This window comes from Hypomesus transpacificus, chromosome 7 (genome assembly GCF_021917145.1).
Source record: "Hypomesus transpacificus isolate Combined female chromosome 7, fHypTra1, whole genome shotgun sequence".
In the NCBI taxonomy this organism is placed as follows: domain Eukaryota; kingdom Metazoa; phylum Chordata; class Actinopteri; order Osmeriformes; family Osmeridae; genus Hypomesus; species Hypomesus transpacificus.
The window spans coordinates 1,339,092-1,410,331 of record NC_061066.1 but is presented as its reverse complement, the minus strand read 5'-3'; the positions used below and the strand labels follow the sequence as shown (position 1 = coordinate 1,410,331).

General features: G+C 43.5%; 5 protein-coding genes across 7 annotated transcripts in view; 4 read left to right on the top strand and 1 right to left on the bottom strand.

The window, feature by feature from the left end:
- The first annotated feature begins 11,723 nt into the window (after window positions 1–11,723).
- Window positions 11,724–13,487, top strand: rps16 (ribosomal protein S16). Its single transcript, XM_047022851.1, has 6 exons — window positions 11,724–11,780; window positions 11,870–11,921; window positions 12,627–12,728; window positions 12,911–13,007; window positions 13,137–13,184; window positions 13,301–13,487. The coding sequence occupies exons 2-6, from the start codon at window positions 11,874–11,876 to the stop codon at window positions 13,444–13,446; spliced, it is 441 nt and encodes a 146-aa protein (XP_046878807.1). The 5' UTR covers window positions 11,724–11,780; window positions 11,870–11,873; the 3' UTR covers window positions 13,447–13,487.
- A 17,358-nt stretch (window positions 13,488–30,845) lies between these two features.
- Window positions 30,846–32,309, top strand: myf6 (myogenic factor 6). The gene is made up of 3 exons (XM_047022852.1): window positions 30,846–31,420; window positions 31,655–31,748; window positions 31,836–32,309. Exons 1-3 carry the CDS (start codon window positions 30,857–30,859, stop codon window positions 31,943–31,945), a joined length of 768 nt encoding a protein of 255 aa, XP_046878808.1. The 5' UTR covers window positions 30,846–30,856; the 3' UTR covers window positions 31,946–32,309.
- A 3,140-nt stretch (window positions 32,310–35,449) lies between these two features.
- Window positions 35,450–37,987, top strand: myf5 (myogenic factor 5). The gene is made up of 3 exons (XM_047023153.1): window positions 35,450–36,018; window positions 37,193–37,268; window positions 37,494–37,987. Exons 1-3 carry the CDS (start codon window positions 35,569–35,571, stop codon window positions 37,685–37,687), a joined length of 720 nt encoding a protein of 239 aa, XP_046879109.1. The 5' UTR covers window positions 35,450–35,568; the 3' UTR covers window positions 37,688–37,987.
- A 3,800-nt stretch (window positions 37,988–41,787) lies between these two features.
- Window positions 41,788–60,870, bottom strand: lin7a (lin-7 homolog A (C. elegans)). Its single transcript, XM_047023151.1, has 6 exons — window positions 60,714–60,870; window positions 51,822–51,940; window positions 46,680–46,751; window positions 44,600–44,809; window positions 43,504–43,722; window positions 41,788–42,169 (listed from the first exon to the last, which is right to left on the bottom strand). The coding sequence occupies exons 1-5, from the start codon at window positions 60,748–60,750 to the stop codon at window positions 43,504–43,506; spliced, it is 657 nt and encodes a 218-aa protein (XP_046879107.1). The 5' UTR covers window positions 60,751–60,870; the 3' UTR covers window positions 41,788–42,169.
- A 4,227-nt stretch (window positions 60,871–65,097) lies between these two features.
- The window catches only part of acss3 (acyl-CoA synthetase short chain family member 3), a 27,300-nt gene continuing 21,157 nt past the window's right edge, over window positions 65,098–71,240 (top strand). For 2 of the 3 annotated variants that reach the window (XM_047023057.1, XM_047023059.1), the window contains exons 1-7: window positions 65,098–65,540; window positions 66,383–66,527; window positions 66,694–66,882; window positions 67,564–67,698; window positions 69,036–69,176; window positions 69,955–70,035; window positions 70,171–70,266. In XM_047023057.1, coding sequence (XP_046879013.1) covers window positions 65,215–65,540; window positions 66,383–66,527; window positions 66,694–66,882; window positions 67,564–67,698; window positions 69,036–69,176; window positions 69,955–70,035; window positions 70,171–70,266 — 1,113 coding nt within the window. In that variant the 5' untranslated portion in view covers window positions 65,098–65,214. Of the gene's footprint in view, window positions 65,541–65,955; window positions 66,064–66,382; window positions 66,528–66,693; window positions 66,883–67,563; window positions 67,699–69,035; window positions 69,177–69,954; window positions 70,036–70,170; window positions 70,267–71,240 lie in introns of those variants that run through there. The other variant, XM_047023058.1, reaches the window with a different exon arrangement.

The window sequence follows — 71,240 nt, the reverse complement described above, 5'->3', positions numbered from 1 at the left end:
CAGTATCACTGCAAAATCACCCCGGCAAACTCTTTGATTGTTGTCCTTGAAAGACACAGTGGTGTGTGAGCAGTTATTAATAACTGAAAGAGATGACGGGTACTGATCTGCAGCCATATTTGAATCCCTATGTGACATTATTTGTAAAAGGGCAATGCAAACACCATTTGCATTTGAAATGTAGGTTTGTTGGGTGAGCAGTTGTTCTCTGACAGAGAGTCTGTTTGTGACTGATTCCCAAGGAGAAATACATTTTGATTATAAGGACCTTGGTGTTTTCAAATAAAACGTTCCCTGACACAGTTTGTAAAACCTAATGAAGTGTGTAGATTTAGTGTTTCGGTGAGGGTGCAGGTTAGAGAGGTGGTGATGTTTGTGTCGCTCAAAGGAGTAACATAATTGTATTAAACAAAATGTGATAATGATGAAAGGGCATGTTCTGTACACAAGGAGATATCTAAGCGGTACAAGATGAATCAGTGGGTGTACTAAGACTCTTTTTTTTCTACTTTATAAAAATAAAATCTTGAAATGTAAAACAGTTGACAGTTCTGAGAAGCCCTTCCAGGAAACACACACTGTATGTTTGTAGCTGTCATACTAACAAACTGAGCTATCAGTGCAGGTTAGAAAGGCAGCAGCCACTCAGGATGGGGTGACTGGTGAGTATGGACAAGTAAGTATCATCTGATTGAAGCCAGACGCCCACTCTCTTGTTGCCCTGTGCTTGTTACCGTGGCAACATTGGCGCCCATGACACACACTCTCATTCAACTCCTACCAGACCAGAGCATCCAGACTGTAGTGCAATCACACTGATAGAAACGCTTTGATGTTATTTGAGGTACAAAAGCCTTGGTTAGAAATGTCCAGATAGCACCGGCTCAGCCCCTTAGTCTTTTCAATTAGTCACTGTCGGATTTGGGATCTCCCTCCTGCCCGCTGGTATCAGGAGGGAGTTAGCAGGTCTGCAGACAGTGGAGTTCTCAGTCCACTATGTTGTCATATGCACAAGTTCTTAGGGCACATCATGACATTCCCAGAAGAAAAGCACAGCATGATGCCCCAACGAAGCACTAAGTCCACAATGACACCTACTATATACGTACATCTTGGCTCATCCACACACCAGACTCTAACCGGGAGGCCGGCACCTCAGTATACGTGATCGAAGATACCTTTGGAATTTAGATGAACCAACCGATGATCAGGGCTACCATCCAGACAAGGGCCAACAATGTATCAAGCAAAGAGAGAGATCTGTTGAGATCAGAGAGATTCAGGAGGGGCCGTGAGACTCTACTCATCAATACTTGAAGAGGAGTAGTGTGTGTGTGTGAGGTAGAAGGACACAACTCTTTGATTCAAAACAAGTATACACCACATAGTCTCTTGAGCATACAACGTACTTAGGGTTCAGTTGAATGTCAGTGTAAACAGCAGCTTAGACACTGAATGAGACAGGCGGGAATTTGACTCTTGAAGCCATGGGGTTGTAGTTCAAACAGACCTGTGATGGTGCGGCGCCCCCCCTTCTTGCAGCTGTCCACAGCTCATCTTTCTGCCCCCACAGCACAGTGTGCCAATCTGAGCATGCAGGCAGGCAGGGGGACGTGAGGGTCACTTTTCAGCAGTCTCATTGGAGCTTGTCAGATCGACTTCACACTTTCAGGATATTACAGCGCTAAACATGTGTGGGGCATAGACCTGGGAGGGGGCCGTGGAGGGGGGCCATAGGGTGAAGACTTGGGGGTGGGGGCAAGGGAGGGGGGCCATGGGGTTGTTTGTATGGGGATAATTTTGTAGACAACAGCTGATCTCTACCCGGTGACAGAAATAGGGCAGTTCACTTAGCAGCCAGTACAGCTGTATAATCACTTGATTCTCTGTGAGTATGTGTGGCTTCAATCTCCTGTAACACATTTTCCAGCCCGAACCATATAGACTCATATCCAGTCTCTAGACTCAGTATATATGTTCCTTTGTCTTACAGTTTGTATGATGAGGATATACCAAAATCCCATTGTTTTTCAAAACTGTTTTTCAAAACTGTTTCTCCTGCACATTCTGGTGTTGGGCTACATGTTTCTTTAAGGCAGCATAAGAAGTGACAGCCCAATAAGACAGGCAATTGCAGTGACCTTGTTTCCTAGAGAATAGGGTCTAATAATAGTACAAATCTGGAAATGTGCAAAGGCCTGTCAGTAATGGGTTGGAGCTACAAGCTCAAATGAATCATTTCAGTCAAAACCATGTTGTGAAATGGAAAAAGGTCGTCCATTTCAGACTGTCATAACAAGGAAGATGTGTTCCATTGATGAAGTGGAAGGAGAAGGGGCATTGAATACTTTTAGCCTTGTTTTAAATACAACTAAAGTTAGGTAGAGTTGCTGAGACTGGAATGGCCACCATGTCAATTTTTTTAATTGATAGGACCAGTATCAGTGAATGGTCTAATATCTGGTAATGGTAAAATCAGGTTCAAAAGTGATTTGCTTGAGAGCCTGCACTTGAAGCTGATGGATGTTTTCTGAGAGGAGTCATTTATCTCTTAGACAGCACCCTTTCAGGCTTTTCCCTTGTAGATCCATCGAGTCAACTTTTTATCTGTTGCTTCATCGCTATCAGAAACTTTAAATGTATAAAATATATATGCCTTCGAGGTCAAAAGCACATAATGTTCCTACTAGTCACACTTATGGTAAACTAAAGAACTAAAGCCAACCCTGTTGATGATAACGGGGGTCCAAAACAGAGAGGGGGGGGGTCTTGCTCAGAAGGTCAAAGGTCGCCTACATCTCATTTATCATTGCCAGCACTTCAAGGCCCTCACATCTATATTCAGAATGCATCATGTTTCAATGAACAGGTGTCCTATGGTGTCCTTTTCCACCAAATTTTCATCTCCCCCCATGACCCCAGAAATCAAATCCTCAAATGAATAACCTTTTGTTTTTTAATTGAATACATATGAGTATTTCTATGTTGACATGTTATCAGTCTGCTCAGTCACGACATAGGGTCTCCCAAAGTTAGCAGCCCAGAGACACAATCTAAGTAACATTATAGTCTGAAATTTCCAGTACTGCACTGTAAGGTTGTTTTAATCACACTCCATACATTTAGCACAGGAAGTCCTCAAGCTAGATTGCTGAGTGTCTGCAAGATGAAGCAAACCCTTCCGTCCATAACTATAAACAGAGCTGTCTTTAATTGTGCTCAATGTGGTTCAGCTTGTTCTCTATTTTACTCTTCCTCTCTCAGTGTAGCTACTCAGAATGAGTCTTAATGCAGCAGTATCTCTCCAGAATTAGCATTACAGCAAAGACATATAATGTATGTATAAACAAAATATATTTTTTTATCTAAATAGCAATTGAAAATCATGTCAGTGTGAGCCTGATGTAACTGAAGTATACTTGAAGGAAATAAGAGCTGTATTTAGATGAAGGGATGAGAGTGATTCAATTGAACTTAATTACAAGGTATTGAGGTACTGGCATATGTGAATATTCACCCTTCAAGGCAGTTACACCAGAACATCAAAGTGCAACAGGACTGTCACCACGTGACTGTGATAAAACTTGGCTCTATCACACAGACAGACATTTCCTCATTAAACAAATGAAGTAAAAAAGCTAATCAGGCCAACCATAATCCTACTAAAAACACAGCCAGCATGTATTCTCCCCAGCACGGTGCTCTGGACCCAGACAACTGTTATATATATGTGGACCCAGTCTGCGACCTCAGTAACCCAGCAATGGCCTAATGGACAATTGTTTAGCCAGGGAGCTAGACAAAGGTCCTTATAATGTCACAGAGTGGGTGGGACACGCTGTGGCTTTCTATAACAGGGTTTAATTTAGAGCGAGAGGTAAAAATTGGGTCAAGGTCGAATGAGTGCCATCAGTCGCAATCACAGACTTTTCCACACAGGAGATGACAGTTGCAGCAGGTGAAAACAGGCTTGATAGAAGTAAGGATATCATGCAGTCATTTCACTTCAGATCATCTGTTAGTTAGCTGTGAGACCGTACATAGAGAGATGTGCATGTCACAAGAGACAAGCTTACACTAATAATGTGTCTTTCAACCACCCATGAGAGGTTCTGGTTTGTTCTACGTCTGGGGGGGAGACAGAATACATGTATAATCTCGAACATATGCCTGTCTGTGTGGTGGAGGGAAAGCTGACATGTCAGCTGTAGAGGCAGTCTTCTCTGTTGTCCCCGAGGTGCCTTCCCATGTCAGACCTCGTTATTTTAGACACAGCCAAACACAAGTTGACACAGGATCTGCTCGCACTCATACATACACACACACACACACAAACACACACACACACACACACAGGTATGTATGTACATGGGTCTCCCTCAAGCACATTTTTGCAATACTTTCACACCGATTAGATAATCTTCACAACCATTAGAAAAGTGCCAGTTCACTGCAGAGTAATCGCACACCAATAATTTTACACCAAATCATTCTCTCACTGACTCGTCGTTCAAGAAACACGCTTGGGTGCTGATGCTTCTCATACGCTGCATGGAAGCAATCAGAAACATGTAGCTGAACAGACAAGCAAACACAAACAAACAGGCCACGAACAGTGGGTAGAGAGAGCAACCGAAGATAAACAATGTGATTTATCTTGAGAGCTTGTGTGACATCATTACAACAACCACCCGGGTAGGCTGGTAGTCTATAAATAGGTCGAGCATGTCAATGTGCTGGTGCATATATGTCCATAAGAGAGAGCATTCCTCAGATAACAACAGATGGCTCACAGATTTGTGCCTAGAGGTAAGAGAGTGGGATGGAGAGATAGAGACAGGATAGAGAGATAGAGACAGGATAAAGAGAGAGAGAGGATTGAAAGGGAATAGCGAGAGAAAGGATTGAGACACAGAGAGAGAGAGAGAGAGAGAGAGAGAGAGAGAGAGAGGGAAGGAGGGAAAAAGCAACAGCAAGCCCGAACAAGCTTAATTCATTTTATTTTTAAGCCCATGGTATTCTAACATGCCACAAGACAGGGTCTCCAGAGCTGCCCTGTGGAGAACCCAGTGAACACATGGCTAAGACTGACTCTGGGATGTGTTTTGGCTACATTAGACATTGTGTACATGAAGCGGTCCTTGACCCTCATCAAAGAGGTCCTAGTGGAAAAAGTTAGCTGGGGCTCCCGAAACTAGAAAGGCCAGCAGCTGTTGTCTGAAGACATTGTTTACAGAACGTGGTTTACACAAGGGCTGAGGGGACTATATGGAAATAAAGGGGCAATGCAATTTGGTGGTGAACATTGCTGTCTTTTTGTAATGAGTACTTTTTTAGTACTTCTGCATCTTTGTGTTTCAATTGTGTTTCTGCGTGCTTCTGCTTTTAGAAGAAAAGGAAGCTGTCTAAGTTCCTCAGTTATGGGCACACTTGGCAATACTGTCAAGCACATCAAAAACCATCTTTACCTTTTAACACTTGTCCAAAGGTCCTTTATTTGCATAATAGAATCAGACCATAGGCTAAGATCACATGACAGGTCCAGGGAGAACTCTCTCTCTCTCTCTCCTTCTTTCTGTTCAGCTGATAAGGAGCCTTAGTGCAAATCTATGATGTCATCACTGGTGTGTGTTCCTGCATGATGAGTTTCCCTAAGCCAGCCTGTCTTGCTGGTACGGCTGCTAGTATTGCGCTGCTTAAAGGAAAGGGAGAGGAGAGAGTCCACGACATCATCCAACCAGGCCTTTTAAGGAGTGCTCCTCTGGAGACCTGTGAGAGAGCTGGCCTACTTTCTCATCAACCCCCCCATCCTCACTCGGGGGAGCCCGGAACTCAGAGGAGGATGACTGTACACACACACACACCAAAAAATACAAACACAAACTCAAATTCAGACATACATTATGGACTCAAAGACTTAGAAAAAAAAGTTTATATACACAACTAAAATGTACATGACCATTGAGATTTAGAGACATAATCACTCAGATTATCCAAGGGAATAGGGATTGTCAAATTCTACATGGATGGCCAAGAAAACCCAGGAACTAGTACCTACATTATACATGACTGTAAAATACATCAGTCTCCATATTCATTGGTTTGTATTCATAATTAAATTCAATATTATGTAACTGAATACGTACTAAAGTATGACAAATTTGAATTTGTTGTCCCTCAAGGCACGTCCCCCAGTTTGTGTGTGGGTGAATGTGTATGCGTCTGCCTGTGTGTGTGTGTGTGTGCCTGTGTTCCGGGCCTCCTCGCCCTGTCTGCTGTTCCTTTGTCTGTTTACTTCAGTTGCAGGACGGCAGGTAGGGGGAGGAGCCGGATCACTGATAGAGCACACCTGTGAACTGTGTCCTGTAGGCGTGGCCTACCATTAGCAGAGCCCCTTCTCTCCACAAGCACATTAAAACAATTGTTTTTGTGGCAAACATTTACCCTTATTGTACACTACACGTCCACTGAGCACACATCCACTCCCTACACCACTAATTATTACCCAATCCTATTGTTAGTATATTTGTATGTTTGTTTTCCTTAAACCCATGACCTACAAAGAGAGAGCAGAGCACAGAGCAGAGCACAGAGCACAGAGCACAGAGCAGAGCACAGAGCAGAGCACAGAGCAGAGCACAGAGCAGAGCACAGAGCAGAGCACAGAGCAGAGGAGAGAACAGAGAGAGAGCAGAGAGAGCAGAGAGAGAGCAGAGAGAGCAGAGAGAGAGCAGAGAGAGGGTCTGTGTTGCTCCTGCCTTTGAACCCTGCTGATGTCACCCAGAACCCTCTTGGCCCCTCCTCACCCCTCCACCCTCTGTCTCATACATGAACCCTGACTGGACCCACACACATACAGAGGAAAGAGGGAGGAGGGGGAGACACAAAGAAAGACAAAGAAGGCAAGGGAGATGGAGGGAGATAGTGTGGGAGGACAAGAGTGTGTGTATGCTTGACGAGGGGAGAGAGGGTTTGAAAGTGAGAAGAAGTTGTGTGTGTGAGTGTGGGAGAAAGAGACAGAGATGGAGAAGGGACAAGTATAACAGAGAGAAAGTGACAGAACGACTGGTGCGTTGGCAAGCTTGTCTCATTTCACATCTTACTTTGCTCGGCTGACACATAAACTTAATGTCCTCAAAGTTTTCAAGAGCAGCTTCTTTAGACAGTTTTTGAGCCACTGTCCCCCTCTATAAACACTAACCTACTCTGAAATACATAATGAGGCTTTCTCAGAAGGGATGTCAATGTTTTGTTTGTGTGAACGTGGACGTATCAGACTTTAAATCTCTTTGTGGTAGGACTCAATATTATCTTAACAATAATCTTTAAAATGGTTGGGGAATGACAGTTCTACATTACCTGAATCATAACATCCTCTGTGTGATTTCAAATCCTGGACTGTGAAAGGTTTCCTGGTTCCCTCCTAGTTCCTAGTTCACTATTAAACCCTACTAGCACACATAAACACACACAAACACACACACATACAAATGAACACACACGGGCTCAATGCACCCAAGCACACAAACAGAGCCGGTTCATCTCGATTGTCTCCCTGTCCATTTCACTGTCTGTCTTTTCCCAGGAGCTGATGCCCTGTTTCCGGAGGGCATCAGGTGATGGGCAGAGAGAACAGGGGACAATGGCTGCCGCCCCCCATGGACCTGGTCCCCTCAGCTCAGCATCATGCTGAGGCCCTACCACCCAGACAGACGGAGGATGACAACGCCAGGGAACAGCTGCTGCCTGGCTCGCTGCTATGTGGCCGATGCACCTTAAAATAGCGAAATTAATGGAAGGGGCTAAAGTCCAAAGGAGGGTTCAATACCGGACCACATTTTACAACCATGAGCTGTCAACCCACTGGGCAGACATCAATATTTACCACTGCCATGGCACAAAGGCCCCCTCACCCTGGGGAAATGGTGTGCAATGTGGGGGAAAGCCCCTCGTTGCTGGCCTGTTGTGGTGCCCCACAGGAGTTGGTGCTCCTGTGACAAAGACGGGGATGGATATAAATGTCCCTCAGACAGCTGTCCTGTAAGCCACAGTGTACCTGTGTCACAGCCTAACCCTAACGTAGCGATGAATCCAAATCAACTAATCCAAATTTGTTTCAAATGTTTATTCCTTTGTGCATATGGTGCATCAACGTTGAGAATAGAACATGCGTCTATAATATTTTAAATGTTATCCTAAAGTATTATTCCATCCAATAAGCTGGTCAGTAGGACCACAGGACAATTGTTATTGGCTGGTAGAAACAATAGGTGCTATTGTTATTAACATTACCCTTTTTCTTCAGACCAATTGTTACTCATCCTTGCAAAGCCTTCCTCAATAGAACAAGTCATTATGAGGAACCTGGAAAGTGCCTCTGAACTTTTCCCAGACAAAGATTAGGGTGGGGAGAGATCAGGGAGACAGAACCCATTTACGGTCCCAAATACACGGATATAAATGGTAAGACCTGGTGCTTCTAGTCATTATTTCTCTTGGCAGGCAGGCAGAGTATTCATGGCCCCTCAATGGGATGTCACTCTTCTGCTTCATAAGCAAGTCTCGTAGAAAGAGTCCTGCCTTGTCGCCATGGTAACTGTACTACTGTATCCCTCACAAAACCCCTCACCTCCCACCCTCCCCTCACCCTGTGTGCTTGGCAAACCTTCTCTCTGCTTGGGGAAACTTCAGCTACCAGCAACACTTTTTCAACCTTGGCCACAGCCTATTATGGTCAAAATGAGACGATATGTCCGGCCCTGAAAAAGCAGGCGCTCCACGGTAAATCTGAGAGCGTTGTATCGTGCTTGGGGTGCTGTGACAAGACAAGGTCCTGGGGTTGAACCTCCAGGTGAGGTGTTTCCATAGGGCCTCTCCGAGAGGAAATGCACATATATGGTGTGCTCTTAATTTATTGCCTGTTCCTTTTCTCTCTCTGCTTTTACTGGATGGCCGCAGACTCTCTCAGAGTCCTACACTTCAGACCTAGTAATATGGTAGGGACGGGCTCCGCTACAATAACGGACAGAGGTAACTCTAGCGCTCTGCGAGTATAAAAGATGTCTGTCTTTGACCCGATTCTAAGCAAAAAAGAGGTATAATGTGATGGTGCAGAGCACCTAGCATGCTACAAAGGCCGAGCTTGAAATATCATACCTAAAGCAGCAATTTGAGCTTATTTAACTCTAAATGGCTAAGAAGCCTGGACAATGTAAGGAGAGCTTGACAGTTAGGGAACACAAAGGGATTGTGTGCTTTAGGCCGACCGCTGAGTAGAGGGCAGGAAATCAGGAACGATTCTGCAGCCTTAAAGTGTTTCCTATGCAGACGGCGGGGGCCCCAGCTGTGAGACGCCCCCTCCGCACAAACACAGGTCTCTCTGACTGCTTATCGTCCAGACCTGGGTCCACATCCCACACAACGCTTCCTCTGTCTGCCCCACTGGGGTGCAGACATTGGCACACTTACCATGAACTGATGGGTTGCATGGACATCCCTCGGAGGAGTAATCTGCTGGTTGATGTAAAGATGGAGTCACAAATGAACTGTTCAGTAGCTAAGTGAGAGGGTAGTATACAATTCATTCTTATGAGCATCAAATGACTGGTGTCAGTCTGAACAACGGCCAGAAAACAGACCCTTCACATACTACACATTAGTTGGCCTCATCAGTAACTTGAAGTACAACCAAGAAAAGGTACAAGCTGAACTTTACTTTCAGTCCACATTCACTTGAATATCAAGCACCCATTCGCTCAAATACTAAGCCCTCATTGACTTCAATAATAGTGACATAACTGTCACTTCAAAAACAAAAAGGCCTTCTTTTCATTCCTGCTTTCCCACACAAACACACTGCTTGAGTAGATCAATCCTGTGGATTGGGATTTAGTATGGACCTCATCCAAATTTAAGGGAGACAGAAAATAAATACTTTCAAAATTGCTGTTCAGGGGACTCTGGTCTATATGAAAGTGCTAACTAGAGACAGCACTGGCCTGCAAGCAGTCCTACACATCACTCAACTACATTTACCCTGGAGCTAATATAAAAGCTAGAGCTAGTTTGAGGGGGAACCAAAGTGAAAGTAATTATTGAGGCGGAGAAGCAAGAGGAACGACAAAAACCATTACCATTCCACATCCAGGCCAGCTCACTTACTGAGCTACAAGGGGAGTCAGACTACTACTTGACAATAAAAGAAGCCAGGTGCCTGTTCATCTGCACTCCACACTATAAACACCACTCTCCCTGCAGTAAATGTCAGGCATATGAAGGCGCTGCATCGCTTGCATGACTCATGCCACTGTATACAGATTCCCAAGATGCTATCTGTCTTCAGCCCTCCTTTGCCCCAGGAATGGTCTTGCCGCTTCCCTCCTTTAAGGGCAAGAGTATGCCCAGACACCAGTGCCTTCCTTCTCTCTCCAAGTTACTGTCATTCATGTCTGCAGGGCGTGCGTCAGTACCATTTCATATCGTGTCTGTACATTGTCATGTGCTACGTTCAAGTCCCTTGATTTAACTGACCTTCAATAGTGGACCATTCAATGACGTCCCATTCTCTTGTCATTCTGCCCCATCAGTGCGGTAGGCTAAGAACTCATGGGAAAGCCAGCCACCACAGCCCTGCAGACACACAGCAGGTCGGCCACTTGCAGCCTCAGAGGCTCTCCACTTCCTCTTTCCCACATTAACAGTGGTCCCTTTCCCATCCTCGGACCATGAGCTCCCCAGACAGCCGTGATCACATGATCCCTGTGGTCAAGATAAACCTCAAAGAATTCAACTCAAACCCAAGCAAAAACAGAGAAACCCATTACAGTGATACATGCTGAGTACAGGAATTCTGTGTGCATTGACATGTTTCCTGTCAGTTTTACTGCCTTGTAGACATATGCAAACAAAACAATAAATAAATATATATATATATGTACATATGTGTGCGTGTTTTGTTTACATATGTCCGTAAGACAGTTCAACAGACAGGCAAACTGACACTTTACTGTCAGTAGGGAAGTGTGAACTAAAAGGATTACGTCACTTTTAAGATACAAATTATGTAGTTGCCTTTAATGTCCGGTAGATGGTGATCTTTAACAGAGCTTTGGAATCATTGACGTGAAAGCCAATTTTAAAAAGGCTTAACATATGCCAGGCTTACATAAAGGCAATTACAAAACAAGATACAATTTCTTAGCATAATTAAATAACATACATGTATGAGTGAAAACTCTGCTTGTTGTTAAATCCACTAAACTCTGACCATGTGGGTGTATACCAGTAGTTCATGCACAAAGGTTGGAATATGGACTCCCTCTACTGGCTTGGTTGTTTAGACACAAGGTGTAACAAATGGCCGATATAATGTGCCTTTGGCTGAGCGTATTGAAGGCAGTGCATCTTAAATGAAGCTCTGGTTGAATTTCCACGCGATTTCCTCCAGAGACTGTCCTGGTCTAAATAATAGAAAGGTTATGACGACAAGTGAGTGAAATGCAGATCAACGTTCCAAGACAGGCAACCAAAAGCCGTAATACAATTAAATTCCATTCTTATGTACAGGCATTGCAAAAAAGTATGTCCTTCATGGCCCTTTCATGGAAACAAACTCTGAAAGTAGGCGTGGCGAAATATCAAAATGGAGGAAAAGGACTCCAACTGTCGTAAATACAAATTCCGTTTAGCCGCATGTCAACTGTGAATGTCGTACCTCTGCCCCTGATGTTCGGCGTGAGAAACCCGTTCGGCCTCTCCGTACGGCACTCTAGCTGAAGACGGTACGTTCTCCTTTCCTCACCCGTTTTAAAGGCAAAAATTAAGACATTTCTGTGTCTGTGAAAGTAATCTTGTATGTTACTTATTTCAGAAACATGCCGGCTAAAGGTCCTCTGCAATCTGTCCAAGTTTTTGGACGTAAAGTAAGTATAAAGCCTATATTTATTCCACGTGTATTCAACCACCCAAGCTGGCTAACGTAGCATGTTGTGGTGCTAACGCGTTAGCAAGGAGGGTAGCCAATTTCCGTTTCAGTCAACTAATGTACCACATGTAACAGTATATATTTGATGAAGTGTGTTAAAGTAGGTGCTAGAAACCTTTTACAATTATATTTTTCTAAGTTTAGTGATCTCTCAAAATTGGAAATGAGGTGGAAACAGTTGGGCCTAGGCTAGGTAACTGGCTGATTTGCTGTCAGTAGTGTTGTCCGTCACTGTCCCAAGTGAAGTTGGCTGCGTTGTAAGAAGCATAGAAATTGCAAGTCTAAATGCAATTAATACGTAGTGATCAACCCATGTAAACTGTCATGCTTGAAAGGATTTAGCAGTCCTTTTAACGCCAGGAAGATTTCCAGACATCTTGCCAGCCCATGGCTACTGTAGATGATATGGCATCATCTAGCCTAGCCAACCCCTTTAATCATGTTATCACTGTTAAACGCTTTCTACTAACTAGCTAGCACTATATCAAGGCATGGCTAATCTGACCTTAATAATGGACAAACTTATGTACAGGTAGCCAGTTTAGTATTGCTTCAAGTTAACTGCTTGATGCTGTTGTAACATATGTAGATAATATACATAGCGGCTACTCTAATTGGATTGAACCATGTTGTGTGATTACAGAAAACCGCCACAGCAGTTGCTCACTGCAAGAGGGGAAATGGCCTTATCAAGGTGAACGGCAGACCCCTGGAGATGATTGAGCCAGCCACTCTCCAGTACAAGGTGGGTGTTGAGAGCCTCACAGAAATCATCCTGGTCACCTGTAGCTCGACAGGTTCTTGCTTAACTGTCTAACTTGACTTTGTTTCAGATTATTTGATCCAAAGTGCTTCTCACCTTGTCACAGATCCATTTCCATTCAGTCCTAGCATTGTAGGTGACAAGTTCCTTTCCTCTGTCCTTAGCTTCAAGAGCCAGTGCTGTTGCTGGGCAAGGAGCGTTTTGCTGGGGTTGACATCAGAGTCCGGGTGAAGGGTGGTGGACACGTCGCCCAGATCTACGGTAAACGTCTCATGCTTGCTCTCGCATATAGAGTTTTAATCCCATATTATATCATTTGATTGTTGCTGTATGTATGACTGATCTTGAGGAGGATTTAACCCAGTCCCTTGGTGTTCTTCCTCTTTACAGCTATCCGTCAGTCCATCTCCAAAGCCCTGGTCGCTTACTATCAGAAGTGTAAGTAAACACAATTATGCTGTTTTTATATTCACATTTCCCTTCTCAACTCTTGATGAAGCTGTTACTTTTCAGAAGTGGTCTGCTGTAGTTAACCTCAAACCCTCCCTTTTTAGATGTGGACGAGGCCTCCAAGAAGGAGATCAAGGACATCCTGATCCAGTACGACAGGACCCTGCTGGTTGCCGATCCTCGTCGCTGCGAGTCCAAGAAGTTCGGTGGACCTGGAGCCCGTGCCCGTTACCAGAAGTCCTACCGTTAATCTCTCTGTACATTTTCATATAATAAAATTGAGGGACAAAAGTTGTGTGCGCCGTTGATTTCAAATAGGTTGCAATGCTTTTTTAGTCTCTGTTGCCAAAGTATTATGCAAATGCATGTACTTCTGTATGGAGACATCCTTAGAATTAACACATTTTGCAACAGAAAATTAACACAATGTTTGTCGTTGGAAAGATTAAGCTGTTAAATTGCTCCAGACACCTAGGTTTAAATATTTAAGCATGTAGGTGCATACATTACATTTTTTTACATTTATGCATTTAGCAGACGCTTTTATCCAAAGCGACTTAAAACATACATGCATACATAAATGGAGTACATTGGCAAGTCAGTACCCTGACTTCCCTAGTGATTATACATATTATTTATAGCGTGCAAGGCTGGTGAATGCTACATCTAGTCAGAATGCTGATAGCAGTCTCATAATTGTATGGCAAATGATGTTTCACTTGAACTACTATTCCCCATCCTCACCAGTAGATGGAGCCACAAGAGCAAAATACATGTAAAGATGTGTGGAACTGCCCTGCACTGTTTTTCCATTGCTTATTCAAATGAGATGCAGAAAAAATCTGGGGAGGATCCATCAGAATAGAAGAAAATGCTTTTGCCTCTACTGCCTAAATCAGAAGAGCAGGCGAGCTATAGTGCTCGCTGAGCTGAGCTCCAGATGTGATTCACTCTGAGCCTCTGCAGGGTGCAGGGACGTTTACAACAGTCAAATAATCAGCACAGCATGGGGCCCCAATGCTGCTGCTGTTGACGTATGTTAACTGTCGGATCCTCTCCACAAGCCCTACCAAGAATTCAAACTTACCAACTAGGGAGGTACAAGTACCCAACAAAATATATCTTCTCAACAGGACCACACACCCTACTCTTAAAATGTAGTTAAACTAGTTAAACTACATTTTCATACAATGTAGTTAGGGCCATAGTGTTTTGTTATATGGATGCAAGTCTAGGAAACATGTTTACTTTAGAGTACCAAATGTCTTTAAATGTCCACAATTCAAATTTGGATAAACAGACACCATAAGACAGTTCCATTCAGCAACAGTAAATCGCTTAGATATCCTACAACTCTCATTTATGATGGAGGCTTTATTTGTTTATTGTAGGGAACATACACACATTTCCACCATCCAACACCTTTCTTTCCCCTGTCCACACTTCCACTCTCTTGCCTCCACCAATCATACAAACAGAGAAGGTGTTGGACTAGGATGCATTTTGTCATCCCTCACCCTCCCCCCCCCCCCCCCCCCCCCCTTAGACACTCTCTGTCCAGGGTGAGTCAACAACACTTGGCCTGGAAAGGTGTCGAAGAGGCAAAGGATCAGAGGACAGTAGCACTCCCAAACAGATGCTCGCTTCGCTAGTGAGGAAATGTAGCTCATCCAAGTGACACGCCGCTGTGTGAGGCCAGAGTGTGATCATTAAGGCTGGTAGGACCATGCTGGACAGTGCTTCGCAGGAAGGAATGGGTTGGTCAGACAGGTCCTTTGGATCACATCTACATGTTGGTCTCTTTGTGAAACAGACAAACAGATGATAAGGATTAAAGAGAATTGGAACAGTGTCAGATGATATGTGTTGTGGAGGTGCATTTCTGGATCTTTTCTAAGTGATTTTCTACTTTTCTTTGAAGACAGGCATTGAAAGGCAAGTGGCAATTTGTTGCTCCTGCCTTGGATATTGAATGGCACAGAGTGCTTCTGTCTTTTTATTTTAGGGAAGTGACTTTACAAAAAAAAAACTTTGAAAGGCCATCAACCACCTGGGGGTGGAAAGCATTTGGTCAAAACAAGTCAACCTGTGCCTAGATCTTTCTTCTGTGGCTCACTTGCTGAGTTCCCTCTCCACCTGATGTGCATCACTAGGGGTGTTCCTTCAAAGTGCCATTCAGAACAATAAAAAACCTGTGACGTTAGTGTGTTTTTGGTCAGAAAGCAGCCAGAATAGACCTAGAGTTATTGACCCCTGTGGTGTTTAGTCACACTGTGGCCTGCCAGCATTGACTCATTCCTAATGTATTTACCCAAGACGTGAACTAAAGTGGAATTAGTCCCACTTCTTTCACACCACTGTGCCTTTATCTCTCATCAACGGCCTTCTCTCTTTGCCTTTCATTCCCTTATCTCTCCCTTCTATTTTCTTTCTTTTTTTCGGGCTCTGTCCTTCTTGCACCCTTCGCGACATCCCTCTCAGCCTGTCTGTGTCTCTGTCGCTCTGACAGTCTGTTTTGTGTCTGGGCTCTGAACATGACCTTGGAGCCTGTCTGGAACACAGCTCCATGTGACACGAGACGAAGGGGTCAAGCTGCAGTCCTCCCAGAGGGCGAGTCCCTGACACCCGACCCAGAATAAAGGTCACAGGGTGCCCCGAGCACCCAGGACCACCCTACCACCCCCACCTCCTCCCCCTCGCCTGGCGAGCCGGCCACAGACGAGGGGGAACCTCTACGCCATCGCGGATAATCCCTTGAGGCAAGACAGCTTGCTCAGTTGGGTTGTAGACACAACACACATGAACACACACAAACCAAGGTATTCTCGAATACACGCATCACTACACATTCAGATAAACCAGAGACAAAAGGGTTGGGGATGGTTTTCCAGATCTGACGATTGTGAAAACATGTCTTTGTTTGAAACTCAGAATTTGTCCATGTGTTTGTTCCTGTGTGATGTGCCTGTGCTGTACGCAGTGTGACTTCCACAGGCCATGTGCCAGGGTCACCCTGTGCCGATAAGGGACATGGTTCATTAAACGGCCTAAAGGCTGTTGAAAGGTGCCGGACGCTGCCTGCACGAGAGGACTTGACACGCGCGTTCCTCTTTTGCTGTGGTGGTGCTCCAACAGGGGCAGGGTATTAGAGAGAGACAGAGGGAGAGAGAGACAGAGGGAGGGAGAGGGAGGGAGGGAGGAGAGCAAGAGAGAGGACAAGCGTGACGGAGGCCCTGTTACAGCACCCTATCTGCCAGAGCCATCATAGGGTAGAGGGTGGAGGGTGAGGAGCTGGGGGTGGAGTTGGAGAAAGGGGAACTGAGAGGGTTGTGGGGGGTGGGGTGAAGAAAGAGTGGGTGGAAGAGGTGGCCAGTAGCCATTGGTGTGAAAATTAATGAGTTCCCCAGACCTCCAGACCAGTTCTGTCACCCATATTTCTCTAAAGCTAACTTTTCTCTCCCTGACTCTCTCCCAAAAAACGAATTACACTCTCTCTCTCTCTCTCTCTCTCTCTCTCTCTCTCTCTCTCTCTCTCTCTCTCTCTCTCTCTCTCTCTCTCTCTCTCTCTCTCTCTCTCTCTCTCTCTCTCTCTCTCTCTCTCTCTCTCTCTCATACTCTATACATTTTGAGCACCCTCGCATCAATGTTTGTAGGCCCAATGCTAGCATAGAAATCAAGCCCCTGGCCAGAAAGTCCTGTCCCCTACCCTGTACACACACACACACACACCGCACACACAGAGTCAAGAGTACGGCGCACACATTCCTGGAGAAAGGGATGGGAGCGTGTCAATCGGGAAACAACGGCTGTTAGTTACAGTAAATGCATTAGGCGGTGGGCCAGGGGAGAGACACGGAGGAGAGGAAGTACTGGGATTATCCTGGCCTCGGACACAGAGAGGTCTGGCCGCTTCCCCCACCAGTAAACTGTCCAGATTTATAAGACCTCTGGGGACGCTGATACCCCATCCTCATCCCATCAACCCGCCAGCCCCTGATTTAAAAATATTCCTGTATCAGCGAGTGACAGTTGTGAGTGGGGCAGAGGGAGGTCAGAACAGTCACTCACCAGGAGGGAAAGGAAAAAAGCTCCCATCTATCCTTAAATATGTGCCAAAAGAGTTGAGCAAGTTCCGGAATGTCCAACGACAATGGATTTCTTTTTTAAATACATAATTTGCCTGTAACACCCTTCTCCAGTATTAACCAGCTAATTCTCCACATGATATATTGTGCCAATGTCGGCCTTCAGTTCACCTCAGTCCCTGTGCCCTTCACAGCAACATCATGCTTCTCTAATCCCATTGGTCAAGATCATTCACATTCATAACACTATTCTGGAATAGACTGTCTATGTAACTGTCTGGAAGAACAGCTCTGTCAAGTCTTTGAAAGCTTCAAACGTCCCCCAACAGGTCATGCAGAGCCCCAGATGACCACTCGCTCTTCTGTTCCACCTCACAGTGAGTGAACTCATCTCTCTCTGGCCCCCTAGCAATAAATAACACCACTTCTGTTTTATCACCATCCCTCTTGCACCTCTCTCTCTCTCTCTTTCTATTTATCTGTCTGTCCTTTTCTTTCTCTGTGCTTCTCTCTCTCTGTCTCTCTCTCTCTCTCTCTCTCTCTCTCTCTCTCTCTCTCTCTCTCTCTCTCTCTCTCTCTCTCTCTCTCTCTCTCTCTCTCTCTCTCTCTCTCTCTCTCTCTGTGTGTATGTCCCTCTCTCCCTCTCTCTCACCCCTGCGCTCTCCCCCCTTAGTATCTCCCTTGGTCCCAGTGCAGCTACTGTTCACTGATGTATGTCTTTAACTGCCCCAGCCTCTTCACAGCCGGATGCTGTGCTCCCAGCCTCTCCTCTGATCACCACAGGCCTCGGAAGAGCCCTCTGACACAACAGGAAGCAGCTGATTGGACAGGGTCGTGATCCCTCTCATTCTTCCCCAGGAGTCAGGTGGAGCCCACCCCAGTGAACAGCGGAAGGTTCCGGTACCTCCGGTCAGGCAAGGTGTGGAATGATCAAGAGCAAGACAGACAGGCTGAAAGACCTCAGCACATCTGTATGAGGGAGAAGAGAAAGGGCTGAGAAAGGGAGGCAGGGGGTGGAGGGGTAAAGAAGCAACAATAAAGTGACAGAGACAGAAAGACAGAGAGAGAAAGAGAGAGAGAGACCGAGAGAGAGAGAGAGAGAGAGAGAGAGAGAGAGAGACAAAGAGAGAGAGAGACACATCTGCCCGACAGCCGCTGTGTAACATTATTACACACAAAGGCCCACCTAACACAACCACAGCTGGATCTGATACAAGCCACATTCACAGGGGAGACTACTGTTTGAGCTGCTATAGATCTAGGCCTTCATCCAGCACTCTATCCAGACACCAGGGAGTGGAGGATACCTTAGCCCACAAATGAGACTCTCACTGGGGATTCGTCCAAACTGAGCTCCAGGCTTCTGGCACAAAGACAGAGCTGACGTTATGGGAGTGGGGTTAATGTTTATGTTAGGCGCTGCTGGGATTTTTCACTTTTTCAATCTGTTGGCTCCTCATAGAAAAGAAGGTTGATGAAGTTTGAGACTGGGAGTGACAAAAAAGAGAGGGAGTACACAGACAGAAGGGTGTTTACAGTGTGTATTTGATAGTTTCTTTTTGGTTTTGAAGTGGATAGCTGTCTAAATGAATTCCATGTAGGATTCCTCAGAAGTAGAGTTTGAATCAGATTCCAAACCTCTGCTTCTTACATGGTTTTAGTCCTCAGCCCAGCAGAGCTCTTCAGAGGGAATCTATATTTCATTTGCTCTATTCTGAGGGGAAAAAATACACAATACAGGTTTCCTCATTAGAAACCTAGACAAAGCTGGGAAATCAATAGTAATTTCTTGGCTACAAAGCGTTTGTCCCAGAAAATGTAATGTCTAATCACATTTAACATATAATCAGATGGTGTTTCTGGTATGTCATAATTTGTATAATTGTTATGAATGGAATCATTTTAAAGTCATTTGTTACACCCTTACCATGGAACAATTCCATGAAATATAATGAGTCAGAAAGTGTTCACAGGAAAAACAGTTTCTGAATGTAAAAATCTTGGCCCGTCCAATTGATTGCTCCCTGGCCTTATCATATTTTGTAATTCCGTAAGTATTTGTTTCATTGCATTAAGTCTCATTTTTTTAACAAATGAGTTGGCTTTTCTCCCAGTTTAATTTATTCCTTGCCAACTATGGTATTTGTCCCTGTGCCAGCTGTTTTCTTTTCAGGAGTAAATCTCTATAAATCAATGAGGGTTTATCTGCTGTGTGTGCGCCTGGCGACAGGGGCACTTCATCACCATTGGTTACAGAGTATACATCAACCAACCAATGAAGGTTCAACAGAATAGTGACACTCTCCATAGCTCAGATGCTCATAGGAAGGACTCCTTAATTTTAGTTTGGCTTTGTATAGTTCTAATGTAATACCAAATGTAGTAGTCTAGTCTAGCAGTCCTGGAGGGGAGTCTATATTCTCCTATGGACCAGCTGGTTTTCTATCAGGGTGTTGTCACTTTTTGCATTAGACTTGAAACTATTCTTCATTTAGCTCTGTCTCGATGGTCCAGTGGTGCATGTCTGTGTTGGGTAAGGCGATCTAAATGCCTGCTCATCTGTCATGTAACCCTACCTCATCTGGCACAGCCAAAGAGGACATTTGGAGGTGATCTAGAGCCAGTGTCAGACACAAATCATCGCCATACTCATACATGTCATGCAAGGAAAGGCCTTGGCATTCCTGACATTCTGCCCCACACCAGTCATAAAGAGAGATTGTTCACCTTGGGTTCAGTGGAAAACTATGCACGCTTCTTCAGTGTAGCATGAAGTGAGCAGAATGGCTTCAGGAAATCCCCATTGCATTACACTGAGAAAGTATCTACATGTAGTACAGTAAAAGAGGTCAAAGGTGTCGATTTGACCTGGCTTGCGTCAATCACCTTTCTGTGTATGTCAGGGACAGAGGGAGGTGGGGGGGACTTTAGACGAGGGGCCGGGTGTTTGGGGGACAGGGGTCAGGATGGGAGTGGTCCTCAGGTTCCCAGGGCTGAACCCCCAGCGACCCCTCTCTGTTTACATATGCTGCCCCCCTCCCCTTCTTTCCCTCCCCCCCTCCTCTGACCTCAACCCCACAGTCAGGGTCCTCACTGAAACACTGTGATTGTTCAGATACATCTCAAAGGAAATGGGTGTACATGTACCTTCTGTAACCTGTCCCCTACCTCCTAAATCTTGCCTCCTGCCTCATTCCTCCAATATTCTGAATTCGGCCTGCTGCCTTCTGAATCCTGCCTCCTACCTTCTGCCTCCAGTCTCCTGTTCCTGTTTCCTCCCTCCTGCTTTCTGCCTCCTGCCTCGTCGCTGTGCAACAGAAGCTCCCTCTCAGCTGATTTCCTCAGGTGGTTGTTATTGAATGCAGCTCCCCGGAGACCACACAGAAAGGCACATTATGTGAGCTGTGTTCAACAACAGCAAACATCTCCAGTGTCACACAACAACACTAATCTATTTTGTCACAATTTGTGAGAGGGAAAGAGATGTTTTCAGTGTTCGATAACATACCTACGTTTTATCTCTTAATTTTTCTGAACACATCCTTTGCATTGCTCTCAGAACTTGGCCCACTCCTGTGTATTAAGAGCAAACCTGCGTGTGAAGTAGGAAGTTAAAGGTCTTGAACAAAACAATGATGATATACTGTACAAGCACCCCCTTGGGTATCTGCCTGTCCAAGGTCAGAGAACGAGCAGAGGGCGCCCACTAAGCTCCAGAGCATTTCATCCCCAACTTTTGTTCATCCTCCTCCTGGCCTCAATCCCTCAATTTGAGAAGCGTGAAAAAATGACTCAAAACACAAGCATTCCCCCCTCAAATGAATTTCTCACTCACAAAACATGTCCCAATGACTGGTAACAAATCTGTTTAGCTCCACTCTCTTACAATAACAATGACCAAGTCTGAACAGTGCAAAATAGTAGAACACAGACATCCTGAGGGTATACATATGTAGTCGGCAAAGAAAATGAATCAAACAAATAACAAAACAATGCCCATATCTGGCTTAGTGTTGTAGCATAAATATTGTTTCAGCCAAGAAGAAAAGGTTATTTTCTTTTGTTGTTGGAGTCAGGGAAAGGGGGTTAGCCCTGGTGGGACTGCAGCCAGAGAGAGGGTTAGCCATGGTGGGGTCAGGGTTAGTCCTGGTTGGGGCCAGGGATGTGAGGGGTGGGTACGGTTATTAGCAAGGGTTTACAGATGGACCCTGGCCAATGCTAGGGTTTCAGCTCCCTGCTGGTGTAAACTGTGGGTGGCATGGAGATAAAACACAAGCCAGCCTCATCATTGTTTATGTTGGCTGTTTGTGGTCTACAGCCACTGCAGAGCAGAGCAGTGTGCATAGCCCTTATGTCTTGACTATTTAGCACAGATACACAAACACATCATAAACTACAGTATGCAATGGAATGTACCATTCCAACCTTTATATATTCAAAGTCTGACCATTTTTAGGCCAAATTTCTGAAAAGCAGAGCATCTTCTTTGTCAAGGTTTGTCAACTTTAGAGTTAAAATGCTGGTATAACACAATCTGGCTCAGCAAACCCCTAAATTGTTTTACTTACAGTAAAACGCTACAAACCAAATGTACATATCAAATCACTTGGCAGTAGCTGAACATCGTTGTTTGTCAGCTAGTCACGTAACTTTTCTCATCACCTCTGCCATCGTCTAAACCCACCACGTCAGACGAGTTTGTGTATGCTTTCCTGGAGGTCTAAAGTGGTCCCCAGCTAGGCTACGTGTGTGGTGTGTGTCTGTGTGTGTAGGGGGGGATGGGGGTGCCCACCTGTCCCCCTTCCCCGCTTCCAGAGGGTCAGCCACCAGCCAGAGAGGTGGTCTGTTCTGTCCACACACCACCAGCACACCCCATCAAACTGTGAAACAACAAATTAACCATCGACACTTTGTCCAAATGTCAGCTAGAACAAGCGCTTGCTTTTAAAAAACGACCGCCACACACTTAGAAGCCTGTTGTGTGGTCTCGTATATGAAGACAGAACGTTTTGTCAGACGGATGGTCGCTATATCCCAGAAACTTGTTTGGAGAAACTCCTCATGTATCCCTGCCTCAGCCTAGTCCACCTGAGGACCAACCATGTCATCATTCAAACAAACTTCATACAGAGCATGTGGGTGAATTGATATGGTTTGATGATGACATCAGAGAATCAAAAGTTGATAATGAAAGCTGTATCTAAAGGTATTTGGTATGAGCAACTCAATGTGCAGTGCCAAGTGTACTTTAGGAACACAGCCCAAATTACATAGATTTAAAGTACTATAATAATGGGCCCACAACGTAACGCAAAGTGTTAAAATGACAGGGTCACCTCCCAGAGCAGTTTAAGGAAGTGTGTGTGCTCATGCCAAAGTGTGTGTGCGACATGAGCTGGTGTGTGTGAGAAAAGGAGAAAGAAAGCAAGGAGGAGAAAGAAACGGAGAGGCAAAGAGAGAAAACATGAAAGCGTGTGAATGCACCGTACGTCTGTCAGTGTGCAGTGTGTTGTGTAAAATCTGGATGGCATCGGTGCTGGGGAGACAGGGTTTGTTGGCGGGTTGGGGGGGTGGGGGAGGTGGAGGTGCGGAGGGAGGGAGGGGTGGGGGGGGGGGGTTGAGTGGCTGGGTTGTGTTCTGATTCCGGGGTCCTCTCGCTCGCTACCGTTCCACACATAAATCTCTGCAAGCGTGACTAACCCACCGGTAACAGAAGCCGGGGCCGGGAGTCCCTCTGGACCCCTGCCTGCACGTCAGCGTTTCAGCACGGCCATGCCCAAACCTCCCAGGGCCCCGGGGACCCCTGGAAACCAAACAGTGAGGTCAGAAAAGGCCTCGTCTCACAGTAGGACCAGAGGCCAGGCCCAGGGCCACTAGGACTGAGCCTGGATTAAGTCATTAAGAACATCACCTTAAGCCACCACTGGGGACTCTCTCTGTGAAGCTGATGTAAGAAGCTGGGGTAAATTGATAGCCTGAGGGCTTTCTGGTATGGATGTATATTTCGCGAGCAGATGTACTGAATTAGTTATGTTTGGAGGCAGGAAAAGATAAGCCTTGAGAAGTGACTTCTCCAACTGGAAAGGGCAACCTCATAATCGAAAAAGCAGACTTCCCTTCCATTGTCTTTCCCCATGGTACCCTGACCCAGTCACCATTTTTAAGGATGTCCTATTATCACGCGTTCTCATTATACCCAAAGGACTACTTTTCTGTACACCCACCTGCACTTAAATTACACACTCACACACGAAATACAATATCCAATAACATCCACCATCCACCACAGTAACACTAGAGTTTTTACAGTATTAAAACAGGTGGGGGTAACCTCTAGTATAAATGGAATGTGTGTGTCTGTGTGAGCGTGTATGCGTGTGTGTGTGTGCTTGTGTGTGTGAGTGTGTGTGTGAATACGTGTGAGTATATGTGTGTCCCTTGTGTTTGTTTTTGGACCAGTTTACAAGAAATCCTTCCTCCATCGTGTGTTGGACCCGTCTGCCAACAGTAACCTCTAGGAAGGAATGCCCACTGTGCCTTCTGCGGTCAGCTCTCATGGCGTCACAGCCTCACTCTTGCAGACACACACACATGCACACACACATGCACGCTCACTCTCATTAATAGCCACTTACCATCCTGTGTGTTTGGACAGTGCAGCTTGACCACGATGGGCCCCAGGCGTACCCGAGCAACCTGTTGAGTATAACTCACACGGGTGTCAAAAGTGGGAATCCTAGGATACTCTTACAATTGGTGGACCACACATTAGGATATGTCAGAGTTTAACTCCTCACCATTCATCACCATTAGAAGGATCTATTGTAACTCCCATTACATATACTGCCATTACAAGGCAGAGTAAATCCACATACCAGACAATGTACACAGTGGTGCAGTGGTGTTGTTCATGATGTACTTCATTTATGGTAGTTGGAGACAGGTCACATGTCATGGTAGATTGTAATTAATTGGACTACTCGTGAAACCCAAGCGCATCGTTCACTCACTCTTCATTTAATTGCTCACTTGCCCTCTGTGAACCACAGTGTTTCAAGAGGGAGGCTCTGTCAATGTACTAATATGTTTGGAAATCTCTTTGAAACTTAATTGGAAATATGAATTAAAAACGTCCAGTGCATTACAATGTGGATTTCAAAGGATTGCTTTGAGCATGCAGACAGTCTAAAAACTCTTCATCACAAATGTTGTGATGTGCCACCAGGGAAATCTGAAATGGGTTTTATGTTTCAAAGATTTTCAGCACTGCTTTAGGCAGACATTTGTGTGTACTTTACCAACTGGGGCTTTGTGGATATCATATTATAGCAGCAAAGCCTCAGTGCCCTGCTATCTGTTGTTTTAATGACATGAACCCAACATAACCAATTGTGCCACACTGCGGTGGCCCTCTCATCACCACTCAACACCGACATTTGTCAATATCCTGTTAGTTTCTCTTGGAGCCAGCCAGTTTATCCTCCAAATCCTGTTGTTGCTTTTATTCCCTGACAACATTTGGGTAATTTTCATTGTAACACAAACTAGACATTGGGGTTACTGACTAGTAAAACCAATATTGGGGAGTCATGTCACTTGGTGGTAGTCATGGAAACCGTCACGTTTTTTCAAGCTATTGGATTTGTTTTGTCTTATCTCTGGCTACATCGCTAATTCCCTGAGACGGTGATATTAACGATAGCAGTGTCTCCCCATATCATTTACGTCCCAACCACATCAAAGGGGAAGCTACAAGAAGCCACATTTTATTGACACTTGACCAGAGTCCTCTTACAGTCCTCATCTAATGGTGATACCTTGTACGGATGGATGTAACACTGTCACAGTCACTTACAAATGCAATGTCCTCATTGAAATGTAGACACAATGTAAACACTGACAAGTAGTGACGAGAGGGTAATGGGGTTAACGTCTTGCCTGACTGCCCAGACCAGTGGTCTGCACTGGTCTGGGCTTGGGGTCAAGGTCAGCCGTATCAGAGACTCCCCTCTCTTCAGTCCCTATCAATGGCTATGTCTGGAGAGTCACACATGCACACACACACATGCACAGACACACGCACAGACACACACACTACCAGCAGAACCAAACACAAGCTCCAATCCATCACTCTGCTCTATGAGGACAGAATCAATCACCATGGGCTGGGATCAGTCCCAAACTAAATCAGCATTGGCTGTCAAGCGACGAGCTGACAAGCCAAGGAGTCCTGTTCACAAAGTGCAACACAAGAACAGAACATCAATACAAAGGATAAAAGGAATGGATGGGGAGACAACCATAAATTGACAGTCTGAGGTGGAGTCCAAGCCTAAGAGACTTAACTCAATTGGTTCCACTCCAGCATCTTGTTCGAGCCAATCAGCTCTTACTGGTTAATGTGTGTGTGTGTGAATGTGTGTACCCCCACTACTCATCCATCAGTACCAGGCCATTTGTGTGGCTCTATTAGCATCGCCTGGCTAGCGTGCAGCGCCTCCCTAATGTCCCATAACGTAATGCTGTGAGGTCATTGGGAGTTAGCTATCCAGCTAGCTTGCGCCGTGTGGAGCCCAAACCAGGCTCTATTTTTCCCCTTCGCCAGCCGCTAATTGATGCACTTCAGCCGCTGGGCCTTTGAACTGAATCCCTGGGACGGCCACTGGGGAGAATGCAGATGCCATCATTATTACCCTTCTGCTTTGAAACTCAAGACCCTCATGTGACCCTGAGCTCTGCACCCTGCCACGGCTCGAGTGAGTGGACCAGCCTGTTTGCTTAGCTTTAAGGAACAGTTCCTGCCGCGACGTCGAGTCACCCTTGTGGTCCCTCCCGCCCTTGATCGCCTGAGTTGGACTAAAGTTTATTTTAGGGAGCTAGGCTATCTAGATTAGCACTGTTGTTGTGAGATGCTATCTTCGAGGTGGGGCTGTGAGGTGGACTGGGTGAAGGTGCTTGTTAGCTGGGCTAGGTTAGTGTGGGGTAGCTGTGTGATGGCAGCAGAGCTGACTGGCTATCCTCCAGTTCTGTTGCTAAAATCTCCCTCCTGTGAGCTAGGCCAGGCAGCTGTTTGGCTGTGATACTATTCTACAACATTTACACAGACCATACCAAAAGGGTCTTCAGAGGGGGCGTCCCTCAGCATGTCCGAAGTCTGATAATCTCTTCAGACACAGTATTTGAGAGGCCTGGTTTACTGCCATGGCCACATACTGGATGGAAATTACAGTTGGGTGAGATACAACCAAAGGTTTATTTGATTATCCTCAAAATCAAGATGTATTCCAATATACATCATTGTTTACCTCCACATTAAGATATGGTCCCAGTTTTCCACACCAGCCATCCGTAGCCTCTCGTCAATGCCCTAGTCCCCTGGGCACTAGGCTCATGACCCTAGAGGGTCCGAAGGTCATGACCCCAGGTGAGGCACTGTCATCATGTCCATGACCAAGCTGTTTAATCTCTGATTGGCTAAGTTAAATCCCAGGTGTGAGGCCCAGGGTGATGTACGGTGTGTCCGTCACGCTGTGCTCTGGCTTCCTCTCCAGCCCCAGTGATGGTGAAGGCGTCTGGGCCAGGAGGTCTGCTCCACCAGGGCTGGAGGAAGGGGTGGGGGGCCCGGGTCTGAGAGGGAAGAGGTCTCAAAGGTCATGTTCATTGTTCCTGACCCCTGTGTCAGCACTGTACACCCCCTCCCCCCCACCCCGCCCCCCACACCCTTCACGCCCACCACGGACTGACACTCACTGAACAGAAATGGAACATGTAAACGTCTTGTTAATGTACAGGCCTTGTGTGGGAGTGGGAGGTGAGGAGAAGAAGCGTGAGATAGACATTCTGTAGCGTGTGTGGGAGGGGATAGAGAGACAGAAATAAAGAGAGGGGAGAAGGGGGGGGGTATTGTTCAACCAAAATGCACCAGTCATTGGTTGACCTCCTAGTAGATTCCTTGTAAATTTCCACATTAGCTGGACGCCGGTCTCTGGCCCAGCTCTGGGTATTGTCATGTATATTTTTATCTGTCTGTAAGACAATCTCCTGTGTGGAGTCTAGGGCATGGGGGATCTAAAACTGGCCATGCTGACCATGTTGCATAAGTTGGAGAACAGAAAAAGTAACATGGAGACACTGTACAACACCTCAACCTACAGCATAGTACAGTGGTATACAGGTAAACAGACATTAGTCAAGTATCTAGAAGAAATGTCTATATTCTGGGAGGAAGACAAAGACTGAAAAAAAATGGCTGTATCTTAACTGCCCAGCAATTAATTATTCATAACTAAGGTACAATTATCCAGCCAGGATATTGAAAAATTGGATGTCTCTTTTTATTATTTCTCCTCTTTTCTCATCTATTCTCAAATTTCTCTCTCTGTCTCTTTATCTCTCTCTCTTTCTGTTTCTCTCAGTACTCTGCGCATGTTCCTGGAACAAAGCAATGTGCTGCTCCTGACTTTGGTAGGAAGCTGTTGACGGGGCGGTCGATGTGCCTTGTCAATGATTCACCTTAGGGGGGAGGGGGAGAGAGGCAGAGAATTCCTGGGGAGGTGTCCTTGTAGTAAGGGAGCACAGTAGTCACTGGAGGTCATCACAGGCCAGAGGGGGTCTTCTAAGACCCTTATAATTCACAGCTAAACATAGACTGTACCAAGAGATCACAGTATAATGATTAAGCACACTTAAATGTATTTTAAGACTGTAAGAATTTCTTTGGAGCAACAGTGAGATTGCTGAAATCAAAATTAAATCGTTTTTTTGCAATGCAAGAGTAAAGACCTGAGTATCAAACTCCTACAATATATTGTATTAGCTGAATCAAGGAACTGTGTCTTAGTTCCATCTACTGATCCTACAGAAGCTAATCCTTTTGCAGCTATGTACAGTCTCGATCTGGCAAGCAATCACAAGTGACGTCCAAGTTTCCTTAGTTTAGACGCTGAGCTCAGAAGATTTGTTGACTTGTTCGTCCCTCCTGTCTCTCTGGCTCTTGAATTCCGGGTGGATTTACGCTTCCCTCAGTCCCCTCCCTGGACTCCTCACCGACCCGCCCCCCTGCTCCGTGCGAGGGCAGATCCCTCTCTCAGAGTTACTTGGCAGGGTATTCCATGATTCTCCCTGACAGCTGAAGTGTCACCCCTTGACACAAGCAGGATTTATGGGCCCAGCGCAGGATGCCCTGGAGCCCTGGGGGGAAGGGGACACTGGTGGGACACACTATAGGGACCCCAGGTACATCCACACACACGCTGACACACACACACACACACATACACACATCCTTGGGTCTTATGAGAACATTGTCAGAGCAGTTATCCATGTCCTGCACGGAATACTTGTCAGAGTGATCTGCACATGACATGTCTTGACTGCTTTTGTCCATAACAGTGATGGTGAGGGACAACAGCGCAGTTAATGAACAGGTGAAATGCTGCTCAGTATACAAATGATCATTCGTGGGATAGCTTGTAAATGTTACCATGAGATTACATAAAATGAATATTCCTCCTAGCTACAGTATGGACACCCATACAAAGCTAAGAGTAATGCTCTGTAGACTGAGGGACTGTCTTCAAGATTTCCACCAACAGGACCTGTCAACGGTAGACCTATAAAAGCTATATTAAAGCCAAACGTGTGACAACCACCTTGAACTCTCATAATTAAAAGGAAAGGATTAATCTTATTTTACTGACGCACACTGGCTTATCACGTGTTGAATGGCAACTCATTGAAGAAAAGATCTATAAACAGCAACAGCAGCTATAAACTCCTTACACATCTGTTGCCACTCTGTTGACTGTTCATCACAAACACACTTGAGGTCAAGAAAATGTGATTCATGTCACCGACACTACCAACTGTTCGTAGCTCTGATTCAATCCGACATACTGGGGACAGCAGACAGGTATAATCTCTTCTGCACTTTTACATAGACTTCAATGGCAAATACCCAGGGTTGAGTAAAAGCCTAATGAAGAGCCACAACAGACAGCTTGTCTGTTCCCAGCATGTTCCAGTGTGTTCTGGAAGAGTCTCCTTCCAATCACAGTTACAGGCATATGTGTGCATTAACAAGATAGAGTGACAGAGGGATTCTGAAAGGAATATCATTTTTCCATTGTTATATAGAAACCACATTGTAGGATAAATCCTTATTTTCAAGACAGAATCCATACATTTAGTGCTCATATTGATTTTAATAATCAAAATAACCCCTTCTACATGTTTACCCTGACTCAAAGAGGTTAAAAAACGGAATCATATAAGTTGTCATTTAACTTTAGAATCTACTGAAAGGTGTGCAGGGACATCTTGTCCTAGCACACGAGTCAGTTTAGCAGATCACTGCATGGCGAGTAGGCGATGGCAGAGGTATTCCAGTCCTCTGATATTGGAGGGGTTCTCAGGCTTCCATAACAAGGTAACAGGACCAGGGCTACAGGGACGGACATCCACGAGGTTTAACCCCGCATTGCACAACAGCATAGTTTTGAAGTTACACACTCGGCTTGAGCTGAAACTTAGTCAACACACGCTGCTCATGTCATTAAGTCAGAGCACACATGCACACACACTCATACTGACACACAAACCGACACAGATTGCAATGTAAGCCAACATTGACAAACAAAGTAATCATTATGAAATCATATTTTTAGCCTTGAAGAAGATGGTGAAACTACCGGTACAGATTTAACATGAACTTACATCTCTACCTCTCCTTCCAAAGTACATTTATGGTTTTAGGCTGACAAGACTGTGGACCAACTGTACTTGGCATGATGTATACTGTATACTGTACCTACATGATGTATACTGTATACTGTACCTCCTCAGAAACAGAAGTGCATGGTGGGTAACAACTACCCCAGAGATGCAGACTCTGCACGTGGTTGAAGCAATGTCAGAGGCCACATAGCAACTCGGAGTCTTTCATCTCTTTATGGATTCAAGATGAATGCGCCATATCTATTAATACCACATATGCGCATATTCATTCAGTCATTTTGACTGGACACATTCCAATCTATTTATGATTGGACATGGAACCAGTTACAATTGCACTTACTGTTTCCAAGAGTAGCCTGGTGTATTTTAAAAGCTGTATAAAAACCGACATACACATTTTACACCTAATGAAAGTTTGCAGTTGCAGGCGTAAGGATTCTGAATTCTTAACCTTAGGCTTAAATTCACTTTAACCCACTTTCTGAGAAATCTTCGTTTTGGGTCAGCTTTTTATTTGGGGAAAAACCCAGCCATTATGTAATAGGGTTCATTACAATTACACTGACAGGATGCACTTCAGAAGTTGAGATGGGCAATAGTACAGTATGTTACCATTTCACTGTGAAACAGATATTAAATGCACCTGTCATTAGACTGAAATTACGTTTTAACTTTCAGCGGGAGGTGTTAACGCCTATTTATTTTCTACACAAACTCCGTTAGTAGTAAAGACTCATTGAAAAAAAAGAAGTTTGATGAACTGCGACAGCTAAGCGTTGGATAGAGTTTCACATTCTATATATACCTACACATGGTGGCTTGTGTCGCTGGGCTATTTAAATGCCAGAGTCACACTGTCAAAACATAGGCCGCACGAGGTACATCATGATGGACCTTTTTGAGAACAACACTTATTTTTTCAATGATTTGCGCTATCTCGAGGGAGATCATGGACCTTTACAACATATGGACATGGCCGGTGTGTCTCCTCTGTATCACGGGAATGACAGCCCCTTATCACCTGGACAGGATAATGTTCAATCCGAGACTGGATGTGACAGCAGTGGCGAGGAGCATGTCCTCGCGCCCCCGGGTCTCCACCCGCATTGCGAGGGACAGTGTCTTATCTGGGCTTGTAAAATATGTAAAAGAAAGTCTGCACCGACCGACAGGCGCAAAGCTGCGACTCTCAGGGAAAGAAGGCGTCTCAAGAAGATCAATGAAGCGTTCGATGCGTTAAAGAAAAAGACCGTGCCCAATCCGAACCAGCGGCTGCCCAAAGTCGAGATTTTACGCAGCGCTATAAACTACATCGAAAAATTGCAGGACCTGTTGCATACCCTGGATGAGCAAGACAAAATACAGCAACATGATTCATATGAGTTTAACAACAAAGAACACAATGTAAGGTTTATATGAACATGATGTTGCTCTCGATTGTGTTCCTGTTTCCTTTCCATATATTTAGCTACACGCATAAAAGGGTACATTTACATAACTACGCCTATGTAGACATACTAGGAATATACATAATGCTACATTATAATACGTTACTTCAAAATATAAAATATACACAATCTTTTTGGAGTTCACCTGTCCTAGTTGTTTATTGAAACATGCATAACATCGTGTGTACAGGTGGCCAACAGTGATTACAATTGGAAAAGGTCCTGTCAAAACTGGCAACCCTCCGCTGATCATTCCAATGCGCCTATGACGAATCAGAGAGAAGGTCAGTGGCAAACCGGAACGGTAAAAATGTAAGATTGTTATGTACGTGTTATCAGACACAACGTATTCACACGATGCTTTTGTTCAGTCACCACAGAGTCCTCGGGATCAACCAGTCTACTTCGCCTCTCATCAATTGTCGAAAGCATCTCAAGTGAGGAGAAAATTAATTGCAGCGAAGAAGTCACAGAAAAATAAAGCATAAATCCTTGGAACTTTGCTGCACGAGCGACGTCAACATTTCGCAATTCCTTTGAGCGGTTGTAAATTATTTCCGACCTTTGCAAAGGGAATATGCATTGACTTTAGTTTCCATTTTAATGCAAACGTTTGTACAAATTAAGGGGCATTTTATGGTGATTATTTTAAGTTGAGGCAGGCATGAATTGCCAATATTTTATATCTATGAGTGGAAATAATAGAAGTGCTCTACTACTTCCACGTAAATGTATATATTTTATAATCTTAATTTATTTTGTATTCGAAATACAAAACCAAAACCTCAACACATTCATTGTTGTATTTATTTATATGAACTGACCAATAAATTAAATTGCCAAGCATTACAACATCTTTCGAAATCTTTATTTTTGTAGTGGATTAAAAACTGTGGCACATTTATTTAATTGTTTTTTACATTTTGAACTTCATCAACAATTGACTTACTTCCATGCAGTATCGCCTTTCACATGTTCTCTCCATTGACTTGAGTCACTGTAGAAATATTGTATATTCCTCACCAGTATTGGAGAATCACAAAATTCTGATTGCCCTGATATCTAAGACAGCTCTCTTTGTTCCAGCTGGGAAAGAGTTACTCTCCAACCACCCTAACTCTAGTTAGAACTGTTCTTTCAGCTGTCACATGGGGTACCACAGTATTCCATTGGTCAGAATGCATGGGTGCAACACTTATCTTAATGATAATGAGACAGAGTGTTAGTAAGTCTGAATTCATGGTTCATTACTTTGGGGTCTGTTACATATGTTTGACATGTGGATTAGTACCCCTGCTTGGCAACATATTGTTTATTCCCACTCTCTATTGGTCTCCCTCACTTTCTCTGTCTCTCTCTCTCTTTCTCCTTCTCTCTCCCTCTTTTCCCCCTCTCTCCCTCTCTGCCAGCCCTGCGTGACTTGAGAAGGCCTACTTGTTTATGGTCCCAGGGTGCATTGCTGTGCTAACCTAACCCCGCATCAAGAGTGAGGCCTGTCGCTCCTCCTCAGATCTCTGTGGCTGAGATCATGCCTCAGCTGACCCCTGGCTATCTGCCTCATCCCTCAACCCTGTGTGCTCACAAACATACAAGTTTTAACAAACACACACAAACACGCATACACATGTAGACACACATGCATAAGTGTGTGTTTGTGCATGTCCAAACACACACACATTGATCCATTTCACAGAAATTTTAAGAGGTGTATATAATTTAACTACATATTTTTATTTTTCAAAACCATATTGTCATCTACAGCCCTGCAGAAAACCACTGAGATATGGTAGGCCTATTTCAATGTCCAAGAAAATGGACCATTTCCCATTTTATTCAGTCCTCAAGATCCCTTATAATGACCTTGCCTAACTGCTGTTTGTTTTAAGATTTTATCACCAATATGTTTTTTTTACTACAATCTACCCTATTTAGCTGACAATAAACCTTAAGTCTTGGAAAAACATAAGTTACCTTTTTTAAATTGAAAGGAAATAACTTTCATTAGAGGTTGTTGTGGTAAGATGTTTAAAAGAGACAGATTATCTTATCAGTTATGGAATAATTATAAGAATTCTAGGAGTACCCAGGTTTTTTTTGTTTTTCTTTCTTTTGAGACAGAAATTAAACACAGTTAACCTCATCACTCAGTTTTAAGATGAACTTCCACACTGCAATTTTATTAGGGATGTCACGCTTCTGATAAAGCCATAGAGGTGTCTTTTTCTTTAAAGGATGTGTATAAAATGTCAAAGTGAAGAAAGAGGATATTTTAAAGGAAAATATAGTTATGAAGACATATCTTAATTATACCAAATGAAACACATTAGTATTAGTAATTAGTTACTAGAATTAGTAACACACCATGAAGGTGACAACAACACGTGAATGACACTACTCTCTGGAAATTGAAATAATTTATAGCCCAATATTGCCACTCAGATATGTCCGAAAAATCTCAAGAAATCAAAGCACGAGCAGTTTAGAAGAATTAAGGTTTTGAGACGTGAGGAGAGTGGACATAAAAGGCCACCTACTGCCCCACACTTAACTCTGGCTCTGACCCCTGAGAATAGAAGCGATAAAAAGCTAACTCAAGAGTTCCCAAGAGACAACACGAGCAGCAAAGATCACAGCACCAGAGTGTGTGCACAACAAGAGAGCCATGCACAGGCCTGATGTATCGCCATAACACCATGTGCTTGCACAATCTCATTCATGGTTCAATTAGCTATTGACTATTGCCAGGTTTTCTTGTTGTTCACAGACAACATCCTTTGATCTGGTCGACGGCTTCACGGGATAGACTACTGCCAATGTCTTCTTCAGCTGTGCGCAATACAAACTCCGACGGCAATTCAGTGGCAGGTACTCTGGTGTTTTGTTAGGTGCGCGCAGTTCCCAGAGAACGAAGACGCCAAACGTTTTGACACATTGTGTGAAATATCCGCATTGTATCCTTGTAAGCTGTCAACACACACAACACACATAAAGTAATTATCTCGACCTAGACGACCAACTAAGGGAGCACCATTGCTTTATCAGTTTTTCTTTTGATTTTCATTGATAATTATGTGCGAATTTGCTCACAGTGGCATGCATTTAACTTTTTAAGCCTTAACGTAACAACATTTCCAGAATAATCAATACATTTTGTTGATTCTTGATGACCTAAACTTCGTTATAAACTACTCAAACAGCCAATTTGATATTCTTAAAATACTATGTTTTGAATAGTTGGCTATGTGACAGCTGCTTTTACATTGGGTTCACCAAACGACGCACGAATGTTAATTGCTTGATTACTGATTTAATGAGCTTGAACAAACACGTGCACCTTGTGCATGACACCTTCCATAATGAGCTTGGCGTGTTTAGGGGACTTTGCCGCTATAATGTGAATTCACTGGGTTTGAAATGTTACACCTCTCTTTTGCAGCTGGCCTGCATCTGCAACGCTGGTATTTGTCTAAGGCGTAAAATTGGCTTGCAGAGGATTTAACATGGCCCTCCTTTTTGCTGTTCAATTTTAGAAAACAAAACGACCAGTCATAGCAATATCATATCAGTAGAATAGTATTATTTTGGTTGAACCATTACAGGCCTTTAATTGAGCTTAACCGAGCACTAGATTTACACCATTCAACCTTTTATGTTAACCTACGGGATCCGTTGAAACATTCCTCTGCGTTTTACTCATAATGGCCTTGCAGATAGAGCTCCATTGGGTAGGCCAGTGTTGTGATGATGAGTGGGAAAACACCAGGGAGTGCAGATGTGGGAAACTCTGCAGGGTACTGAGAGGGGGTGGGGTCTCGGGGTGGGGTGGGGAGCTGAACTAACCCCAGCCTGCCTGCCGGCCTGCCTGCCTGGCCTGGGCCAATGGGCCATGGTAATTAGATCTGGCAAATGTGGGCCCTGGGCTCTGCCTGGGGGCATATAAGAGAGGCCCCATGGCAGCAGCCCCCTCATATCACTCAGAGGTCTCCTCTCTCTCACCTCACTGCTCTCCCCAAAGCACGGACGTCCTTCCCTCCTTCCTTCCTTTCTTCCCCTCCGTCCTTCGTTCAGCCAATCCTTCCGTCCACACTGCCAACCAGTTCAGCCATGGAGGTCTTCTCTCCCTCCCAGGTCTTCTACGACAGCGCCTGCACCTCCTCTCCAGAAGCCCTGGAGTTCGGCCCCGGGGAGCTGACGGGGTCTGAGGAGGACGAGCATGTCAGGGCCCCGGGGGCCCCACACCAGCCTGGACACTGCCTCCAGTGGGCCTGCAAAGCCTGCAAGCGTAAATCGAGCACCGTGGACCGCCGGCGAGCGGCCACTATGCGGGAGCGCCGGAGGCTGAAGAAGGTGAACCATGCCTTCGAGGCGCTGCGCCGCTGCACCTCGGCCAATCCCAGCCAGCGGCTGCCCAAGGTGGAGATCCTGAGGAACGCCATCCAGTACATAGAGAGCCTGCAGGATCTGCTGAGGGAGCAGGTGGAGAGCTACTACTCCCTCCCTGGAGAGAGCAGCTCGGAGCCCGGGAGCCCCTTGTCCAGCTGCTCTGATGGCATGGTGAGACCAGCAAACTGCTATACTCATGCTATGCTATGCTCACTGTCTTCCATGTCGCTGCACGCGGGGCTGTAGCGCATAGTGCTAGCTCCACATCTGATGAAATATTCCCCCAAATTGAAATACACAGGTTTTAAATGATGCAGGGTGGTTTTTTAGTACTTGTATTGTTTGTTGCGTGTTGGAAAGTTCTGCGTTGGAGAGCGTTGGTGCAAAGCAAGATGCTATTAACACTTGTGCATACAGGAAAAAACTGAAAGTGCATCTGGCCCAAAAAAAAGTCACTGATTGACTTTGATCGAAATGGAACTATCTTCTAATCTAAAAGTTAATCTAATAGACCTGCCCTGATCGTGCCATTTGGGGAACTGAATTAACTTGTTCTTTCATGCATTACATTTGTTCATGCTTCTTTGGTTCAATCATCTATTTTAATGTCTGCTATATAAACGATATAACACTCAATACCAACTATATAAAATACAAAACGACATAACATTCAATGTGATGTATGATGTATATTTTGCTGAGTGGTCTAATGCATCTGTCAGAAGTCAGTTCACCCAAAACAATGTTTTAAAGGTATCCAACTACTCAATAGAGACTTTAGAGGATGGCTGTACTGTATGTGCTTAAACAGTAATTACTTTCCCACCAGTGGACGTTTAATGACCTAAAAGCCCTACTAAATCCACCTCAGTGTTGTCTGGCAGGCAGGGCTGGTGCTTTTCTGCATTCCATCCTGACTGCATGTTCTCCAGCAGTGCCAGGATTTTCTGCAGATTTACTGGGAGAAAGTGTCATCTTGCACAAACTGGTGTTGCTTCCACTGCTAAAATTGATTCTCCACGCCTAAGGCAAGCAAGAGCATGGGAGTAGCCTGGAACTTTGGACTTGTAAGGTGGACAGGGAATATAGACCTCTGAGGCTCCAGCAGGGGAACAACAATGATTTAGTCAGTCTGTCAAAATGATTGAGAATTTCATCATGCTTTGATGTTTGTGCTGTTTTGTATTTTTTTTTTTTTGGGGGGGGGGGGGGGGGGGAGAAGAGAGATCACAATGGAAGAATCGACAGGGCTTCAAAAAGATTGAAAAGGGAGACCTTTGAATTGGACGGATGTATGCGTTTGTCATTATGACTATTAATGTTGTTGTGTTGTTTTCCCCTTCAGGCTGACTGCAACAGTCCTGTGTGGCAGCAACAAATGAACACAAGATACAATAACAACTACAGTTACACCAAAAATGGTAAGATTCTTATCTAAATGTATAAAGTCTGGATAAAAGCGTGTGCGTTTCAATACAACAAAGAAAATAATTAATATCCATCTGTGGTATTTGATCTTAAAAACCGACACAAATAGCTGTAGAAGTAAACAACTCATTGCAGAATTAAACCCTTATTCTATTTGAGTCCATTCGTGAGTTTCTCCGTGTCTGACCCTATCTTTTCCCACTGTGTCCCCCCACCAGAGTGCTCTGGAGGGAGGGGTGTTGGAGCCTCTAGCCTGGAGTGTCTGTCAAGCATTGTGGATCGCCTCTCCTCGGTGGACACCAGCATTCCTGTGGCGCTGAGAGACATGGTCAACTACTCTCCCTCCAGCACAGACTCCCAGCCCAGCACTCCGGAGAGCCCCAACTCCAGGAGGGTCTACCATGTTTTGTGAGGGAGAACAACAGTAGCTCTAACCTGTAAGATGTTTGTGAACGGTTGTGTTGTTTTGTTGTGAAACGCGCTTAGACGTGGTGAATGAGGAGTGGTGGTAAACACAGACCAACTGTTTAATTGTAAATAAAAGTGTAAATATGTTCTGTAAATGCTCAGTTATTTTATACGTCTAGTATTAAACCTAATGTAAAATATTTAATTGAAACCTTTTTTTTCCTTTTGATCTTATGTTCACAATTCAAACCAAGTTGTATTTAAGTGATTATTGTCTTTTGTTACTTTTTATACTACAAATAAAGCTTCCAATAATTCTAATGAGAGCTGCTGAATTCATCTTGAAAGTAAAGGTTAAATTGGAGAAGGCAAATGCTTTCCTTGTCTTCCCCAGTGAGAAAGTAAGTGTTAAAGGTGAAGAAAAGAGAAGAGAGGGGAGGGAAGAGTGTTGTGTACCTGTTTGTTCTTTAGTACCAAATGTTACTTACCATTAAAAGCCCTAATTACACCATCAACACCAGTATTAGAACAAATGGTCTCCTCAGCGACACCTAGATTGTGTGTGAGAGGAGGATAGGGATAATTGTGTCATATAGCATGGGCATTATGTTAAAGCCTGAGCTCATAAAACTGAGGCTAAATAGTAGTGCTGTTTTAGTTGTCCAGCAGCAACAGAGGACAGCCATATTCATTTCTCCCTACCTTGAGAGTGTTTAACGCTGTCTGAAGTACCGTGCTGTTATTGGTGGTTAGTTCGCAGTCACGATTCTCATTGTGATTCTAACCTCCAGAGAGACACTTGTGTCTTCATGTTTATAACAAGCCCCCCTCTGGTGGGAAGGTATGGGGACTGAGCACGCAGCCATGACAGCGATTGAGGGACACTGGTAGTTAGATATCGGCTCTTCAGTGGTACCATTCTAGAAGGCTCCCAGGCATGACAGTCATACCAACAGAGGGTTGTATTTCAGTAACCTACACTGCTGGCTACGACCCTCCCAATGCTTTGGAGTAATTTTCCATCGCTAAACATTAATAATGGGTCATAAATTACTCATGTAGCAAGCATGTGATAAGAGATGGCAACAGGAATCATATTTTTTTCCATCATAACAAATAGTACAGCCAAGGTCAAAAACATAAAAAAGTAGTGACATGGATTATCTATATTTCTAAATTGCTATATTGAACTTCATTTGTTTTTCAACATTTCTGTCTAAATCCCCAGAAGTATTTTCTATTGAGACTGAGACATTGTTTGCAATGCTGTGTATGTCCACAAGAGAGGGGTAGTTTCCATATAAAACAATTGCCAGTCAAATAATGGTGAAATGATTCTGTAATGTTGTTGATTTAGGTTATTATCCTTTATCAACTATTTTAATTAGCATATTTTCATCAACTATCTGGATAGCATCTGTAATTAAAAACACATTTTGTGCTTCTGGGCATTATGGAGATAATTGGCTCAGAAGAGCTTTGTGAACTCAAGTGTGTGAAAATATGTACGCCGTCAACGCTACAAAAAAAAGTGTTATTTTGCTGCAAAACTGAAATGGTGTCAATTACATATTTTTTATGGAACTTCAAACTGTGAACTTCAAACGGAAAGTTTGTTATTTTCCTTGTCACCTAGAATTTATTAACCCAAGGTAAATTAACAGCTTTATCATCTCCTCTTTCATCTCATGTTGTGAAGAACGCAGGGAAAGAACATTGAAAGTGAGTAGGTTAGATATTAAGATATTTTCCATCCAAGTGTCTACAAAGTTGAACAGTATGCTAACAGTGTAAGCCTCTGTGGTTCTGACTCTTCAGCATGAGTTGACTTCCTCCTTATTTGTAGGGACCACTGTGTCTCTTCATTAGATTCACTGTCTGCTTCCTGTATTGCTCTGACATAGGCAATTGGTTTTTTATTCGCCTTTAAAATCCCAGACAAGCGCTAGGGGGGGAATTTCAATGTAAAAGCCTTTTACTAGCACTGCTTCATCTGACTGCCTCAGACTTGTCCCTTCTGTCTGCAAAGTGCTGTGTCGAAAACATCCTTCTTAATGACAACCCTTCACAGAACTGACCAACCCTGCTTTCCAATACTGGGACAACCAAGAGTACAAAGTCAGCTGTTACATCTTGAAGATATTATTTTCGTATAAAGTTTCACATTTAAAATGCTCTTTAGTGAAGGCTTTTAGACAGTTATTGACAGGAGACAATTTACTGCCTTAAGGGTAAATTGTGCCCAGCACATAGTTGTTTTTTTTAGATACCTTTAGTCATTTAGCAAACGCTCTTATCCAGAGTGACTTACAGTAAGTATAGGGACAGTCCCCCCGATGCAAGTAGGGTGAAGTGCCTTGCCCAAGGACATTTCAGACACCCTTCAAGTCACACAGAATGAGGACGAGTCACAAGAGAAAAGAAGGGTCACCGCACACACACACATATATTTATTTATACAAATATAGTATGTATAACAATTGCATATCACTGGGTGTTGTTGTCTCTTATCCTGCACAGAAAGTACAGATTTGTGTCCAGCCATTGCAAGTCATCAATAAAAAAGAGAAAACCATTCAGTTAAGATACAAAAGGGATCTGTTGAACTTCTCCAAGATGAAGGGAAAAAAACACTTTCACGGTCTGACCTGGTTTATACCAGCATGACATGTTGCACACAGTATATTATTGGTGTCAATGATCTTGCACAATTTCATTACCCCAAAACGTAGTAACAATTAAAAAATACAAGGTGGTTTTTGCTGAGAAAACCATCTAATGTAAAACCAGTATAATTTTACAGTACTACCGATACACGACTACTATTGATGAATGAGGATGCATATTTAACAATGTTTGTAGTTTTTAATCAATCCAAATTGCAACTTATTGTTCTGACAAATGTCAAGTAAATCTACTAACATTCCAAAGGTTGAGAGAAATGGTTTGAAACACAGGTCCCTTATAAACAGTTAAACATTCCACACAGTCTTGTTACTCACAATGATTGTCAACGTGTTCAGATGGAGAGCAAATGCAGGAGGATGATTCCACTATAACCATGCTATCAAGATATCGTATATTGTACATTAAGAGATTCAGTTCTACCATTAATCTTTTCAAATAACCATCTGTATGTTAAACAAAGTACACATATTTCAATGAAACATTAAACTTTATGTAAAACTCTGACATCATTAGACTATAAAATAGAATGATCTATAAATAAAGTGTTAAGATCCTCTCTCTGGTTAAATATATATGTTCTTGACATTCTCTTTGCCCTCATATAAATAACATTTGAAATGCTATGTAAGTTTTTGATATAATATCTATTAAACATAAATTATACTCGGACAACGTATATATTTTCTTTTTCGATGACTTTGGTATGAGGTGACTGTATTGTTGAGAATTTTTGATTTTGTCCCGATTTTGCGTATTGCAAAGTAATTATAATATACGGGTTCAATTGAAATCATCTCTTAGAATGTCAAACCAGTTTCAGTGGCAGAAGCTGGCTTATGACACACAGTGCATAAGATCCAGTTTACTTTAGCTTTACAACTGATAGCTTTTGCATCTACCTCATTCAATATGCACCAATATACTTGTAATGTAATATGTAAAACCCAAAAAAGTGTGTTATTGCTAAATCTACAAGTTGTTGATACAAAATATTTTCTTGCTACATTATATAAGGTAAAAAAGAGTTCACGGTTATCTAAACAGGTTCAGTTTGACACAAAAAAGCAATGGTCATTTACACACAGACACAAGCACCAATTAAGAATCAATATAAATAGCGCTGTACAAAGCCATGGCAAACCAAACATCAGTAAATAGATTAAATCAATCAGGAACCGATGACAACAAACAGACAAACATCACAAAGGACATGAGGGAATTTCAAAACGGATCACGTCTTCAACTGATGGACAACTTAAAACTAACACAAAAGAACAAATTATTTTCAGTGCTAGCTAGCGTCCCTCCAGTCATCAGGGGGGTATTCCAGAAAGCAGATTATGCAACACAACTGGGTAAGTTAACCCACCAACTGATTCACAATGTTGCAGCAACCTACTGGCAATGTTGCTACAATGCTGGGTGTCAGCTGGGGAGTTAACTTACCCGGGTGTGTCACATAACCTGCTTTCTGGAATACCCCCCAGGTCATCGTGCATGTTTCAAAAGAACCAATGTTGACATTTCAGGAAACAAACATCTCTCAGTTTTTGCCTGGTTACTGTTGGTAATACACTGAAAGGGAGAAAAAAAAGTGAGAGCTGGAGAGGGAAATAGAAACATAGAGTAGAATAGATAAAGAGAGAGATAGATAGATGGTATTAGATATATAGAGACAATCGATAGAGGGAGAGAGAGAGAGTCTTCACTTGTTTCCAGTTTGTTCTGTTACTTGGGTATTCCTTTGGGATCCTCCTCTCTGATAGATGGTCTCTGAGATCATTTCTTCTGGAACAACCTGCAGCAGAACAGTGGAAGGAAAGCTAAGAGCGAACAGTTGGACAAACAGATCCCACAACATTCCATGGTGCATGGTCGCTATGCAGCCCCCTGCATGTGTGACCATCACTGTACATGTCACTTGGCCGGAGGCCTCTTGGCCATTATGGCAAACGCTGTAGTCAGCATGCCGGCAATGACACAAGAGGATCCTTGCTCAGTCCCCTCTCCAGAGCCCTGTCATGCACATGCACACAGCTGCAAGCTCTCAAATACCTCCACAAGCTGCACCGTGCCATATGCAGAAGCACAGCTCTGTGAGGGGATTTTGGTATCAGCCGTGTATTAGCACCGGGGGAAGCCATTGCCTCTGGGTGGGAGTGTGTGTGTGTGTGTGTGTGTGTGTGGGGGGGGTTAAGTCCTTGAAGAGGTGCCGCCCTCTGATGTGCCCAGGGTACGTTCAGAAGAATGAACCTGTGCATGGTGTGATGGCTTAATTTGAAGTGTTTCTGTACCTACATGTTAAATTATACTTAAGTCACAATTATTATTGATCTCAATCCGTGTTTAATTTGGTTTGAATATCACTGATTTGCAAGCTCTGAATGCATTCTTTAAAATAAACAAAGCCATAAATAATTCAATGGCATTTTTATGAATGTAGTTTGGACCAGAAATATATTGAGTAAGATATCGAAGACAAGTACTGAATGATTGAAGATCTGCAAAACAATACATCTCAAGAACAATGTTCGGCTGATGAAGATTTGTTTAGAAACATCTGCCAGGCACAAACACATTGGTTTAGGCTTGAATAATTCACCAGTCGCATGGCTGACTGACATAATCTTGTAGAATAGGGTAGTATTCCAGAAAATATATAAACTGCTCTGTTTCCATACTGACTATTCCCTTCAGATTCCAAGCCTCATTCCAGGAGCAGCATGAACCTTACTGAAAAACTGAATCACTTGGTTTAATGCATGGTAACTTCACATGAAAAAGACCAGACGTTTTCTACTGTTTTAGGCCTCCCCGTCACGTCTGACTTTGTCCTGTTTGCCAAACTAATTCATCTCTCCCTGGCATCTGTTCAGTTCTGGAGGCAGTATAAAACCAGAGGATAACTGACAAGGATTCCAAAGCAATCAAACCCACATCCATATCACTGAGGCTTACAGGTTCCAACAGCCCTTCCCATCTATGACTCCCACCCCTAACCTTACCCATCACCCCTGCCCCCCCTCACCACTCCTGCCCCACCCCCTGCCCCTGGCATCCCCCACCACCACCCCAGCTCTAACCCCAACTAGTCCTGGCCTCCCCCACCCTTAAAGCAATGAAAAGCCTCACCTACGACGTGTGGTTCTGCTGGGCGGCGGGGTTCTGCTGCTGCTGCTGCTGCTGAATGAGCAGCTGCTGTTGCTGCCTGCGGCGGGCGGTGCGCAGCTTCTCGAAGCGCGCCTCCATCTCCTCCAGCACCTTGGGCGTGTAGCGCACCACCAGCTTCACGCTGTCTTTAGCGGCTTTCAGCAGCTCCACCGCCTTCTCGTGGTGCTCCCCTTCCACACTCTGGGAAGAAGAAAGGAGGAAGACAGAGAAGGATGGAAGGACAGAGGGACAGAAGGTCAGGGGCCGAGGGAGAGAGGGGATAGGGTCAGAGAGTAGGTGAGGGACATATAGAGGGAGTAGAAGGGGGACAGAGAGAGAGAAGGTGAGGGACAGAGAGCGAGAGCAGAGGGGGGTGGAGAGAAGGCACCCAAAGTGACAGACATAAGTGACATAATCTACTACTACTCTTTCATATTTTTTATGGCAATGATCAAACTTTTCCAACATTTATTAATACCCAAACTTAGCTCATTTAAGAGCTACAACTTAGGGTAAAATCTTTTCTCTTGCTTCAATTCTTCTAAAGGTTACAAGCTAGCCCATTTTCTTTGACCTGGTGTTTCAATTTATTTCGTCTTAGCTGAACAAGCATGACATATTTGGCATAATTAGATCTTCCTCTTCAAATCCAAAGTAATAAATATGTCCCAATTACAAGTCTGGATATCACTGAGATCAAATTAGACCTCTGCCATGTCTGTATGAGGATTATTATTCTTCTGTCAGAGAACATTTTCCCATTAGTTGAAAACGTGTGTTTTATTTGATGCTGTTGATTTGGGAGTGTTGTGTCATTGGTCTAAGACTTGTTTTTATACAAAATCATACCTACATTGAAAATCATTATGAGAATGAATAATTGATAAAAGTCTTTTCATGTCTGTCTTATCACCTCCGTAAGCCGTTTCTTGATGGTTGATTTTGAAAATTAAAATTATTCAGGTGTTTTTAAATTCAATCAACCTCTGATAGATAGCAAAACATTTTTGCATGTCTTGACAGCTGAAATACTGTAAATACAGTAAGTGAGTTTGACGATTCATCTCTGTGGACCTACCACGCCGTTGACAGACAGCAGCTGGTCTCCTCTCTTCAGACCGCCTTGCCTCTCGGCCACGCCCCCTGGGATGATGCGAGAGATGTAGATAGGGGAGTTCTGCTCCTTCCCGCCCATCACGTTGAAGCCCAGCCCCTCCTCCGTCTTGGGCAGCTCCACCACCCTGGGGTGGGAGTGGCCTTCGCTGGCGGCAAATGCAGCCACTGTGGCCTGTAGGCAGAACCATGCGAGGGGGTTAAGGGAGGGAGGTGTGGAGGGGCAGGTTAGTGTTCTGTTGGATTGTCTGTCTTTTTCCATGCTTAAGCACTGTCCTGTCATCTGGGCTGCAAAAATCAATCTGTGACAACACGTTAGCATAACAACTGAATCCACCTGCGACAGGAAAGAGCTACTGTTTCAACTGGGAGACACATTTTCACATACCCCTTAAGCCCCACCTTGAGATATCGCTGCCCTTTCAACATCAGTCTCTATAAAAAAGGTTTTGAGATTCAGAGAAGCTTACAATAATAACACAGTGAAAGAGCCAGGTAAGGCGATGTATACCCCTGTGAGAGGTTTTCTGCTCCTCTAAGCACATGGATTAGCCCATCTCAGCTGAAGCTGGAGACAAAGTGAGATAACTTTCACCCAGTGACTAAATCTCTCTCTTTATTTTTCTCCCTCTCTCGAAACCTTCCTGACAAAGGATTCCACAAGCTACGGATCGCTTTTAACGTGGAAAGGAGTCTTTTCCTTGAAACAAAGCATTCAGGAGCTTGTTAGTCGAACCTGGGAGCCTGTCTGCAGGATGAACAAAGCGAGGTGGAGACAGGGAGAGACAGGGGGAGACAGGGGGAGACAGGGGGAGACACGGCCTTGTTGCCTTCTGATCCCCTCATGCACTGCCGCAGGTCCACCTCGTTATAAAGTGTCGGTGCTGTATGAGGATATGGTGACGAAAAGATATTTTGGAAAGTTGATCTTAACTTGCCCCACGAGCAGGAGAAACTCTCAATGTGTTATGGCTTTGGGCTCTCCTCCACTCCTCTATTTCCCTCTCTCTTTTATTCTCCTCTCTCTCTTTCTCTCTCTCTCTGTCTCTCTCTCTCTATCTCTACGAGGGAAACGGTGCATCAACTTTCACAAGTTAATCTTGGTTACTGTGAGCAAGAATCTAGGTGCCATATGTCTGGCTTTTTCAAACACAGTCCAAACCTCAGGCACAGGAACGCTCAATGGAAACTGGCCAAGTAAATTCACACAAGCGTATGCAGAGTGACATCTGCAATGATTTGATCACCGCCTAGGACTCATCTATTGCAGTGGGGCGTTACAGCAGAGATAGACTCACTTCTCTATCGAGATGCTCCTCATATAAAAGGTTCAGGACCGAAAGCAGTGGCTGAAATTATTCGGTTAAATGAGTAATTCAGAGTAAATCAAGTGTTCCAGTGCTCAGGTGAAACACTGTATGCAAGAAAACAAAGAAAAGAGCGGTATCTATAGATACAGTTAACTTATAACTACTACTAAAGCTTTATAATGATTCCGATATCCACAACTAAACAGTGATTTAGTCCATAAATGTATAAGTTACTGGCAAGTACAAATAGATGGATTTCTGCAGTGCCAGTTACTGGTGACTTGTGTTAGTAGTCACATGGAGTAGTGTCTTAAAATAATGCCTTCAAATAGTTTTTACATAAAAATTCAGACCTCACAGCCAGCTTTCTCTCTCTGTCGGTCACACACATAGACATAGACATGCACACACACACACACACACACGCTCCCTGTGCTCCACGATCAGGGATTTTCTCTATGCTTTCCTTTCAATCAGCTAGTCTAAGGTGGAATATGAATCAGAAGCTCCAGAGACCGTCTCACAAAGAAGCTTGGCTAATGGCTCATTTGTAAACTGCACTTGCTTTGATCATGAGCTACACTAATATGCATAGTCTTCTGTCCTGTATCTAATTCAGTCAATCGGATCTACATAAGGGTGATTCAGATAGGAAATTCTATACTGAAGATTTTCATAATAGGGAGATTAAGTGAAGTATTGAATGCTTCCTGATTAGTCCAGCAAATCTCTTACCTTAGCTGTGGCCCTGGCCTGGTACTCTGGGCAGCCGTTTACTGTGATGGTTTCATGCATGTACTGGTACACCTGAAACGCACAAAGAATCAATGGAACAGTGTGAGTTTGTGTTGAACTTCTACTCTAGACCTGTACTGTACACGAAGACACCTCCGACAGCCTCTATATGTGCCTGCATACTCAGATACTGGGACTAGCTATTCGTAGACACATTCCAGGCTTCCATAACAGAGATGAGTACAACACTGTCTTGTCCTTGAGAGTGGCACCCATGTCTGCAACACATGCTACTAAGTAAACGAATGAGACAGTGTGTGAAACTAAGTGGTATCGCCACCAGCACATCATTTTTCAGAGATGCCGCATCCATCTATTAATCTCTGAGAGTAATTAATATGGCTACAGTTGGGACAGTTTAAGATTTCAGTCAAGACAATCACGTATTAGATTTGAGCATTTATTGTTACATGACATGGACATGTAGATTTAACTTTGGCGGAGTGGATGAACTAAGCTAAGGGAAGCACTCCCTGCCTCCTTACTGCAACACATACATACGATACGCAACATATGAGGTAGGGAGCAACAGAGATATAATCCCCCTGGTGGATAGAACATACTGACAGCAAGGGGGAGAAGGGGATGGTGGAGGGCGGCAGGAGCACTGATCATACAACAACCGGGGTGAATGTGTGCGTATTCGCGCGTCTTTCAAAGACGCCTAATCCGACGTGGCCCAATGGATATGCGCTGCTAACATGGGTGTAATAGTGGGTGGAGGAAAGGGAAGGTGGAGTAAGACGCCTTACGTCCCCAATAAATGAATGACGCACGCTGCCCGATTGCCCTGCCTGAACTAGCTGCTCTTATGAATGATATTCAAGGTCCCCAAGGTGGCCTTGCATAGGGGCCTGGGTGAGGATAAACAAGGAAAAACACTAAAGGTCAGAACCATTTTCAAAATACCAACATTTCCAAATGCTAATTAGATCTATGACAAGCTACTGATGAATTGTTCTGTGGGCAATCAACATGTAATCATAACGACTGCAAACCCTTCGCAGAGAACATTTATAAAGTTTTTTCTTCTTCTATGTGCTTATAGAAAAAAAAAGACACATGAATATTGGATTGTTTGCTTCGCTTCGTATTGGTGTCACCCTTCAGCTCACACCTCCATGTTGGTTTCTTCAAGACAAAGCCAGACAGCAGGGCATCAGTGATCTTCAATGGCTTCACCATTCTGCATAATGCACTGAGCCCCCACAGAGGCATCTCAGGGACTCTGTTCTATCTGATGTGCTGGAGCAATGAACAACAGGGTTTAGATTTGGATATAATGTGTAGAAATAACAATAGATACAACCACACAGTTTGCTGATCTACACTACTAAACAACAACCCTTAGTTCCATATCACTTTTTTATTTTTGGCTAAACAAAATGAGTTCTGCACGAGGAACACACTAGACAAATGAAAAGCAAGAAATAATTGAATTCCAGCTTTTTCCAGTGTCCATATATCAATATGACCAACTGGATGAAGAACACAGGGCCCTCATGGGACGTCATGTCTATGATACACCCTTGAACCAAAACCAACCAAGTGGGCCTGAGAGAATGCACTTTGCTCAAAAAGAGAGAATAGGAGAAAGAGATGGGAGACAATACAGACCAATAAAAGGAGAGAGTGAAAGAGAGAGGGAGAATGGAGAGAGAATGAAAGGAGAGAGAGAGAGGGGGAAAGAACAGGGAGATATACAAAGAGAGAGTAAGAGAGAGAGGGGGAATGGAGAGAGAGCGAGAGCGAGAGCGAGAGAGAGAGAGACAAAGAGAGAGAGAGAGAGAGAGAGAGAGAGAGAGAGAGAGAAGAGCGAGGAGGGAAGGAGAGAGCTCTAGAAGACTTGATCCTAAGGGCATCTTTTCTACTCTGTCCACGGATGCCTGTTCTCTTCTTCTTATTTTATCTAATGTCACCACTCTCCTTAGTCTCCTATGTAGATACTCTCCCTCTCTCCCTCTCTTCCTCCCACTCTGTCTCTCTCTACATCGCCAGCAGTTTACCAGTTGCTGGCTATAAAAGAGGGCTTACATTAACCCAGATCCCCTTCCTGTCTATGGAGCAGTGTGCAGTGAAGACTGGGGAGATGCTACAATGGTTGATGGTGGAGAAAACAGCCCAGGGGGCTTTAACGTGACAACGCAGCACGCAGCATGGCCTCCTGTTTCTGCTCTCTCTACTGAGTCACCAGGAACAGACAGGGACTGAGGGACAACCACGGAGGAGGGAGAGATTGCGCATTTGTAAACCAGGAAAAATAGAGGGAGGTCGGGAATATATACGGCATATAGACAGCCAGAGACAGAAAGAGTTAGAGAATGAGACTGTAAGAGAATCAGAGAGAGAGGGCGTCCGAGAGACAGTGGGAGACATATAGAGACAGAGACAGCACAGTCAGAGAGAGACCGACAGAAAGAGAGAGAGAGAGAGACAGACAGAGAGAGTGAGAGAGACAGAGACTGTAAGGGAGAGAGAGAGGATGAAGCAAGGTTGGACTGACAGTATTTCACGGGGTCACTCGGCTGAGGCGGCCCAGCGCTTAATAATGCACCTTCACAAACCTCCCTCTCTCTCCTCATTATGACATTAAAAGAGAATATTCAACTCAGCCCAGATTATTAAATGAAGTGCTCAGACTCCAGACTCATAGGAAAGGCCTAAAGAGACTAGGCTGAATAGCACCCACATAAAATGTGTTCTTTATACTGTACGGCATACATACAGTGCCATTCAGAAAAGGTTTGTAATAGTAACCTTACCCTTTTTCTTGGCATATTTGCTATTTTTGCTGCCTTTTGAATAAATATTTCTTTTTGTATGCCACTATGTAGTTGTGGCTTGCCATGTCACAATCATTTCCCTATTCAGAATGACCTTGTGTTATACTGTGCACATGATGAGAAATCTCAAACTCCTTTCAGACATTATTTTTCATTCATTCAAAGAACATTTTGGTATAACGAAAGCGTCAAGCCTCTTTTATTCTCAGTACATTGAGTACCTTTTGGCAAGCCCAATGCTATCAGCAGGATAACCGTCCATATCCGGTGAGATCCACCCCCTCTATCATTTTGAGCTGGATAACTACACTCCTTTCTCATCTGTCCTTCTCTTTCAGTTTGCAAGGCTGATTGAATATGACGACTCACTCAGGTTCATAGAGAAGGACTTTTCCATCAGCACCAATCCACTCCTCCATACAGTAAACGAGGTTGAGGAGCGTAGGACTCAACCAACTCTGTCTCTCTCTCTGTCGTTTGTGTTTCCATGCTGAGCCAACAGTTTATCACCAGTGGGGTTTTCATATTGACAGTTGGGCCCTCATCCAAAGCTGGTTCTGTTTTCATGTTTGCCACTAATTCGGTTGACAGTGTGAAGATAGTGTTCAGCTTGGTAAACACCCCAGCCACAGTGGTAATGAAGGAAGTCATGTTGGATCTTGTGTCTGAGCACCATACCGTGAAATAAGCTCTCTCAGCACTTTAGAGGAGAGAGGAGGGGGGGCTGAAAAGAATAGCTGGATAATATCTACATCCAGCTACAGTTCAGTGCACGTCATCTGCATTTAATGAAATGACACGCAGGTGAATTCAATGCTGTGCTACAAAAGATGTCTCTGACGGGAAGTCAACCTTTGTCTAATACCTCTTTTAACTTCACAGAATGTGTGACACTGCTGGATGGATTTATGTGTAAGCAGGTCAGACAGGGTTGTGGCTGATTTAAATATGATTTATTTGCAAAGACAAATGAAAGAGGTTAAGGGACATTCAATAGAAGTCTATCAGCCATGACTTAGTCTTGTCGCAAGGGCTGCTGGGAAGGCATTACAGTGATGGCTGTCACAAACCGTTGGCTGGAGGAAGAGATAGCAGCGTGAAGTAAAATGACCATGAACTCACAAAGTAACCTGCACCAGCACATGCCCAAACACACACACACACACCCGCACAAATGTATACACACGCATGCTCGCACACAAATGCACACACACACCCTTATTGAAACACACACACACCCACAAGCACACACAGGTAATCTTGCCCAAACACCCACACATGCACACAAAAGCACGTCGTTAAATTCCTTTTTGAATGGGCACCTCTGCATAACATCAGCGCTCCTCCAGTGTTGGAAGGCTGGTTGTAATATCCACTCACATGGAACGGACTCTGGAACATGCAGCTGTTCATGCTGCAGCACGCTGCACCTCAACATCCGGTCGTGCTAATGATCACAGCAATAACAGTGACAATCAGGACCATAACCACTAGGCTTGAGATCTGCCCTTCAGCAGGCACAACACCAGGAGCAACAGCCATTTCCATCACGACTATACTGTATGTCAGCCGACACAAGCCTGTAATTGACTGCAAAGCCGCTCCAAGCAAGCAACCAATCCTGACTCCGGACCCCTGTTTCCCTGGATACCATGTCGGGGGCTAATGGCAGTCGAAGTTCTCTCTCTCTCTTTGCTCTCAATGGCCAGCTGTTGGTGAAGCTCTGCTCAGAAAGGTTCAGTGTGCCAACCACTCAACACAGCCATGGCAGTGAGATGTAGTGTTCCCCGCCCGGCCGTGCCAGCCTCGACCGTCCCCGCCTGGCACACGCAGGGCAAGCCACTGGCCTCTCACACCCGTCTCTCTTCTCCTGCACTAGCCGACCCTCAACGGTACCCCCGACTGTACTGCTGTTCTCTCTCCATTCCTCACCCCTACTGTCCTATGCATAGTATGACATCAGTATTATCCTCACGTAGCTCTGAATAGTGCCCTGTCTAATACCGTCTTCTGTCCTTTCAGCCCGCAGGACTGACTTAAAATGACCCCTTTATTTATGTCCCCAATTAAGCATTAGGAGAAGCATGAGTCGTAAGTGAAACTTTTCCAGTCCGCCTCTGAGATCATGAATTTATTAGTTTAAAGATTGTTTGCTCCCCTTTTAACGGTAAAAATTCAGTTTTCTTTAGAAATATTTCTGTGAGTGCTCTACTGCTCCATCTCCCATCTTCCTTAGGGTTGACACATGTCCTGGAAGGACAAGGGGCATGATGGGAACTGCGGTTTTCAGGTGACTCACCTCTCTAATGGCTGTGCAGAACTCACTCTGCAGCACCTTCTTCAGGGACTGGAGCTTGTGGCCCGGGACGTCCCCAGACTCCTGCAGCTTCTCCAGCAGCTCGATCGCCCTGGCCACATCTGAGAAAGAGAGAGAGAGTGTGTGTGTGTGAGAGAGAGAGTCAAAAGAAAGAGAGAGAGAAGGGGAGTGGATAATAAAAATAATTATGCCTCCATTGAATTACATTAACTACATTAACTAACTTGGTGCGAAAAGATAACGGAAATGTATTTGTCCAGGAGAGAGAGAGAGAAACTGAAAGAGGTCAACAGAGAGCGGGAGAAAGACAGACAGAAATACCAAAAGACCGAGAGAGAGGAGTAGAGCGCCTCACGACACAATCCCACCAATATCCATGCATCCATGCAAACTGGGGGCGGAACTCCAAGAGGGAATCATTTCGTTCAAGGGTAGTGATTCACACCACCAGGAGGAAACCTTTGGGAATAGGTGCCTTTTAAACAAACTCATTACGCCCTAAGTTAAAGGCTACGACTCTAGGGTCAGGATAGCTCTCCGCCCCTAATTACCTTCTTTAAATAAGGACAGGGAGTGTGGCTGATTAATTTCTTCCCCTTAGAGACAGGCTGTGAAAAATGAAACACTGTGACAAAGGGAGAGAGGAGGGAGCATAGCGCTCAGTCATCAGACCACTTGGTTAGAATGAACAATGAAAGCACTTTCTCAATAATGTCCGTTTGTCAGCCTTTTATTCAATCACTAAAAGAGAGAGGAAAAGGCTTAATCTCACAGTTTGCTTTTCTGTACTGCCTGAATTATTCAAAGAACATAAAGCTTTACATGTTTCAGCCAACAGTTCTATATATATATAGGGCTATAAGATATTACATCTGGTTGGGAACTCACTGATGTATGATACAGTAAATATGCTGTACAGAATGATAAAGACAGTTTATGCTGAAGACAGTGCATGATAAGAAGCCTAACCTCTCAATGTCCTCTGCCCTACGATAGTAGTGCATATCCAAGTTATGAGTGGAATATATTTCACAATCTATGTATTAATGTATACACATTAATGTAGCTCTGTCAGACAATAATCTGGGTTATCTCTGGAAGGTGCTGCAGAGTCTGGATAAGAGCGTCTGCTAAATGACTAAAATCTCTACCTTCAATTCAAAATGTTGGTAACCTTCCAAGAATCTTTAGGTGTCAGTTGCCATGGAGTTCGGAAAGGGGAGAGATAGGTGGTTTCCTGCAGTGTGTAACATTGTACCTCCATCACAGCAGTGTTGCTTTGTAAACAACACTGCTAAAACCAGGTGAACATCCATTGATGTTGACAAACATTACAGCCTGTGGGCTGGGGTGAGGACATGTGACAACACTGAGCCAGCCAGTCAGGCAGCCAACGGTGAAGCTGTTAATGTTCATGTACCTAAGGAACAACAACAACAACAGGCTTTCTGCAGAACACATGTACATATGTAGGGCTGTTTCGTTTTTAACTGGGTTTTTAGGTTGAATAAAAAAAAAGACCACAAAATAACAAAAGTCATACAACCATTCCTGATATTCTAGACACTCACACTCACACTCACACACACACACACACACACACACACACACACATAAACACACACACACACAAGGTGGTATTTTCTTACTCCAGCAAAATGAGAAAGCTCTGTGCATAACATTGAGCCAGATATTTTACTGGTCATATTTCTATTGGGATTAATAAGAGAGGCTGGGAGAAGTGTGGGATGAGAATTCTATTGGCACATCACGCTTGGCAGGGAGCGTGTGTTGTCAGGGAGATGGTTTTAGGGCATTCATCACCCTAGCTCAACTCAGCGGGCCCTCCAATGACTAAATTGTGCACCACAGATAAGATCAGACATGCTGTTGTATCCACATACCCCTGAGTATGTGGGGGAAACCAAAGGCTAGAGATTTCTGTTCTCAGATTTGCTTCTAAAAACCAACCATAGGAGGGAGGGCGGGGGACAGGTGTACGGAGCTGGGGGTGGAAAAGGTACATTCCCCCCACCCCCCCCTGAAAGATTTCACAATGTCCAATAAATCCTAGAAACAGGAAATGTGAACGTTTTGTAAGAGTTCTAAACTAAGTGCATTATTTTGGAATATATAAATTGATTCCTCTCTTCATCCCATTTCCTACGGTACTAGCCCTGTAAATATAATTGAATACATCTCTATCGATCTTTTGAACACTTCATGGCTCATAAGTCTTGAGGCAAGGTGAACGCAGGCTTTCCCTCTTTTCCATAACTACAAAAAGCAAAGTTAGCTTAGCGCCAATGAGTAACCAGGGATATTCTCTGTGTGTCCTTGTGCATGGTGTGCCTGCAGAGCTAGCCTACCTACCTGCCAAAATGTTTCCTGAGAGTTTATTCCTCATTAGAGAAAGGTCAGGGGCCATCCAGGATTTCCTCTGATTTACTTTTTTCTTGCTCATTAGTGCCAATTGCCTCCATTTACATCAAGCAGTGCCAAGACTGGGTTCACATTCACATTCACTGAGAATCAGATATTTTTGGGTTAGTTCAATTTGTGTTTTATGGTTTGTTCTTTCAAGTTAGGTTGATGTTCAAATTGTTTAGAATTGTATATGTTTAGCATTTTGTCCATTGTATTGTTTTTTTTTAATCATAACTTTCCTTCATTACTACACCATAGTTTGTAGAGACCAGAAGAACCTGATTTCCCCAACCAGGGTCATTATAAAGTGTTTTATAATATTATCTTATTTAAAAATTAAAAGCAATACATAGTTTGTATCACATTTGAGCATTTCCTCTACTCTTCATGTTGGCGAAATAAAATCCATCTTTCCCTTGAACACTGAGGTTATTTTGCAAAACCTGAGATGACGAAGCATTTGGTCAACATATTAAGTTGTTTTGGTAAATATTTTTTTTTTCTTCTAATTGCTCACAAGCTTTTTAGCAACACCATTACATCTCAAATACGCCAATCAAGGCGTTTCAAGCAAAGGTTTAAACATGTTACTTAGGAATGAGGAGGAAGATACCATGCTGTAATCATGGCCTTGGAAGTAACCCCCACTACCATTTCTCCCCTATGATCCTGTTTGTGAGAACAGATTTAATACAAACATGGTCTGTGGTTGGAATCTAAACATAGCTTCCCAGATGGCTTTACATCCCTCCCAGTGGAAGCATGGTATGGTGGTCTACTGCTAGGTCTCTCACAGCTGCTCAGGCAATGAAGTACAGTAACAGGCCACCTTATCTAACCATTGTATTTTTATAACTGCATCGTGACATCCCTCTTTTCTTTGATCCTCTCTGCTGCTTATGATTCCATATCTCATTTCATGGAGGTTGACATCTGACTTGGGTTGCATGTGTTGCAGTGTTGAAACTGTGGACAGAATGCTATAGTTTCAGCTGCAGTGTATAATAATACTCATTGAACAGATGCTTTTATCCAAAGCATTTGAACCTGCAACCTCTTGATCTGCAATCAGAGGTTGATATAACAATGATATACCATTGAGCTGTAACCATATGATTTACCCAAATGTTCCCATTCTGTTCGGAACATGCAGTTGAGTTCACCTATCCAGGACTTTATTGATGATTTATTCTATACTCTCCAACACACACACATTTCTTTCCATAGGGAAATACCTAGCATTTTCCCTTTGCAATTCAGTGTTTTCATGTGAAGTGGATGATAGCATGGTTGCATCAGTTTAGAATAAGATGTGTAAAACACTGGGGATTAGAGTTTCCCTGGCAGAGGAGGGCAAGCCAGGGATCATAACAAGGTCTGCTGTGATGACTGCTAAGTCAGGCACATTGAGATGTCATCTCCTTTATCCTGGCTCCAAAATAAATGAGACCAATTCCAGAGCCTCTTGTAAACTTTCTTTAGCAACATTTAGCTGTCGTTTGGTCACATCCCATGTCCCCTGGGAGGCCCAACATTCCTTCTTACACTTACGTCATTCATGTGGCTACAAGGATGTGGAGTCAGGTGGCTGAGCGGTTAGGGAATCGGGCTAGTAATCTGAAGGTTGCCAGTTCGATTCCCGGTGTGCCAAATGACGTGTCCTTGGGCAAGGCACTTCACCCTACTTGCCTCGGGGGAATGTCCCTGTACTTACTGTAAGTCGCTCTGGATAAGAGCGTCTGCTAAATGACTAAAATGTAAATGTAGATGTTACCATAGTGTAATTGTTAATTCAAGTAAGTGTAAGTGTTAATTCATGTACACACACATATCATGCATGTTAGCATATCTAATCATGCAAAACCGGATATATTTGACCTTAAAAAGCAAACATGAAATGCAGCCGGATAAAGTGTTTGATACACTACAAACTTTAGCATGGAAGAGTGCCTTGCGCTCAAACAAACATAACAACATTAACACTTGGAATGTGGCCTACCACGCAACACTGAGAACACCCTCAAGGCCCACATGGAATGGCCTTCTATAAGAGGGTCTATGAGTAACTATGTGCTGTGCAGTTAGACGAAAACACCAAGAGCACCAGCTTAAACTGCCTGCCAACAACTGATCATGACACAAAGGAAGACATCATCAATAATAGCTGTACTGTAGTAATTGGACTATCTGAGTTTGTAGGAAGTCCAGTTCTAAACAGAGGGTATACTCCCATAAAATCTGCCTATTACTAGGAGGAACTTCAGGAACTTCTAGTATGACGTGCAGGGATTTGCCTCCACCACCTAGCAATAGAATATTTACAGTTGGTGACTTCAACTTTAACGGAATTCAAAGGGTCCAGGTGCTGAACATCTGTCAATATTATTTCTTGTGTCTGGCAGTGAGATCAAAATATTACATAATCAGATGTCAGTTCTAGCCTACAAATTACCATGATGAAAAAGCTGCCCGGTTTCACATCCTATGATCTTCAAATGGTAAATTTCACAGCGTCCCAAACAGTCACAAGTGCAAGCATGTGATTATGTGTTTCAATCGCGTGTCAGTCTTCCCAATCAAAAGCTCTGGCTTTTGCGGCTGCCCCCATTTGACGGCATGCAGGCTTTAATAACACCGCCGTCACTCTGACTGCCTGTGTTACAAACATAATAACTCTTGCTGTTCTGGAGCAGCCTAGCTCTACGCCGCTCTGCCTCAGGATGTGATTATTCCAACCTTTAACAAGTACTTGTGACTAACAAAGGTCATACCCATCATTCACTGATTGGAGAGCCAGCACAGAGCAGTACAAAACAACAGTGATAGCTTCAGTGCTTTGTTAAAGGTCTCTCACGTTATGTCTGGGCACTGGGATGTAGTCCAAACCCCCTGCTTAATTACCTCATTGATAACAGTAGACAGAGTCGGATGTAGTGCATTTCCAATATCTCACCATGTGTCATCTCTACTAAATGCAGCAGCCAGTGTGTAAATATGTTTAATTAACTATCTCGGCTTACTGAGTCATATAAATAGATTTAAATTGAAAAAGGGAGGAAGTTCTTTCTAAGGCCCAAGACACACTCTGTGGGAAAGAGTACTCGGACTCCACTTTTGTCCTGTCCTGAAGACTACAGCACTGCCCAGAGAGATAATACGAGGATGTCTTCCAAGTCAGACAACACTGCCACAGGGGGCCATCTGCCCCTGTCCAGGTTGACCTGGGTCTCCCTTGTGCCCTTGGCCAATTAACCCAGCTGCACGTCCGACCCCAAATAGACATCAGCCATGCTTGGGATCATGAGCGGAAGAGAATTGTGGGAGCTGGCCAGACAGGAGGAGGAGGAGGGGAGTGTTTTAAGTGGAAGCGCCACAATTTATCACCGCCCCCCCACTCCCTCCCACCACACAAGCCACCGTGAAGTCAAAGAGAATTAGCACTAGTTGGCTCTACCATGACATTACTGATGATGGAGGGAAAATAAATCATTCCTATTGGCTAATGACTCCTGAAGGGTGCTTGTGGGTAGACAGATGCCAATGACATTGCACATGACTTCTCCCCTTTACCTTCGTGGATGATTACTGATGACTACAATAATGACAGAGTTTACTCTACTTCACAACAGTAACAGTCCTGTAATTTTCTGTTATTACACCAAACATAGGCTGAGAGTTACATATAGCTTCTAAACAATGACCAGGTCACAAACCTGATGGGCAGGTTACAGACTATCATTTCACCTTTCATTGGTCTTGGACTTCCTGTAAAAGAGTAGCTCGCATCACATAAAACCCCATAAATACTTCACCAAGGCCAGACTATTCTACAACTTGGACTCGATGTTATAACCTTGGGCATTTCCTACTCTGGTACAATGAATAACATAGACCATTTATTTTGTAATGGCTAAAGATGTATTACATGCCGTTACATAATACTGTTCACAAGCAAAACTTAGAAAATGTTTGTAGCTGGTATGTCATCTGCTTCCTTCAATGTATTTATGGAACTCATATAAAAAATACATATCTTGCTAACCAAAACATTCTGCTCATATTTTATACTACACAACACATCAAGACATTGATTTTTAGATGTATCCTCTTCATTGCTGCACAGCCTGCATGGATATGATTCTCAGTCTGTATAGTGACTTGTGGGTTTTCTGTCAGTTTCTTCTAAACAGCTCAATCAGAGCATTGATAAGTACTTAGCTCACAAAAGCCTTTCTCCTCTATCAGGGAATACCTGTCCGACAAAGGCTTTTCCATTTCACATCAGACATGGTGTCAGTGGTATTTTGAAATCCTTTTCAGTTTTCATTTGTGCTTGGATGTTGTCTTTAGGAAGTTGACTTAAGACTTATAGATATGATTAAGACTCTGCACTCTAGCTGTATATCTTCCCTATCATGAAGAAGAATTTGTATTCACTCTTTGATCATAACCTTCTGAGACGGTTCTGACACAGGACTATTGTTTAATGTCCCAAGAGCAATAACTCGAGACAATGTCAGGAATTAGAGTCATGCAAGAACTCCGCTGACCCCAGTGTGACCAGCTAACACAAGTGTGAGACTATCACGTCTCTGGAAAGGCACTTCAGTGCTCACTGACGGTGTGTGTGTGGTTGGCAAACTGTCCTCACTAAGTCTCCTAACACTTCCTCCCTGCACACTACCAAGGACAAGGCTGATTTTCATTAGCAACGATAGTGCTTTCTCCCTCGTGGCAGGAGTAGACCAAGCTGGTTGAGAGCCTGTTGTTGCCTCTATATACAACTGGGACAACTCATGAGACTGTCATTATTGCTGCTTACATGATTACAGCTGAGCGCAAGCCACTAACCACGAACTGAGTCTGTGGAAACCATGAATATGCAACAGCAGTCACCTAAATATAGTGCGGCTATTGTTACATTCATCTACCGTACAGTACTCGAGTACGAGATTCCAATATGTCGCACCATGCTTGAATGAATGCTTGAAGGCACTGGACTGGAACGATTTACAGGATCAAAGTCATATCTGCAAGTGTATGTGTAGCATCTAAACAGCCCTCCCTATAAATGTACAATTCCTTGAAAGATAAGTAGTGGAGGGTAACACACTGTGTGTTGTTGTGAGCTCAGCATCTCTTCACATTTATGTTTGGATTAGTGGAAAGTATTGACTGCTTCAGAGTACATATTACTGAGATCATGTACTAATTCATTCCATTGCCCCTGGGCATTGGATTAACTGTAATGAATTCCAGTGATGAAGATAATGTTGAGCAATACAAAGTTAAGGGAACCCAATGTTGGCTGGATTGAAGCCAGTCAGATCATGTTGTGTAGGCCGATATGGGTGACCCCTTATGATTAGTCAGTGTTGATCAGTAGTGTGCAGTATTTTAGTGGGCCATTCTAAAAAAAGATGGCAATGTAACCGTGACATCCTCTGTATTTTTGCATATCTAAATGGAACTTCTTCAAGAGTTACTTTGTGGTTTCACTATCATTCAGATATACTGTATGTTGCGTTACTTGGCAGATGACATAGGTATCGCCTTACGTTATTTTTAACACCAACCCACTCCTATGCGTGACGATTTCTAAGCAGCACATGCGTATTTTCCCTTGCTATTTGGCATACAGTAAGACACCTCCGATTTATCTATTTTTTTTAATTATTATTGTATTCAAATGTTTTAAAGATAGACGACCAATCGGGTGAGAAAGAAATGAAAATGTGACGGAATTGGTGATTATTGGAATGCAGTGATAACATGCTTTTGCGTCAACTTAGATATGTTTACGTTAACAAACACCAGGAGTGAGGTGTAAATATATTCCCACAATGATGTCAAGCTGGTGGGTGTTTAAATGTTGGAATTCGGTTTTCCGTCTAACAGCCAACAGGTATGTGGTACGCAGGTAAAAGAAAGAGGGCTGTAGCTCACTGCACAGCCTATAGTCCAGGAGCATGGCACCACCAGCTTCTACTGTAGGCTACAGAGAAAAAGTTGTCTGGCTTCCAACAGACTAGATTTTGTACCATAATTCCATCCAGATACCAGAAGTGTGTTAGGCTATTTTAAATCCCACCTCATACAAGATTACAGTAGGATGATATTGTTCAATATGTAACATAAAACAATTTGAAAAACGCTATTCATTACCGATATAGCTGGATATAGACAACTGAGAGACTATTGAGTTAGGCTACTAGGTTCCAATGAATATTGGAGAGTTAAACATGTGTAATAGACGCACCAAAGATTCTTTCTTTACAGCGAATAAACACTTACTGCAACGATGCGCGGACGAATCGAGAATACATTTCCCTCAAGCCCACAAAAACCTAGGCTACTTTGTTGAGTAATATCAAAGCATTCGTCGCTCGAATTCTTGAAATCATAAATAATCCAACATAGAGGCAATGCAACGGTCGTGAGTCTTACCTCGATCCAGAGTGAGCGGTTGAACCACTGTCGCCATGACTGCTGTTGTTGGAGATGGAGCGACTAGTCTAGCTGCAGCATGAGAGGCAACTCAAGCTGAGCGGGCGAGTAGAGCCGTCTGTGGGAGTGGCTGTCAGGGTAAGGATTACCTCCCACCGTTCGTCTCCCGCTCCAGCTCCTTTCCCATCCTACATCCTACTGACCTAATATCGAACTGAGAAACTGGGAGTTGATCTTGATGCAAATATACTTAATGTGTTTGTGTCTAGAGAAGGACGTTAGAGTGATGGAGACCTTATGGTTCCACAAAGCCCAAACAATCTCTCGATATCGGGATAGTGTCTATTTAGTGTCTATTTAATCAGGTGTTATTCTGCTTATACTGTCATGCAATATAACGTACTTGCAGGTAGCAGAGCATGACATGGTCAGACGATGTCACTGATGATAAATTTAGAGATTAATTCACATAAATTCATACATGTTACAGTAAACGAGAGTTTAATGAGCCTAAATCTCCATTGGTTCTGGATTCAGATTGTATAAATTTTTTCTTCGAATAATGTCGAGTTTTATTGAATCTAATCCATGGCCGTTTTAATGCTGATCCTGTCAGCAGGGGGAACGAAAAGTTAATCCAGTACAAGTATGGTGGCCAAATGGTCGTGTCCAGTAAGAGGAACACGTCGTGTTGTCACGTCTAAGCTGTCACAGAGATGTTAGATCACCTCTAGCATGAAATCCATCGAGATCACAATTCGTTGATGTACCACATAGGAGGCTTTGATAAATACAAATTTGCTATGAAATAGGTTAGTAACCATTCATAAAAGCAGAATTACTCCAAGCAAATATTTTGCTATCATTTATTTTATGTACTTTTGTGTGTTCAATTGTTTTAAATATTTACGTAAGATAAATCCCCTGATTTTGCAATGCTTTTGAAACCAATCACCTGCATCTAATGTCAATTTGAATGTTAGACAAGAGACAGTAACACACTGTACATAGTATGACCTTGTTAACAGGTAATCATGTAAGTGCAAGTGCATGTAAATTCTTTTTCTAAACAGCTAACCTATCTTATTTAAAACTAAACTTCTTGTAGGCTTCTTATGAACTATATTCAGACCATATGTGTCGTTGAATTCAAACCTCATGCCAGTTCCACCCAGCAGCTGCAGCGTGCTGTGCAGATGTAGATTGGTGGTAAATGGTGGGATGGAGAGATGAAGGGATGGAGGCAGGGCTTAGGGGCTGGCAATCGAGAAAGAGGACAGGAGGAGATTATGAGCTTGCTTCCATATGGGATGGAGCACTAGTCTTTGGTAAACATTTCTGCTTTTTAAAAGGGGAAAAGCTTAGAAGCAGTGCTGTTAAAAGGTAAAAGATTGGGAAGTAGACTGAAAAATGGGGGACAAGGGAGAGGGAAATAATGAGAGAAAGCGTGAGGGAGCGAGAGTGTCATGCACTACTGTATATGAATATGGATAGTACACACATAAATGTTATTTAAGAGATAATGTCTAATTCATAAGACAAGAGTTCATTATCTCATGCTTTATTGAATAGAGCTACATGGGGTGAATTCAAATGGTAAAGTAATCATCAACTCTTACAGCATCAAAGGCTGGTTGCCAGGTTGGTTACATCTACTCTTATTACATGCAAGAATAAGATTAATTCACCAGTAGACAATCCAATATTGTGGATTGCTTCCTGTGCGACAAGCTGCTTTGGGTCTGCAGTGTTCTGGACAGTTAATATTTAAAAGGCAGCTGTTGACTGTTCCATGGACAGGTAACTGTGACTAAATCTGTGTGAACATGCGGGTGTGAGCTTGGCTCTTCTTCAGGGATAAATATCCTCTTCCCTACTGACCAGGACTGGAATCAAATATTTGTGATACAACATATTATAGATAATACATTTGAAAGTAATTACATACGGAAGTAATAACTTGTAGCAATACTGTAAGAACAGCTATGTAAAGATATGGTACTACAGCTCTGTGCCAAACAGAAGGTTGTTTTGGATTAAGTTAACTCGATTTCAGCCGAAAAGATAAATGTGTCACCTATAGTACACCTATAGTATTTCATATGAATGCTTTAGATATTGAAGAGTTAACTGACAAACGGGTGTGTTGTCTGTTGATATTTGGTATATTATAGATTGATTGAATTGGCCTAAACGCATAATCAATCACATTTCTCACTCCTCCTGGTGTTAAACTTGAGGAGAAGAATTTCTAAATAGGTGCTTAAAATGCAAAGGATGCAGTCTAATGACTTGTCTACACTAATGAAATGAAATGACCACAGCCCTGCTGCAGTAAACAAATTCTCTCAGCAAGGAAGGATATTTAAATTAATATAATTACCAAAATATTGGGACATGAATCTGTATTTATGGTGAGGGGATTGCAAAACTAGCTTGGAGATGCTCGGTTCAGAGACTTATTGTGCTATCAGCTTTAAAGAGCAATTAATGAGTGGTCAGGGGGTTTCTGCATCAATACTTTAACACACTTATCATATCATGTGAAGGAAAGAGGGGTGAATAGGATAACCCTCAGAGCTCAATCCTCCCAGCAGTTCTGATTACCCTCCGTTAACAGTTCCATCATTTAGGGTCCACAGCACGTCCCTGCCCAGTGCCGCACCGAATCAAAATGAAACATACCCTCCCACCAGCATGAGTGCTATTATGGGACGAATCACGGCTCTATTGCTTGGCCTTGTGATTTCCTGCGAGACATTCATGTCAGGCACATTTGAGTACAGGACAAAGTGAAATCCCTTTAGAATCAAAGTTTACATTTACAAAGTTGTGATTCAAGCCAGACACTCTTGCAACGATGAAAGGTTATGCTCTACAAGAAACAGGATTACAGTACTGCAATAATATCGATAAGGATGTGTATTTTATCGATGGACCTATTATACATTATACAGTCAAATCAAACTGACTGCCCACTCATGTAGGCTTGTATGGTGTACAATGCAGTATGGTGGAGCAAATGTATAACACTTGAAATGTTCTTAGTTCTAAATTTTACACATAATTTAGCAGATGCCAAAGTGTCTTACACATTGTGCATTTAAAATGTGCAGCAGAAGATCAAGAATCAGAAGCATCGTTTTAAAATGAGTTCTCATTCTCAGTTCTCAGTCTTTTTTGAAGGTGTACCACATTTTAATCTTCAATCGCAGAAAAGAATCGTGCCCATAAACTGAAGTGAAATAATTTTAATTACACTTCATTCATTTAAGATTATTTACTTCGCAAGGTGGCACACGGGCAGTATTAAATACTGACACATTTAGCACTTATCTCTGCTGAAAGCTTAATGGAAAACATTACTCAGTGAATGTGTAAATCACAGCAGACTAAAATGTCAGAAAGACTTATGAGTAACTCAATTTGTGTTTCCAGGTTCCAATGCTCCTGCACATCAAATTGTATTTTCCTGGGAGCCATCAGCATTCTGGGTGAATTCCAGTGATTAGCTGATGAAGGTGATGAAGTGAGGTGGGTGTGGCAACAGCTGTCAGCAAAAAACCTCTCCACTCCACTTGTGTGATGAGCTGTGGGCACCCCACCCTCTACTGTGTAACCACCTCAGTTACCATGGACACTGCTCACAGAGTTGCTTTTCCACATATACAGCCACTGCAAGTTGGAAGTTAAGCAGCATTTAAGGGGGTGAAATATATGGGTTTATACTACTTGAGTACATTTGACCTTCTAAGAGCTTGGCCCATTTGTCTCTTCACCAAACAACTATTTCCAACTATGAACACCCTATTTTCAAGTTTCCACAAACATTATACAATAAAGTCAGTGTTCTAGTGATAGAAAACCATGTTCGAGCAAGATCAAATGTGCCTTAAGGACCCCAAGAGGTTGTTACGCAAGTACTGTCATTGTGGAGAGGCGCCAGAAGCAAGGAACACCGTGTGAAGACATGTTGTATGATTGATATTCCCGGCTCTGCTACCTGAACATCCTTCATTATATGACCAATGGCTAAACGTTGTGCCATAAACTTCTCTCAAAGTTTTCGACTTGACTCAACATAAATGTCACTGACTGAAAAGCCTGCCACGAGATGGATTGAATCCTAAGTAATCTATTGCTTTTTTATTACAATATATGACATTTAGATTTCATGACGTTTGGGAAAAACTATATTCAATTTGTGTTTCTTGTTTACACAAGTGTCATTAATTAACACGTCATATCATTTTTTTTTTGTTGCTTTTCAGTCTGTTTGTAGTGTCGACTTTCTTGACTGTAAAAGCTTTTTTCAGCGTAGGCTACTCATTAAAGAAACGCCCCCTATGGTGGGACGCAACTACATCCAGTTCATAGTTCGCGTTCTACAGCATTGTTGAGAGCTTTCCTGAAGCGTGCGTTCACGCTTAATTAATGACGCTTCAACCACGGGAAAGTATTGTGTTTACCTGTGCAATAATCCGCGGAAAAAACGCCAGAGATGCGTATTTTACGGCCGATTGGATGGAGTTTTACTTTAAAAAATGACATTACAAAATTCCGAACAGAAAAATTCACGCCATGCAAAAGTTTAACTTCCCTTGCTACTCCTTGGAGTGATAGACGGAGACTGTTAAGACTTATAAACCTTCCTCGAGTAAATTTTACGCGACAGTGTACAGAGTACACCAAACTGAGCTACGAAGAGTCATTCAGAGCTGCGAGGGACAACCCTGAAAAGTTTTGGAATGAAGCAGCTCAGAATATCTCCTGGTTTGAGCCATGGAGCCAGACACTGCAGATTGACGATGCCATATTCCCAAACTGGTATTACCATTTATTAGGCTGCGTCAAATCCAATTAAATGAACGAAAATTACCGACTTGTTCAATGTGTGATCAATGTGATCTGTTATTGGCCTAATTTGGCAACTTTTGCATGACATCAGAAGTTGAGTTGATAAACTTCAGTATCAAAATACTTCAGGCTATTCATCAGAAAGTTGTTGGTTTGATTCCCGGCGTGCCAAATGACGTTGTGTCCTTGGGCAAGGCAATTCACCCTACTTGCCTCGGGGAGAATGTCCCTCTGGATTAGAGCGTCTGCAAAATGACTAAATGTAAATGTAAATTTAGCAGATACATTTTTATCCAAAATGACGTAGGCTATACATATTGCATAGCCTATAGAAAGTATAGCAGAAGATCAAGGATCAGAAGTGCACAATTCAACAATTGTTGTCATGGTAGAGTAGCCTATTGTAGTAGAGTAACGTTCAGTGTTTAATGGAGACTGCCATTTGATTGACCTCTATGCTGCCTTGAAACAACGCTTCTGAAGGACATGGCATGTGAGTGACTTTGCATGATGTCTCCTATTCTTGCGCGGGTGAACTTGGAAAAGCAGCCAGAGCCCAGACGCCATCTGCTCCTCTCAGCACCTCTGTAACTAGATGCAGCGCTCTTAATGAGTCGAGGTTTTTCACCTCCCCTATGATCAGGGATTGAGCACAGATGCTGCACTTTGTAGGAAAAGTTATTTCTCACACCTTTTCAGTCTTTGCTACGTTTTTGTGCTTCAAAGTTTTTTTTGTGCATGTTATTGAATAGGATTGAATTGAATTGCGTCTCCGAGACGTCCAAAAATGTTACTTGTATTCTTCATGTAAGGTACGTTGGAGGGAAACTGAACGTTTGCTACAATGCGGTGGATTGTCATGTGGAAAGTGGACGAGGAGACCAACCTGCCATCATTTACGAGAGCCCTGTCTCTGAAACCAAGCAGATCATCACCTACAAGGAACTGCTGCAACAGGTATGACCAATATAATACGCCAAGTAGAGCATTCAATTCAATCAATCAAATCAATAAACCAAAAATCAAACCTAAAATGTCATTAAAACAAACCATTGGGTTTTCTATACATTGTGAATGCCACATACAATACGTGTTTTATCCCTTGTATTTGCCCTCTGCCCAGGTGTCTAGGCTGGCAGGGGTGCTGGTGAAACAGGGGGTGAAGAAGGGAGACCTGGTGGTCATCTACATGCCCATGGTGCCCCAGGCTATGTTCACCATGCTGGCCTGTGCCAGGATAGGTGCCACACACAGTCTTATATTCGGGGGCTTTGCCTCCAAGGAGCTCTCAGTCCGTATCGACCATGCCAAGGTATAACAATGCCCAGAAGGCCTCACCACAGTTAGAGTTCATTATTCATTAGCGTTCAAAGCACGATTTTCTCAGTCGCTGTGTGACTCACTAATGCAACTGCTAGTTTATTCCAAAGGATAATGCAAGGTCATTGTCGCTCTGTTTTTTAGTATTAAAAATATGCTTGCTAACATTGAACTACTGTACACTCTGGGATCAATCCATAGGAGTTTCCCAATGAGAACGACTCCAGTAGGGTTAACCCTACCCACTGTACTGCTGAATGAGATAATTGAAAGTTGATATCCACTGAGCAGGCAGGGATGTTACATTAGATAATGGACCCTGTGAAGTCAAGTGAGGTATTTCTATGGGGGATTTGGTCCAAAGCAGCAGGGATATTAGCCATTGTAACGGCTCTGATGGGGGATTTGATCAACCTAAAGCCTTGTGAGTCCTTGGCACATAGGTGCATCAGCGTACACGATCCACAGACACAGAGGACCCTTACTTCAGCCTCTGTGTCGTAAACATATCAGCCGTTTATATGGATAACTGTATAAACTGAATGTTAAACATGTTGTAGATGATATTACATTTTATGGGCAGAGGAAAGGTGACATGATTGGCACTGTCGGTTATATCCTGTACATGTTAAGGTAGATACATTTGATTTATTTGAAGTGTTTTTTCTGTCAGCCCAAGATGATAGTGACAGCTTCGTTTGGGATTGAGCCAGGCAGGAGGGTGGAGTATATTCCTCTGGTGGAAAAAGCTCTGGAGTTCAGCTATCATAAACCCTCCAAGGTCCTGATCTACAACAGACCCAACATGGTGAGAGGGCCCAACACACACACACACACACACAGACAGACTTTACAGGCATTTTAGAGATGGCAAAGATAGCTTTAGGCAAACAGCATCAACATTGAAATTAGAACCTAAATGTTTGGGCCTGACAACACATCTGGAAACTGAACTTGATTCAGAAGCATCACATCACATGCTCTGCTAAACCATCCAAATGATCTCCTTACTTAGTTATGCAATGTCAGTATAATGTTAATGGACCATGATTCTAGTAGTGATGAGGTAACAAGGCTCTTAAAGCAACGTTTATGAAGGTGAAGGCAGTCTTGACAGGACCGGTTTAAATAATCTGTTGGATGAAACAGAAGTTGGAGGTAAGCGAGGCACAGAGACTGAGCAGGGCGATGATGCTCATTGAATGGAAATGCAAAATGTGCGTGTGTGTTTTGAGCTGTGAGACTGAATCGCCGAGCAATGTGATGTTGTCCCGTTGCAGGGAGTTTGGCGTGAGGCCAGACGGGAAACCAGGTCCAACTGTGCAGAATAAGACAGACAATTTTCTCCTTTACAGCCAGCAGCCAATTAGACAGTAATGTGATGGAACTCCTGCAAGCCAAGATGAGTTTCGGTTTTGTTCAGAAAAAAAAGAAACTCAGAAATCAGCGCTTGGGGAAATCATTCCCAATATGCCTCCCAAATATTGCAATCACTCTTCTTCAAATTACATTTTAGGTTCTTAGCTAAAGTATCAATACTGCCTGTTTGAAGAACATAACCTAATGCCTTTGGGGCTTGACATCTACCATTTCCTGTTATAGAACTGAGTATATCCACTGCAAGCGCTTTTGATCATATAACAGAGAAAATATTTTATTTTGTAGGGGGGGTGGTCTTTTGTTGTCATGGAAACAAACAGTGTCATTGAAATGCCAAAATGCACTGGGGAAAAATAACATTGTTACTAGTGAACTGGTCTTAGTCTTACTTCCTGGTTAAAGAAGATCAATGTCCATAAGAATTTAGAAGTACAGCCCTTCTGTTGAATCATCAATCAACCGTACAGGAAAATCTCCATAGAGGACTTTCACTCGTCCAATAGGCTTGCTTAATTCAGAGCAAAAGCCCACAGTGTCACTGGCTATTAGAATGAAGTTTTAAGCCGCTTAAGATTTTAAGGGGCTTCTTGTCTTTGGCCTACGAGCCGTTGTGCAATTTCAGTCCCCAATTTTCTTTGTCGGTAAGTTTCAAGCAATTTGAAACATGCTTCACTGAAGCAACCCAATTACCTTTGTCCTGTAGGATAATATCTGTGTGCATGATAAAGTCATGGATGTGTGTCTCCCCTTTGGTTTCCACTCCAGGGGAAGGTGTCCATGCACCCTGACCTGAGTCTGGACTGGGAGGAGGAGATGGCCAAGGCCCATCCCCATGACTGTGTCCCCCTTCCTGCCAACCACCCTCTCTACATCCTCTACACCTCTGGGACTACTGGGGCTCCTAAGGTACTGTAGGGGACATACCTCGCACCAAAGCCAGCGAGAGATTGTGTATGTGTGTGGCTTTGTTGAACAACCCTTGCGGGGGTATAAGATGGTGATGATGGTGTACCACGCTGGAAGTGAAGGATTTCAGCTAAGAGCATTGTAAATGGAAAGCAACATAGCCAGACACTATTCTGTCTGTCTGTAAATCCATCTGGCTCCTGGATGCTGCCTGGCATTATTGACTCTTCTGTTCTAACCTGCTGTTTTCTCATTTTCTGAAATCCAAGAAATCTATGGAAGCACACAACACGAGTTAGACCGTGACAGGAATTGACCATGCCCACAAAATAATAATAATGGTAATACATTCATGTACCAGATGCCTTCATCCAAAGCGACGCAGGGGTGGGGGGAGGAGGAGGAGCAGTGATTTAAATGTCTTGATTTGCAGTCAACATGCTCTACCACTGAGCTATACTCACCCTAGGAATCAATGCCATGAATACTATGCCCATATGGAATACCATGCCCACTACCATTCCCAGTCACATGACACCTTCCCATTGTGTAGCTCAACACTTTCCCAGTGGGCTGTATGACACATTCCTAGTGTGGCAGTGAGGATTATCATTTTATTGGTGAGTAAATAGCCACAGTAGTTAAGTTTGTTTGAAACAATGGGAAAAAATAGCCTGGGGGCACTGTCTTGCCCAAGTGTCTTGGGTCCAAGGATGATTGCCACATAACACTGCATAACACTACACCTGTCACTTGTTTCCTGCTTGTTGATTCTCAGGGCATTGTCAGAGACACAGCCGGCTATGCTGTGATGTTAAAGTGGACCATGTCAAATATTTATGACCTGAGGCCTGGTGAGGTAAGCCAGAGAAACAGTCCTCTGTGTTCGCCTGCCTTGTGTTGTAGTCAATACTCACTGCTGGACTTTTGAGTCACTTAGATTCCTGTTTCATTTAGTTTATCTTTCCATCTGTTTATCTCTGTTATCTGTCAGGTGTGGTGGGCAGCGTCTGACCTGGGCTGGGTCGTTGGTCATTCCTACATTTGCTATGCCCCTCTTCTCCATGGCAACACAACAATTCTCTATGAGGTACGTAACCAACCAATTACAGGCCTGTTGGGTGGTAATGTAATTTGAACCTAGTAACAGACATGCAAGTCTCTTTCTCAATGACCAGTCTTATCTGTTCAGCCATCTGTAATATACAATATCTAGAATAGGTATCCTTAATTCAATTGCCTATGGATGATTGTTTTTTGATTATACGAATGCCCTTGGTCATTATAGCCGGTTTATGTTGGCCTCATTAAACCAATATTCAGCTGTCTGGGAGAAATCATGTTTGTTGTGTGGTGGGTGGAGGTTATATTCTTGTACATTTGGCTGGTGATTCTATCCTCAATACTAAATATGGATATTTATACAGTACAGCTTGTGACTGCTTATTGGTCTCTCTCTCATTAGCCAGTCTCTCTATCGCGCCGAGAAGAGAACAGGAGGTGGATATTGAATACACTCGTCCTCCATCAAAGCCTCCAACACTGCTCTTTGTTTGTGTAGCACAATGCTCACTGTTGTTTCAACAGCCTCACAACCTCCACGCTTGCTCCGACACAATACCCTCTGTCTTTTTCTCTGCGATCAGTAAGCAGTACCAAATATTTACCCAGGGAGGAGATGACAAGCGGACCTCGGCTCGGACTGTTTACTCTGTTCACTTCATCTCACCCTCACGCTGTTGTCCCCAATCACGCAGCTGGGAGCCGTCACACTGAAGCTTTACCACTGGGATATTGGAGACGCTGTTTGAGCGCCGTCCGTTCCTCCTGATATTGCCTTTTGTGAACACGCACTACCTTCTGGATAGTGTAATCCTGTTTCTAATCCATCAATCTCAGACCATCTGTCTGGAAGGCACACTTCTATTGCTGCTTCCGCATTCCAGAAAAGACGGCATAAATATTCATGCGTTCAACGTGTACGGTGGCTGTGGACGGTAGTTAATCTGGTTTAGCATTAGCTATGCTGGATGGAACTGAAGAGTTGGCTTCTGTTTCTTACTC

Bases quoted from the DNA above. Each gene is read 5' to 3' on its own strand.
- rps16 (XM_047022851.1), top strand. From the start codon at position 11,874: ATGCCGGCTAAAGGTCCTCTGCAATCTGTCCAAGTTTTTGGACGTAAA. The intron at 11,922-12,626 runs GTAAGTATAAAG...GTGTGATTACAG, and splicing joins TCCAAGTTTTTGGACGTAAA to AAAACCGCCACAGCAGTTGC. The intron at 13,185-13,300 runs GTAAGTAAACAC...CTCCCTTTTTAG, and splicing joins GGTCGCTTACTATCAGAAGT to ATGTGGACGAGGCCTCCAAG.
- myf6 (XM_047022852.1), top strand. From the start codon at position 30,857: ATGCCAGAGTCACACTGTCAAAACATAGGCCGCACGAGGTACATCATG. The intron at 31,421-31,654 runs GTAAGGTTTATA...TCGTGTGTACAG, and splicing joins TTAACAACAAAGAACACAAT to GTGGCCAACAGTGATTACAA. The intron at 31,749-31,835 runs GTCAGTGGCAAA...GCTTTTGTTCAG, and splicing joins TATGACGAATCAGAGAGAAG to TCACCACAGAGTCCTCGGGA.
- myf5 (XM_047023153.1), top strand. From the start codon at position 35,569: ATGGAGGTCTTCTCTCCCTCCCAGGTCTTCTACGACAGCGCCTGCACC. The intron at 36,019-37,192 runs GTGAGACCAGCA...TTTCCCCTTCAG, and splicing joins CCAGCTGCTCTGATGGCATG to GCTGACTGCAACAGTCCTGT. The intron at 37,269-37,493 runs GTAAGATTCTTA...TCCCCCCACCAG, and splicing joins CTACAGTTACACCAAAAATG to AGTGCTCTGGAGGGAGGGGT.
- lin7a (XM_047023151.1), bottom strand. From the start codon at position 60,750: ATGGCGACAGTGGTTCAACCGCTCACTCTGGATCGAG. The intron at 51,941-60,713 runs GTAAGACTCACG...TCTCTTTCTCAG, and splicing joins ACCGCTCACTCTGGATCGAG to ATGTGGCCAGGGCGATCGAG. The intron at 44,810-46,679 runs GTAAGAGATTTG...TTCTGCCTACAG, and splicing joins AGGCCAGGGCCACAGCTAAG to GCCACAGTGGCTGCATTTGC.